The following is a 72089-nucleotide window of genomic DNA, read 5'->3' as shown; positions in this document are numbered from 1 at the left end:
TATTTGCAAAAATAGAATCTCTACCCAGATGGAGTTTAGATGGCCCTGAATACACAATATTTGTATCACAATATCCCCCCATACGACATGCAAAAATAGAAAGAGTCTGAGCATAAATAGAGAGAGTTGGGAGCCGGAGGCAATCCTGTCTTCCAGATTGAGGGATAGAGGAAAAGCAAGTTGTTTATCTAGGATTTCCAATCTAAGAAAAATAAAAAGGTGTCAGCCCCACAGAGTAGTGGATGGATACAGAGAGTAACTGGTCCAGGAAACAAACATATGTCATCAAAAAGACCCCGGGAGCTTGGGGAACGCAGGTCTGTATATCACGGAATATAGGAGTGCAGCCCCACGTGCTGACAGTGTGGGGATCAGGAGCAGGAGAAGCATCGCTGGTGTGCTGAGAGGACTGCAGGGATTCCTCCTACCCTACTGGTGGTGCTCCCAAGGGCCTACGCTACCCAGGCCTAGGGCAGCTGGTTGACAGGATGCTCCTGGGCCTTTGGGGTCAGGAATGAGTGGACCCCTCTGGTTCAGGCATGCTCTGACGCTCCAGTTGAAATGGCCATAAAGAAAGCCTTCTACTGCCCTGAAATTGCTATTGCGTTCTCGACTCTGCTCAACATTTATTTTTCTTTCCCCAGCCATCTGACAATTGTTTGGTTTGGGATGCTGGCTGCCGGCCATTTTCCTTGTCAAAGCACTACCCAGAGAAAGTGCCACACTATAAATCTTCTTGGGTGGGCCCCAGAACTGTTGCCTACACAGACTGAGTCTCCTCAACAAAGGCCATTCTGAAGTCCTGTGAGGACAGTCAATGGACATGGGGACTTGAGAGGAAGGAACCAGGCTTAGAAAAGAAACTTATAGGGGCTGGGGTTGTGGCTCAGTGGTAGAGCACTCGCCTAGCATGTGTGAGGCACTGGGTTCGATTCTCAGCACCACATATAAATAAATGAATAAAATAAAGGACTATCAACATCTAAAGTAAAAAGGATATTAGCAAAAAAAAAATATAAAAGATATTAACAAAATTCATAAAAAAAAAAAAAAAGAAAGAAAAGAAACTTACAGCTGGGTAAATAAACGGCAAGGAGCAAAGAAATTTTAGCAATCCAATCCCTGTTAAAGTAGATAACGTGTTTTGCCTAAGGCCGGCAAAAGTCTGATATTAAATCTGAAGACCCTGTGTCAAAATTTAATGGGTCAGTGTATTTTGGGAAAGGGCATGATTCAGGACATCAGGGTGGGCCACCTAACAGCTGTGTGGTTTGGATCAAGCCACTTACCTCTCTCTACTCCTAGCATCCCAGTCTCCAGGTTTCAAAAAACAAGAGTTTTCGCTTTGAAGATTTCCAAGGCTGTTTCAGCCAGCAAATTCCAGGAGGTCCTTCTGGAGAGCATGTAATCCTCAAACTTTCCCCAGGCCCCGCCACACATAGACACACACGTCCATCTGGGTATTTTCAAATAGAGTCCCGGCTTGACTTTTTTGTTGGACTGGGTTAGAGCAGAGGCATGTGACATTTGCTCAGTGGATCATGGGGAACCGTGAACTTTGTACACTTTTAAAGGGAGGTCAACAGGGACCTCCTTCCTGAGAAAAAGGCCCTCTGTGAGCCTTGTCAGTTTATTCTGAGGCTGAAGTACCTGAATTATCTCAAGCCTCTTGCGGGTCAAGTTGTTGTAGGCTTAGCCCAATGGTATTAAACTCCTCTGTTGTATTTCCGGGTAGAAAAACACAGTCCCCTCCCCTTATTAAAAAGAGCAGTGTGATGTTTGCCCTAAACCTTAGGTGTATATTTGCTAACTTTTGCTTCTTTTATTTCTACCTCTTATCCACCTACTTCTAATAATGCTACTACTAGTAGTACTACCATTCAGATGATCGTAATTAGCATCTAATGTGCTTAGTGATTGAAATGAAAAACAAGTCTGTACACAAAAAGAGTCAAGAAAAATATCCTGACGTTCATGAGTACAGTATACAAAGATTGTTGTTTATTATCTGTACTGTGCCACAGCCTAGAGGGCTGGCTGTATTCTAAAGAGAAAGCAAATGGTATGTGTTTTTAAAGAGAAATGGGCTGTGTGATCAAAGAAAGTCTCCTGGGCATATAGGAAATGTTGGTGAAGCTAGGATTCTGAATCATAGACTTTTGTAGGAAAATGTGAATTATTTCTTCCTGGCTAGAAGGTGGCCAAGGGCACCAACCAGTTCACTGAATGAGTCAAGTTCACAGACAGAGGAAATGAGCCAGAAATGGAGGACCAAGATAGCCTAAGGGATTTAGGAAAAGAAAATGGGACCATGTCCTAGATTCAGTCAGAAGGTTAAAGCACAATGAATGAAAGCTCGAGAGGTTAAGGCAATAATAACTATCTTGGCTAAGACTCAAGACACTAAGCCTGAATATCAGCAGGGCTGTTCCATACAGATGTGCAGGTTGAGCACTGCACAACTTTACAGAGCACCTTTATAGAGCACCATTCATACTGCAGTCATGGATTTGTTTATCATGGCAATTTTTCTGATAGATGGCAGTAAAGTGTCATGAGGAAGGGAAACCTTTTCTAATCTGCTTAAGATGTGATATATACTGGTGGCAGCCCTTGGTATTAGGAAAGAGATGAGAACTCCTATCCTCAATTAGCAATTAGCAACTTTGCCACAGTCAATATTTCAATAAGCATAGAAAGAAATAGTAAAGGAAATGCAAATTATATCAAAGAGATGTAATTTTTATTTATCATCTGGTAAAGACATAAATGACTGTTACTACTTTAGTGTTGGTGAGAGTGTAAGAAAACAGGAACTCTCATAAAGTGTGGCAGGAATATAAATTGGCATAACCTTTTTGTAAAGCACTTGAGCTACGTATATCATAATTAGAAAAGTGCATACTATTTGACCTATCATTTAGATTTGAGATTTGCAAGAAACACTTGCAGTGGCGAACTTAACACACACACATCAAATATGTATCAGGATGTTCTTCATCGTGTTACTTTTAATAGGGAAAAAAATGGAAGCCCTCACAAAGCTTGTTTATCAAAGAGGTTCAATCTATTTTGACATATCCATACCAGAAGACACATACCATACCATGAAACAGAGAAGGATGTTGTTCCACCAGCTTGCTAAAATGACAGATATTAAAGAAATATTAACATGAAACTTTTAAACACATTGCAAAGAAATATGTATGGTATGCTCATTTGAAGAGGGAAAGAGAGGTGGAAAGAAGGCATGAGAGAAGGTAGAGGCAAAAGCAGGGAAGAAAGAAAGGAGAAAGAAAAGAAGAATACAGTTTTATATGTACAAAGAAAAAACCTCAGAGGAAAAATGAAATGCTACAAGAAAATGTCCCTGAGGAGCAGAGGATAGCAGGCTTTTTTCAGAAGGGGGAGTACTGGGGATTGAATCCAGGGGGCTTAACCACTGAGCCACATCCCCAGTCCTTTTTTTGTATTTTATTCAGAGATAGGGTCTTGCTGAGTTGCTGAGGCTGGCTTTGAACCTGAGATCCTTCTGCCTCAGCCTCCCAGGTCACTGGGATCATAGGTATGGGCCACCATGCCTGGCAGGAGGCTTTTGTTTATATGCTTTTTATTTTTTCTTTTGGGATCTTTCACAAAATAATGTGGTAATTTTCTGAATATGTGCTATCTGAGCACTTGCTGTTGCCTTTTCAGAAACGGTCTATCACATCAGACATCTGCAAATCCTCTACCTCACCCGCATTAAGGTATTTCCTCATCTGTAATGAGACATGGTCACTAGGGTTGACAGAAGTCTGGGTGCTGCTGGGGAAAGCACCAAGAGTGGCGACCTAGAACACATGGAGGAGGGGCAGTAGACAGCACTGGGTTAGGAAGAGAGCCACGTGGCAGAGGAAACCCACAAACCCGGCTCTAGCTTACCACCATCACCAACCAAAGCTTTGTCATTTATTCAGCGTGAACAGAAGGAAGGAGTTCTTATTATAAAGTTAGAACAATGACTGTCAGAAACATGGCCCACAATTTATTCCAGATATATAGGGTGTCTAGAAATGCATTATACATTCTTCCTAACTTCATGCATAAACAAAATCCAAGAATCCAACCTGTGCTCTGGAAGATTCCAGTCAAGCTCCAACCCTGCCCAGCCTGGTACCAAGAGAATTTCTTTTGTGGACACTACCCTAAAATGCAAAATGCTGCCTCTGGAAGCCCAGGTCAGTCACGAGAAGGCTGGGACCAAACAAGAGAGCTGGGGTCTCTGGAACCCAGGGAAGAGTTTACCCCATCCATCCCTTCAGTACCATGTAGACTCACCCGGGTGGCTGAGACAGAAGGACAAATCAGTAATATAGATCCTACCTGTATCTAAAAGTTGTGGTTCTTTTCATCTAGGATATTATTGCATTAATTTTGTTTTTTAAAATCATACACTAAAATATTATTTATTTTGGTTACTGAGTTTGGGGCACTCCTTTACATTTTGTGTCCTAAGCAAACGTCTACATCTAGTCCTGCCCTGCTTTGCTAGCAAATGTCTCTCGAACAACTCGCCACGTGTGAGGGAATATGACCTGAGACTTGCTTTCACCGTACCAGGTAGTGGTGTGGTGAAAGGTATCTGTCCTCTCTCGTAGAAACTTCTTGACTGGCTTGCCTAACCTCATCTGATCTCATACACCACTATCTATCCAGAAGAAGAACAAAGAAAATCTCCATGTCTGATTGGCCCAGGTCAGTCCATTAGAGCCCACCAAGTACCTGGGAGACAGTGAGTATGCACATTGTCAGAGACACATGTGCCGTAAGGTCAACGGAACTTAAACCTTGAGCAGCTCATTCATGTGCGTGGGCCACAACATTTGCCCTTGCCCAAGACGTAGCCACTGAATGATAATTCTGTAGTGTTTTTTAAAGAGCAGGCCCTGTTTGTATAACCTTTAGCTCCCTCAAAACTTGAACCCATCAATGTTCCCTGTCTATATCCATCCTTCTGCAAACATTCAGGTTTATAAACACAATAATTTGCAGAAATTATCTACTTTCCTTACTCCTTGTGGTGACAGGTGTCCCTGGATTCTGGAAATACTCCTAGCACCCAGCGCCTTTTATTCACTAAAGGCGTTCAGTGGCTCTGCTCTCTGGGTACCTCAATATCCAGGACAGGATGTGTCCCAAATTCCCCCCACACCTCTGTATGCAGTTACATCATTCAAGTATTGTTGTTGAAGCCATCAGAGGCGATTCTGCTTCATGCTGGGACCCTTACTGATACATCATACAGGACAAATTACTTTTAAAAGTTTAAACAAATACAAAATGTTAGAGAACGCTTAAAATAAATAACAACACTGATGGGTTAGGCTTATATAGAAAGTACTAAGAAAACATCTGTCACAACAGAATGTTATTTGTGAGCCCTTTGCTGCAAGTTCTGTTTATGAGCTGACATTCCCCACTCAAAGGCCTCTCCTTAGCTACAACTGTGTTTTCATTATGGTTTTGAGCTTAATCATGAACATTCTCTGTGGAATGAAATCTGGCCATGCCAAATCTGCAGTTATCCCTCATTTAACTTACCCTTCAAAAAATGCTGGAAAAAAAATTTTAGGAAGCTTTAACTATATGTTACTCCAATAAATATCTACCCATTTGAATGCTATTGTACCAGTTTTAACTAATATATTAAACACCTTAATCACCTGTCATATGTGAGCACAGGAATATTAATGAATTATGGAACTCAATTAAAGTACTTCATTTTTGTAATTAATCCTTCAGAAAAGTTGACTAAATATCCTAGAAACTGTTTTCTGATATTATTGATCTCTCAGTATAAAATACCCAAACAAGATAAGAAAACCCCAAAGTAAATTAAACAAGGAAGAATTGACTGTGAATTCTTAATTTAACTTATACGCATTTTTTTCAGTAGCACATTTACTTTTGAGAATTTGCTATTTGATAAGAATATCATTATTTGGATATGAATATTTCTCTGTTTTAGTGATATTTATAGAATTATCATGAATTTGTATTTAAGCATTTTGGAATTTTCTTCTTATCTCTGAATATGGTCTATGAATAATCCTGTACATGTATTACGTTTGCATTTTACAGATAACACATATGAAGTTATATGATTACATACCCTTTCCACCTGTCTAGCTGCTGAGTTTGGACCATCAGAATGTATTGCCGAGAGATGCCAATACATGTGAAGTGCTTGCGACAGACAGGCTCCATGCAGAGTCAGCGCTGGAGAGTCTCAGTTGTTACTATTTTTGTTGGCAAAATTCTTTCTTTCACTAGACCAGAGACAAATTAGCACCCACATTAATGAGCTTAAGCTTCAGGTTTTCTCTTACACCCAAGCCTGACAGTGTGAAGACTCAGTAGGGGTTGTAGCATGTTCTAAGGGACAGGGAAAGCCAGGCTACAGGAGGAAGCATTTCTGTGAAATCACTTCTATTCAATTGTTTACAAGGATGTCAGAAGGAAGGGGCCTGTGTCTCTTAGCTTCTGATAATTTGCTGTGGTTTCTTTTCTCAATCTAAATAAAGATGTATTTACCTGAAATTACAAATTATTTTTCTTAAAAAGAGCCCACTGGTACTGCAAATCAGTGCAGCCACTCTGGAAAGCAGTGTGGAGATTCTCAGAAAACTTGGAATGGAACCACCATTTGACCCAGCTATCCCACTCCTCTGTTTATACCCAAAGGACATAAAATCAGCATGTTATAGTGATGCAGTCACATCGATGTTTATAGCAGCTCGATTCACAAAAACTAAGCTATGGAACCAACCTAGGTGCCCTTCAACAGATGAATGGATAAAGAAAATGTAGTATATATGCACCATAGGATATTACTCAGCCATAAAGAAGAATGAAATTATGGCACTTGCTGGTAAATGGATGGCACTGAAGACTATCATGCTAAGTGAAATAAGCCAATCCCAAAGAACCAAAGGCCAATTTCCTCTCTGATATGTGGATGCTGACTCACAATAGTGGGGTGGGAGGGAGGAGTGGAGGTTCACAGGATTGGATAGCAAGAAGTGGGGGGAAGGGAGGGGGATAGGAATGAGAAAGAGAGTAAAAGGAATGGGACATGACCTTCCTATGTTCATATATGAATATATGACCAGGTAACTCCATATCTTGTACAATCACAAGAATGGGAAGTTAAACTCCATGTATGTATAATATGTCAAAATACATTCTCCTGTCATGTATAACTGAAAAGAACAAATAAAATATTTTGAAAAGAAATACTTCTTCATCTATGATTCATTTTTCTATCACATTCAGATCATGATAGCACTGGAATTTGATGGCATTTTACAATCTCTAATTTTACAAAGGAATCTGAGGCAAAGAAAGGTAACATGACATTCTTGAAGGTCCAACAAATACAATGAAAATTTTAAGTCATTTTCTTTCTCTACTTAATTATTTTGGACACATATTTAATCAAGGCAGTCATTCCATTCATTCCGTAAAATATTGTAAGCTTGACAAAACTTTCAGTTAGTCATTTCTTCTGTGTTCAGCTTCTGCAATATTGATTTCTTTGTGTTATTTTATCCTCAGCTTCTAAAAAATAATTGTGATGAAAATGATTTTTGTTTATTTCCAAATAAATATTCAAGCATATGCATGTACTTCAAAAATAACGAACATATGTGTTTAAATTAAAACGAGATGCAGGGGGAGTCCATGGAAATATATACACTAGCAACCATTGTAAGGTCTATCTCGTTATGTTTGCCAAACTTTGAAGTCTGGGCGAGGATCCCAATTCTGTGCCCGCTGGAAATCCTGCATGTAGCTGATTCGTGAGACAACGCCAAGTCATCCACTAACGGAGGGATGGGATTAGATTCTGAGTAACACAAATACCATGATCCTATCAATATGATCTAGCTGCAATCCTTTTGTTTGTATGTCTAGCAAATGATTAATACTGTACTTCAAATATGAAAGAGGAAGGAATAACAATAAAACACAAAGAAGCTATTACAAAGAGGAGTAGAAGTCCAAGACTTGTTAATTAATCATCTGCACAAACAAGACATTGTTTCCGTACATTCTAGCCAGTTTTCCATTTTAAATGTGTATTTTCAAACAATTATCCTTTGATGAGATGGGGACATACCCCCAAAATTCAGAAGGCATCTTTTCTGATGCTTTTGAAGAGATGGTTCCTTTCCTAATTTAGAAGAGGCACGAGAAGGAAGATAACTTTTAACTATGCTACAATTAGGAAAAAAATGAATTAAGGCAATGTGCTTGATACTAGGTTAAAGCCTTTCTTTGCTTTTTTGCAAAGTGAAAGAGTTTGAAGAACTACATATAAATAGGTTTGTCTACGGTTTATTTCTATTTGGTGATAGGCAATTGGCTATTGTTTTAGCACCATAGTCTTCTGCCTTGTGTTTGTCATTAACAATGGTTAGCAATTCCATGCTCCAGCATGACAAATCATCCCAAATTGGGTGAAGGAGAGCAACCACCATTTTATTATGTCCATGGATTCTGTGGTTCAAGAACTTAAGCTGGATGTAGTGGGATGATCTCTCTCCTCCCATGATGCCTGGGGCCCCAATTGGCAAGACAAGTGGCTTCAGGTGACCAAAACAGCTGGGGTTAGTATCATTTGGAGGCATCTTTACTGGCACGTCTGGTGCCTGCACTGGAAGACTCAAAGGCTTGACTTAGGTGGGACTTCCAACTATACTGTTCATATGGAGCCCATCCCTGAGGCTTGGGCATATTTGCAGCACTGAAGAATCAGGGCAGCTTCCCCATTCACTTGGCTTTCAGGGCTCTAGGAATGAGTGTTTCAGCAAATAAGGCCTTTCATGACCTTTTCTTAAAAGATACATAGCATCCCTTCTGCTGTGTTCCATTGCTTGAAGCATGACAGGCCACTTAGACTCAAAGGGAGTAGACATGGACATTATTTCTCAGGGAGGTAAATGTCTAGGAATTTGGAGCCATGTTCTAAAATTGCCATCACTATATACTCTTAAATATCAATAAAGAAAGAAACTATTTAAGCATCTACTATGTACTATGCACTGTTAGGAGTTTTAAATATATAACCTCATTATATGCTTCACTACAGATCTGTGAAGAAATTATTAACCCCTGTTCCACAAATAAGGCACCAATAGCTCAGTAGTTATGAAACTTACTTAAGCACACATAGTATACAAAACCCTGATCTATTTGATTCCAAGGACTGATATTTTATGCTTGTTTACTAAGATCACTCTATTTTTACTCATCTTTTTTGAACAAAAATGTTTTCTTAATGAGTCTTTTCATTAATTAATATGGAAAGTACAGGTTTTGATTTTGTTGATATGGCAACCAAAAATTCATCCAATACAAGAAATTAAATAAGCTCAAAGCATATAAGATGCTAATTAATAAAAGGACTTTATCCATTTCCTATTGTGCTGTAACACAGTATCACAAATTCAGTGGTTTAAAATATTAGATTTATTACTTTATAGTTTTGGAGGTCAGAAGTTCAAAATGAGTCTCATGAGGCTAAAATCAAGGAGTTGGCATGTTTGGCCCAGGGATGAGGCAGGGGTTCTCTTTGCTAACCTTGTTCAGCTTCTGTAGCTGATGCTTCCATCTGCCAAGCCAGCACCCACATCACTTCAACCTCTGCTCCTGTCCTCTTGTTTTCTCTGACACTAACTCTCCAGTTTCCCTCCTTCCTTATAAGGTCCCTCATGATTACATGGACCCATATGGAGAATCCAGGATATTCTCCCCATCTCAAAACCTTTTTTTTTTTTTTTTTTTTTTTTTTTTTTGCAGTACTAGAGACTGAACCCAGGGTGCTCTAGCACTAAGCTACACCCCAGCCCTTTTTAAATTTATTTTGAGACAGGGTCTCACTAAGTTGCCCAGGCTGGCCTTAAACTTGTGATGCCCCCACCTTCACTTCCTGAGTAGCTGTAATTACAAGGTGTATTCTACTGTACCAAGATGCTTAATCACATCTGGAAAGTCCCTTTGGTCACATAAGGTAACTCATCCACGGGGTTCTGAGGTTTAGAATGTGGATGTCATTGAGGGGCCTGATTCTACCCACCACAAAGACTGTTATACAATTGTAGTAGCTACGCACACGTCATCTCTGTTCTCCCATTTGAACAGTCTCCATATTCTGTCATCCATTCACACAAATGTGCGTGTTTACCAGTTATCAGCTGTTAATTATGACATTTCCTCTCTTAGATCCAAATTAACCATATCAGCAAGCTTACTAAGGCACACAATCACCAACCTCTGAGACCACAGACAGCATCCCCTGCTCCACACTTTGAGCACTGCTGAGGAGAACAGTGTGACATGCTTTGAGGGAGTCACCCCACTCCCTGACCCCCAAATCTTTGTCAGCCAGGCACACCTGTGTGCCCAAACCGATGTTCCAATTCACAGAGTTCAACCCAGATTGAGGCGGTGCATTGACAGACACCTTGTTCCGCAGCGTAGAGCACATCTGATTGCTCCCCCAAGACAGTGAGGAAACGTGAGATTTCAAGCAGAGTGTTGCTTCTAAACTGACAGCTGCGTCTTTGCCCTCTCTCCATGCTTACCTCCTTCTCCTGTCAGGTAGTGTTTTTCCCTGCCCCCTCATCCTATCTCCAGCGCCAAGAAGAATAAAATATGATAAAAAGTCAAAAGGTTGAACACCGAAGTCCCAATTTTCATGTGGATGTTCTCATTTGTTCGAGCTTAGCATTTAACCATGGGCCATGACTGGAATTTATTAACTTGCTAAAATTGATGCTGTGAGGTCTTCTGCCATCGTATGGTGACTGTTTGCTTAATTATCCATATCTAAAGAGTGGTTTTGGCTGATTTGTGATTCTTGCAGTTCTCTAGGACTGTGCAACCCTCTATTCAGTAACAGCACAGGTCATCGAGTACCTACTGGAAAGTGTCCTCCGGAAGTACCTCACCTATGTGAGCCTGGTGCATTCTACACACAGAAGATGTGGTTGATGGTGCGAAACCAAGAATCCACTGTGGGTGGGCAGTGAAGGGCTCAGAAATGCCGACAAATGCCAAAGAGAAGCTGGGTAATTTTATTCCAATTATACTCTTAGTGCCATGATGTCACAGCATAAATTTGTACTTTTGCATGCAGCTCATGCTGGTGTGATGACAGCTCTTAAAATATTGAGTGATTGTGGGCCCGTCAGCATAAAATTATTCTAACATGGTGCCTTTATTAGTGCTTCAATAAATGCCATTCTTCTTGTGTTCTGAGGTGGCATTTGCAAATGAGCTAATTTCTCTGCAGTAAAATAATTGTGTTGCATTTATTTTGCGGGGGAAAAAAACAGTGCTATTACATAAAGGGGGCTCTTTTTCCATCAAAACCACATACGCCGTAGTTAGTCAAGTTTAAAAAAGAATGCATTAACTAAATGACTAGGTAATTATTTAAATGAACCCACTGCTTTAAAAAGCTGTGGATTGGATAAACACCTTAAAAAATCCCTTGTTATTACAAAAAGATGTGGCAAATTAGTCACAGGGGTATCCATGCTGTAAGTCAGGAGGGAAAGTGTTTGCCAATTGGTGACAGACATTTTAAGGGGGGATCTCTTGACTTCACACCATTCTGGTTTTATTCTCCAGAAATGGTGGAATAGGAAGCAGGGAGAATGGTTTTTATCTGAATTTTGCCTCTGTGTATTTTGCAGCTTGCATCCTTTGATCTGGAACTCTAGAATCCTCCTAGTAGTCACCTGGTCAAAGTCTCACAAGTATAAGCTGGTCCCTTCTGTATATCCCTGAAGGACATTGACCCAATAAGCCAGCAGTGAACTGCACACCTAGTGAGGTCCCCTGCAAGTCAGGCACCAAACCCTCTTCTCATAAGTTAGAAGACTATGCATCAAGATTAAGAAACATCAACAGGCTGCCCAAAGTGTTTGTAAGGTACTCCAGGTCTACGTTGAAATTACGAAAATAAAAAGAAGGGAAGGAAGGAGAGGACAAAGAAAGGACAATCAGTAAGAAAAAAGGAAAATGAGAGGAAAAGAAATAGAGAAAAATAATCCTGAGAGGATACTCTAAGAGAATCTGCCAGGACTGAGAAATTGGAAATTGTGTTTTAAGATAAAAGTCAAGCAAATCCCATTTTAAGAATAAACTATGAAATTTATTCAGGCTTATACTTTCTAAATGAAATAATGAGGTTCCTCCTCCCTTCCTCAAGACTGTGAATATCTCCAAGATTTTTCTTCCTTATTTTATATTATGTTTGTTATTTACTTATTTATTTATTTATTTATTTTTGTGGTACTGGGGATTACACCCAGGGACTTCTGAAAGCTAGGCAAGTGCTCTACCACTGAGCTACATCCCCAGTCCTGTTTCCTCCCTCAGATATTGTCCCATCTTTGGCAAGGCCTGTCAGAGAATATACACACAAACATAAAAGGTCATTTAGTTTTTAATCTGTTTGAAGAAAAGCATTACATTATAAAAAAATTCAAAATGGGAATTATCTGCCACGTACCCAAGTGCAGGTGAGGTGGCCGCTACTAATCATCTTGTTTGCACATCACTCCCAGCTTGTACTGCAGTTAGTGCTGAGCTGTGCTGAGATTTCTGGAGCCCTAAAAAACACTTTCCTTATACCCTGACTTTGAAACCAGTTAAGAGGTCAGACTCAAATCAAAATGTCAACTTTTCAACTAATACAAGAAGTGTGGCTGAACGTGAGCTTTCAATAGATTCCCTAATACCTTACCCTACGTCGGACCTAGCCACCAGAAGGAAACCACAGGACTCCCTTCAGGGGCAGGTGAGGTTGGAGAGATTAGTGGGCTGAAAGATCTGAAGAGAGTAAGAACCTGAGCTGAACACATTCAATTCCATCTCTAAATACGCCAAGAGGTTAAAAGTCTCTCTCACCCCTGGGAATTCACAAGTGAGGAGTGGGGAGAAGATGTGTGTTCATCCTGGAATCCAACAATTCTCCCTTTCTGGGGAAGTAGATTGGAAATCAAATCCTTTTTATGGAAGCCTAAGAAGCAGAGAATGTATTTGTCCCCTGAAAGTTTTCCACTTTAAAAACAGGACAACTGAGAGTTATGAAAGTTTGTTTTGCCCAAGCATGTATGGTCAGTAAATAGAGACTCAGTCTCTGATCTGACTCGAAGGACTATGCTATTTTCTACTACAGGGTTTTGTATTTTTAAAAGCAGAAATAATATTTATAGGGAAGTGGGAATAGGAAGTCAAGCCTCTTAAAGACTGAGGAAAAAATTATTAACTGTTAAATATCTACATTTTAGGTAAGTTGTAGGCTTAACAAACTCTAGACAAATACTCTTAAAACTGTTAGTCCCATTCCTACGAGGCAGAATGCTGTTTATATAATCACTGTAAGCAGAACTTAACTTTTGTATGAAGTGGTGGCTCTCAATCAGGGTTAATTTTGTCTCTGTGGAATCAGAGGAGGTATAAATAAGTAAGTTAGCAAAATAGGCGCACCCTGGACAGTCAGACATAAAATACAAAGGGGACTTTTGTGTCCCCTTTTATGTCAGGACCAGTTTTCCTCTATAAGAAAGAATTATCTGGCCAGAAATATCAACAAATCTGAGACTCAGAAACTCTAATGTAGAGAAAGCAGATGGATAACTATGAGGTATGAGTTGGAAGGCAGGAAAAATCTTCAAAGCCATCTCCAATGGTCAACCAGGCCCTAAATTCCACAGTTAGAGAATCTCTAATGTTTTCAAAAGCCTATACCCCAAATAAATTCCATCTGAGAAAACAGCAAGCAAACATTGCTTTTAATGTTATAGTTAGCTGAGAAAAAAATGAGATATTGAAAATATAAGGGGAGTAGGAAGAAAGAGGCCCTGGCAGGTCAGGAGAACAGGCTGCCGTGGTCTCTGAGGATCAGAACAAAGGTTCATCCCTCAAAGAGCTGGAGAGACAGGGGGAGATGAGAGAAGTTGCTTGCTTCCCTGTTTTGTTCAGAGCTGGCCTTAAAACAATAAAAACAAGAACAACTAAAACAAATTCACTTAAGTTTCCAGAGACATAAAGCTACCTTTAGCCAAGTGTTAGGAAGCAGAGCACAATGCTTTGGTATCTGGTAGATCTAGTTTGAATCTCAGGATTGCCCTTTGCTATATTGCTAGATATTAGGAACATTGAACTTCCTGGACTCACGTTTCCTCATCTAGAAATGTGCAGTAACAACACTAACTGAATCAGATTATCAAGCACATAAGTTGAGATATGTGGGGCCCTTGGTTCACAGCAGAGGCTTAGTAATTATTACTATAGCTTCTGTTGCTCTAACAAGAACTATTCTAGAAGAATTAAACCTCTGTTAATACAAGCATATTGGGAGCCTTAAATCCTCCATGGAAATAGAGGAGGTATAAATAAGTTAACAAAATAGGAGCACCCTGGACAATCAGACATAAGACACAAAGGCAACATGTCACTTCTGTGCAAGGGTTTCCTCAAAGGTATGTGAAACAGGAGAGTAGCATTGCAAATAGCCCCAATAGACACAACTAGATGATCCCCAAAGTTGAAACTCTATTTAATGGTTTGTTCATTACATTGCTAAAAATAGAGGAAAATATATTTTCCAGATAAAAGACAATGTTACTGGATTCTAGAATGATATAACTTAATCCAGGTTGATGAATCAAATATTAATCCTGAGTATGGATTTGCCTGGTCCTCCCTATGTAACAGTGTGAATGGAGGTGACGGGTAGAGGAACTTGCGAGGATTGGACTGTAGGTACTTTATACTCCAGGCATAGTCCAATTTACTGAGTAGGCTAAAAGTAAGTCATTTATTTCACTGTATTTCATTTTACTTTGCTGTAATTAGAAGAGTAAAATCTAATGAAGATGTCATAAGGATTAATGAGAGGATCCTTTTGAGGGATATAAATATTATATATATACTTATATCTATATATATATAAGAAGTTGACAAAAATTTGAAAGAAGTTGACAAAAAAGAGCTCTGAGGCCTTGTGATCCAGAAGCCTGAAGCCTCCTCTAGGAGCTTGTCAGAAATACATCACCCAGACCTTGGAATCAGAATCTTTCCCAAGATCCCAAGGCAAATCCTATGCAGTTTCCGTTTGGGGAAGCACTTTACTAAGGTCCATTGGAACTTCATGATTGTATAAATCCACTGTTTGCTAAGGAAAAAAGAGCAAATGGGAAGGCAAACATTGACCAAAATATTCTACTTCTCCTTTGACCCTCACCCCTAGGAGTTCCTTGATGCCTTTTTCTGATATTCTCCTTAGGCTTTAGGATTCAGCAGAAGCCGAGTCTGCAGAAAAATCTGTAAGTGCTGCTCTTTTTAATCTTCTGAGGTCAAATCTATGTAAGCGCGGTGGTTAATCTGGGGTATCAACTTGGCCAGACTCAGGGATGCCTAGAGAACTGGTAAAGCTTCACTTCTGGTCACAGTGTGAATGAAGGTGTTTCACAGGGAAGATTGACCTTCAGTGTGAGGGAATACCATCCAGTCAGCTGGGGACTCAGCTACAAGAGGCAAACGGAAGGAGGGCAAAACTCTCTCTGGATCTTCCTTCCTGAGCAGAGATGGCACTTTCTCCTACTGATGCACTTGGACCTCAAACTCCAGGTGCTTCACCTCTTGGACTCTAGAATTTCTACAGGGGCTCTTGGGTCTTGAGCCTTTAACTAGGAGCTGTCCTGTCACCCCCCTGAACCTTGGACTAGGGGCTATATTGTCATGCTCCCTGATTCTAAGGTTTCTGGCTTCTTGTGCTGAGCCATGCTACCAATTCTCTGGCTCTCCATCTTGCAGGTGTCCTATTTTGTAGCTTTTGAGCCTTTGTGATGATATGAACCAACCTCCTAACAATCCCTTCTTAGATACGTATAGTCTATTGATTCTGTTTCTCTGAAGAATTCTGACTCATATGTTCTGGTAAAATGTTCTACTCAGTGTGCCCAATATTCAAAAACCAAGAGAGATGGCAGAGTGCTCAGGTGTTACCAGTGCTGCCCAGAGTCCCGGTGTCCTGTTTGAATTACAGTTCTGCCATTGAAGAAATAGATGGTTTGGCATCATTACTCCAACCTCTGTATTTCAGCATCCTCTAATGGGAAAAATAAGAGCCCCTAATCCACTTCATTTAAATAAATAATTAAATTAGTTGATATTTGTCAAATCCTCTGGCCAGAGCCTGGTTCATAACAGATAAACCCTTCTTTAATAAAATCCATCAACATTTAGGACATGTTTCAATTTTTCTATTTTATTTCTAACAGTAGAAAAACCAAGTTCAGTCAACAGTCTCTTGTAGTAATATTTTTTATCAAAACACAAAGCTATTATAATTGGTATCCTGAGAATAAATTCATTGTAACTATTATTAACTTCATTCTTCAGATAAAATAAATGTATTATCTATATATAGTACAAATATTTACAATAAGAAATGCTGTATGTTCGTTTACTCAGTAAGCACAAGAACCTTATGAGATAAATATGATGGGCTTGCCCATGTTACAGATGGGAAAACTGAGGTTTTAAGTGATTTACATAAGGTCACAAAGCTACGTGGGAAGTAGGACTTTGAAATGAGGCGATATGGCTAGAGAATCTGCATTCTTAAATATTATACTTAGAGCACACAGTATATACTAAATTCTGTACTATGCTATTTCTCTCAGAGGTGCTTTATCCTTTCTGTTTTTAATATTTATGTCAGTGTCATGTAACTTAAATTTACCTTAAATAGCACTTTCCTTAGGAACAGACAACTTCTCTATTTTATACACAGCCAACTGAGGCCAATGTGAACAGTTACTCATTTACTAAATATTTAGTAATAACAATGACATTTACCAAATTCTAATAGCATCACAGAAAGTGAACCAATGTTGAAAGCATCTTTTCTCTCTGAAGTGACCTTGAATGTGACTATTGTATTCATGCTGTAATCTTTGTAAGATGTTTATATTAGGTTTATAAAAAATGTTTGGAAATCCACTTGGATAAACTATCCCAAGATCTAGTAAATGATCCTTTTATGCTTCTTGGAGAATATCAGAGCAAGTCTCCAATCTTTACTATCCTAGAGAAAAAGGGAAGTATAACAAAATGACACTCAGGGCCTCTAAAGTTATATTGGAGATGTTTCTGATCTTGTTATTCATACTCTGTCATAGGCAAACAGCTTAAAAACAGGCAAGGGAGCATTCAGGCTTCTTGCAAACACAGGTGGGTAAAGCCTCCATCAATGCTGGCTGCAAATGGCAAGCTGGGGAGAAGGAGGGGAGTTGATATTCAGAACAGAGGAACGACAGGACCCTAGCAGCCACCTGGACACAGCAGTGTGGAGCATAGTCCAACTCTGATGAGACTCACTGCATAATCTCTGGCCTGAAGATCCCAAATCCTGGTACCAGCTGCTGTCTCTGTGATGTGTCACCCCTCTGAACACATACAGCCTTTTAATCTGAATACCCACTTGTCCTAACCACAGACAAATGATCCTGTCCATTATTTCCTTCTGTGGGAAGCAGAAGAGCTTATTTCAAATACAACAAAAAGACAAACTTTACATGTTCAGCTTTAGCCCTGCCACTTGCTACCTGCATGATGCTGACAAGTTCCCTAACACTTTTTAAGACCCTATTTCTCCACTGGTAGAAGAAGGAAAATTATAGTTCTCCAGTCCTAGGGTTATTGTGGGCTGTTTCCAGGTAATATGTTTAAAGTGCTAAGAGAAGTATGTGCAGTGCACTAAGCACTGGATAAACATTAACTATTTTTGTGAAAAGTCTTCTCTGCCTAATTAGATTGTACATTCCTCCTCTTATACTCCCTTCTAACCTACGCAGCATAGTCATAGCAGAGAAATTTGCATAAAATAGGGGCTCAAAAAATTTTAGAAAGTTGCTTTGACATATTTTTTTTCATGCCTTATTCTCAGACTCACATCAGAGATCAAGAGGCCAGCTATATTTCAACCAACTTCAGAACTTTGTAAAACTCCAATATTCTACCTCCTCTTCCAAAGGTTCCTAAGAGGAAACCCAGGAAGATATCTTAAAGCAAAACTAGCAAACAGGGCTGTCTCAGTTGGTAGAGTGCTTGCCTCACATGCACAAGGCCCTGGGTTCAATCTCTAAAAAAAAAAAGAAAAACTAGCCAACAACCAACAAGCTCCCTATGTTCTTAATCTCTACTTGAACTACTCTTCTCAGTAGGTCTTATTCTTTCTCTTATTATATAACCATATATAATTATATGCTGCCTTGTAGCCTAACCTAGGGAAGTAATGACTGTGAAGACTGGAGATAAAAAAGGAAGTGGAATAACAGGGAGTGGGGAGGTCATGGAAGGTAAGGAGACCAGGAAGTAGAAATCTGCATCCCATAGGTGACACCTAAAGCACTTCTCATGCTACACTCCTCTTGTTAAAATTGGTGGCACTCCTCTTGTTAAAAGTGGTCCTGACAATCACACTTGGTGAAGAGTAGAGTAATGATCACTAGATCTTAAAGATGCTGCTTTGCCAGGTAATAGCAGCCCCCCCCCCCCCCCCGACCCAATCCTGACTGCATGCCAAACACAAAAACAGATATTCTGGGCAAAGTTCCCAGGTATAACTGCCTCTGACTCTCTTTTCCAATTCTGTCTCTGGCTTCTGCTCTATCCTCATTCCCCCTAGGCTGAAGGATCTTTGAACTGGCAAAATGAAACCAAATACAGTTCTTTACCCTTCATCTGGGCATAAAAATTTCAAACAATGCCTCATACCCCATGTCTGATAGAACCCTTCTCAATTCCCAATCCCTGACAAGCCTAGCTATTCCTTTGCAAGAGTGAACAACTAAGGGGAAAAAAATGTACAAGGCATATAAAAATGATACAGGAGTTCAAAGGAAAGGGAATGCCTTGAGAATTCAAAGCAAATGTCTTTCTATAAAATAATAAATTTACTGCAAGGACTAAGAAAGGGTCCTTAGAACTTCTGTATTCTATGACAGCAGCAGGAGTTGAAAGGACATGCTTCTATGAAACTATGTCAGACACGGAGGTGAAAAGCATAACTAACAAGCCTAATAAAATTAATGGAGATTGGCTAATAAGATAGTTCTCTTAAAAACTGAAATTTGTGAAGAAGTAGAAAAATTCTAGAAATTCTCTCCAAATTCAGGGAAAGTCAATAAGGAGCTTTAAAAGGTAACAGAAAGAAGTTAAGAGACATGGAAGGCATATGTAGCACAATTGATAAAGTTGAAAATGGAGTTCAAGAAAAATAATATAGAGAGACAGCACTGAAGAAATAATTGAAAGAACAGAAGAAAGTATTTTTATACCTGAAAAAAAAAAAGTTTGAAGACTTCAATTTTTCCAAAAAGAAAATTCAATTAAAAAATTACCTGGACAGATGTCAACACTGTTTTTCAATTTTTCCATTGAAAATATCTCTCAAGCATTCAAATGTGAGCACACAGATAGATGCACGGAAACAGTCACCACATACAAATAGGTGCCACATACAAAAGAGAGAAGTTCAGAAAGGCATCTGACTTCTACATACTTAATAACAGAGGAGAATGAGGCAAAGGTTACTAAATTTTGAAAGGAAGAGACTTCAACTCAAGGCAAGTTTGTAGTCGGGTCTAAAGGAAACAAAGGGACAAAAATATATAAAAGATCAGGCAATATATCAGTATGCATTTTTAAAGAAAAAAATTACTTGAAGATACATTGCAGCTGTCAATGATGAATTAAAATAAGCCCATTTGATTCACAGCTTCACAAAACTAAACCTACTAACTAAACCTACTACTAGTAACAGTACCAGACACTGTATTTTGGTTATTTTCTTCTCCATTCCCTGCCTGCCTTCCTTCCTTTCTTTCTTAATTTCTTAAATTCTTTCCTTCCTTCTTTTTTTTTTGGAATACCAAGTTCCCATGAACCCTGACTTCAGTTCAGTATCCCCAAATCTCCAAATCTTAATAACAAAATTATCCTAATTAAAATACATGTTTACCGTTGGTGAGGCACATTATATTCTATCTGATGTAGGAAAAAAATAAAGGGTTTTTCTTACTTTCACACTCCACTCTCCACTCTCAGTACAATACTTTATTTCTGGTCACCAGTGGATACCAGTGGATACCCAATTGGTGTTCTATAATTTGATTACACTCTGATCCTCTCTACCTGCAGACAGTGGCAGATCTCACAGGTTGAGGCCTCTGTCCCTCAAGCCTGCCCCTATTTCAGATGCCAGCTGCAAGTCTGTGCCCCAGGAATTCTTTCCAACTAAAGATCAGGGATTCTCATGATCCCCTCCTTGGGTTCAATTAATTTGCTCAAGCAGCTCACAGAAATCAGGGAACCATTTTCCTTATGTTTTTTCAGTTTGTTTGGGGGATATTATAAAGAATATAATAGTCAGATGGGACAGAGGCATAGGGAGAAGATGGGCAGGGAGCTGAGAGCTTTCATTACCTCTCAGAGTGCCACATCCACCTTCCTAGCACTTCCAGGTGTTCAGTGAACTGGGAGGTCTTCAAACCCTATCCTTGTGAGTTTTTATGGAGAATTCATTACATAGGCATGATCAATTACATCATTGACTATTAGCGATCAACTCAACCTTCATCCCCTTTCTTCCCCAGAGATTAGTTGGTGGGGCTATAATTTTCAATCCTTTTAATCATATGGTTGGTTCTTCTGGCAACCAGTCCTCATCCTAGGGCTAACAAGGAGCCCACCAAGGAGTACCTCTCTAGAACAAAAGATGCCTCCATCACTTAGGAAATTACAAATTCTTAGATCCCTGTGTCATGGAGCAAATATTAAAATGAATGGCATACAGAAAATGTTATCCTCAAATATGGCACCTTGGTAATGAAGAAAACTGCAGAAGTAGGAAGGTCTTTCTGACCTTCCTCAGTAGCCCCCTCCTAAGTAAGTCATAAGAACTAGGATTCCCCTCACTTCTTCTTCTCTGAAACAGGTTACAGGACCTAGGAAGGTCACTCTCTGACCTTCTCTCTCTCTTCTCCCCTGAAGACACACATGTGACAGATGTCTTTCTCACACCCAGAAAGAAAATGTCACACATAGATGCCAAGAAGAATCTAAACAAACGGGACTTGCTGTATTTATTACCATCAGATCATATCATTTTGCCCTTCAATCATATTTCCCCATTACTATCCACAAAAATACAGTTTCCCCATTTTTTGTTTCTTCATTGATGAAGGCTCCCATGTAAAATTTATGTTAAATAAATGTCTGTGATTTTGTCTTGTTAATCTGCTCCTGTTACAGGAAACTGAATCATGAACCTCGTGATGTTTTTGTCACTCTGTGAGCTTCAAGTCATCAGCCTCAGCTTGAGTGTTATGAAATGCCCAGGAATTGCAGCCACCGCGAATAAAAATAAATATATGTACCAGAGAGGATGTGATGAAAAAGCAACACTTTAACAGTGTTGGATACATTGTAAATTAGTGCAACCACTATAAAAATCAGTATGGAGGTTTCTCAAAAATCTAGGAATGGAACTGTGCGACCCAGCTATATCACTCCTTGGTATGTATCTTAAAGAATTTAAATCAACCCACTATGGTGATATACCCATATTTATAGCAGAAAATTCACGATAGCCAAATTATGGAACAAGTCTAAGTGTCCATCAATGGATGACTAGATAAAGAAAATGTGGTATATTTACACAATGGAGTTTTATTTGGTCATAAATAAGAATGAAATTATGTCATTTGCAGGAAAATGGATGCAACTTGAGAGCATTATGTTAAGCAAACTAAGCCAAACTTAGAAAGTCAAGGGTTGTATATTTTCTCTCATATGTGGATGCTAAATAGTAAAAAGGGAGATAAAAAGGTAGAGGGGAAGAATCTCACAATAATTGAAGGACATCAGTAGAATAGAGGAAGGGGACAAGGGGCAATAAAGGGAAAGTACTGGGGAACAAAATAAAACAAATTATATTGTTACATTGTGGGAATTTACAAATATGTATCAATGAATTCCACTATTATGTATAATTATAGTGCACTAAAAAGAAGTGACCAGGAATTGGTTGGGGATGTGGTTCAGTGATAGAGTGCTTGCCTGGCATGTGTGAGGCCCTGGGGTTTAATCCACAGCATCACAAAAACAAACAAACAACAAAACCCCAACAATGTTCCCCCAAATCAACCAACCAAAAAAAAAAAAAAAATCCCAGGAATAGAATGAGACCTTGAAAACACAGAGTATGAGCAATTATTCGTGTTGAGTCTCTGCCTGCCTCTAAAAGCCCAAGGAAATGCCACTCACTTGGCCAAGTCAACATAGAGCTATGAGATCCAAGAACTATTTTGTTGCAGTTTTTGTCTCTTTCTCTTTCTAGGTGCCTAGACAAGCATACTTTTATTGTGTTTAGAGTTGAGAGTGTCTCATACATTTGATATTTTTTTCAATAAAAGTGAAGTATTTGGGTATCATTAGTGTTGTATCAATCTGGTTCGTCAGGAAGACAGAAAACATATTAGTTTATTTATTTATTTTTTATCTTTGTTTTAATTAGTTATACATGACAGCAGAATACATTTTGGCACATCATACTAAATGGAGTATAACTTTTTATTCTTCTGGTTGTATATGATGTAGAGTTACACCAGTTGTGTGATCATATATGCCATATGGTAATAATATCCAGTTCATTCTACTATCATTCCTACCCCCATATCCCCTTGCCTCCCTTCACTCCCCTCTGCCCATTCCAAAGTAGTTCTATTCTTCCCTAGCCATGGTTCGCCCCCAACTTATTGTGAATCAGCATCTGCATATCAGAGAAACCATTCAGCCTTTGGTTCATTGGGATTGGTTTATTTAGCTTATCATGATATTCTCCAGTTCCATCCATTTACTGTCAAATGCCATAATTTCATTCTTCTTTAAGGCTGCACATCAGTTATTTTGACAGAAAGAATTAAGGAATTGGAGGGAGGAAGGGGAAAAAGTGACACTAAATATCATAGAAATAATGATTGCTGAGGATTACTAACTCCACCCTCATGAATTTTAAGACACTGGGTAAGTTACTTGGCCCTCTAAAGTGGCCTGATAATACACCCAGGTTTAACCAAACCATGCAGTTCGAGAACACAGTAATATTTCCCTCCCTTCTGACACCAACTGCAAGTAGGGATGTTTCCAAAATCACCCTTGGTTTCATAATTCAATAGAAGCATGCTGTTATGGTTTGGATGTGAGGTATCCTCCAAAGGCTCACATGCCAGACAATGCAAGAAGGTTCAGAGAAGAAATGATTGGGTTGTGAGGTCTTAATCCAATAAGTGATTTAATCTCCTGCTAGGGATTAACGGAGTAGTAACTGAAGTGGTAGGGTGTGGCTGGAGGAGGTGGAAGTTGGAGCATGGGTGTATATTTGTATCTGGCAAGTGGAGATCTCTCACTCTGCTTTCTGATCATCATGTGAACTGCCTCCCCCTGTCACACTCTTCTGCCATCTTGTTCCTGTCTCACCTGGAGCTCTGAGGAATGAAGCTGGCTGTCTATGGATAGAGCCCACTGAAACCATGAGCCTCCACATAAACTATTCCTCCTCTACAGTTGTTCTGGTTGGGTCTTTTAGTCACAGCAGGAAAAAAATCTGTCTAAAACACATGTACAGAACTCACTGAAAGTTATCATACTTATGGTTATGATTTATTATAGGGAAAGAATTCAGATCATTAGCCAAAGGAAGAGATGCATAGGACAGAGTGTGTAAAGCCACTACAGTTGTAGGGACACATTACTCTTCTAGTATCACTGTAGACAATACACATGCAGTATTCAACCTAGGAAGCTCAAGTGATCACCAGTGTTTAGAGTTTTTACTGGGGCTTCTTGTACAGATACAATTGATTGAATGATTTATTTGCTGTCAATGTTGAACTCAGTCTCAAGGTAAATGGTTGCCCTCTGTTCCAAAATCCCACCCTAAGTCACATAGTTGGTCTTTCTGACATGGCCAGCCCCTACCCTAAGGTCCTCAAATATGACCATTCCATCCTAAGATTTTGAGGGACCAGTCTTTGGCCAAAGCAGACATTCCAATGTCTTCTTTTTTAAAAATATCTTTTTTAGATGTTGATAGACCTTTATTTTATTCATTTATTTATATGTGATGCTGAGAATTGAACCCAGTGCCTCACACATTCTAGGCAAGCGCTTTACCACTGGGCCACAAATCCATCCCTAGTCACCCACAACTCCAGCCCCCAATGTCTCTTAAAGCTAAACCAAAGGCCACGACTCTCTGAACAATGCCAAATTCTTTACTACACATAATACCTCCTAGGGACAGTAATGACATGTATTCAGAACAGTCCAAGTTTATTCCTGATGTCCTATAGACATAACCTTAAAAATATGACGCTTCTTTACTATCAAAAATGATCTAATTTAACTGAACTTGGTAGCGCACACCTGTAATCCCAGCAGCTTGGGAGACTGAGGAAGGAGGATCGTGAGTTCAAAGCTAGCCTCAGCAAAAGTAAGGTGCTAAACAACTCAGTGAGACTAAATAAAATACAAAATCGATCTGGGGATGTGGTTTAGTGGTTGAGTACCCCTGAGTTCAAACCCCAGTACAACACACACACAAAAAAGTCTAATTTGAAAAATAAACTATAAGTTCATTCAATTTGTCGGTATGGGGATGTTAAAAATAACTAGTATAGCACAAGCATTGATTAAATTGGATGGACACTGCAGCAAACTAGTGCAGTAAACAAGAAAATATCACAGCTTGCTCATCCAGTGGTTGTATTAACCCATTTTGTCTCATCATCCCAGATGTGAAACATCTATAAAAAATTAAATTGAGCAACAACTATGTCACTTATAGACCACTTAAGATAACTTTGAAATAATTATTATGTTCACAGAATTGAAAACTTGGGCTAAAGGAATAGGTGCCTATCAATATTAAAAATGGTAACTAGTAAATTTCTTTTAGAATAAATAATATTTAATATTTATACTCATCAAACCAAACATTGATTCCCTGCTTCTACTTGACTAATAAAACCCTAATTTTATTCTGAATCCTTGACCCTTCCATACCTAGGGGAGCTGCTCTCATTTCCAGGCCAATGGATGAATCCTTACTACTCTAAACTAGTGCTTTTCAAATTGACTCACCTTTAGAATCAACAAGGAGCACTTAAAACATCCTGCTATCAGGCTGCATGCCCAGAGTTTCCGACTTTCTTGGCCTGGGAGGGGCCTAAATTTTAGAAGCTTGGGAAATTTCCCCTGAGATTCTAATGCACATTAAGTGCTGAGAACCTTTTGAGTTTTATATTCTCTAATGGTGATGATAGGAAGGGGTGTGTGACAAAGTTGAAGGCCAAGGAGATAGAGGTATGACAAATTTCCTCCTTCCATTTCCAGAAGAGTTTCCTGCACAGTCTCTTTGTCTATATGCATAGACAGAATTAGTGATGTGGTTGACTAATTGCTACATCTTAAGGCTACAAAGAAAATCACCATTAGGATGAAGTTGGTCCTCTGGACTTTAGAGCAGAAAGAGAGAGCTGGGTCTTTGATGACATTGTTGAACCACCGTATCAGCTAACGTGGAAACCCCTCCATTCTTTGACACACCATTACGTGAGTCAGAACAATTCCTTAGTGAGTTTGGTTTTCTGAGATTCACAATGAAAATCCTCCTAACTTCTCCTTGTCTTGTGTTTTAATTTGTACGTGTGCAATTATTCTCTACTAATTGCACTAACAATAAAAACTGAACAATGTGATAATTGCCACCATACTTTATTCTATATGGAAATATTTCTTAATTTTGATTGTTTTCCTAATTTTATCCCACATTATGGAATATACTATTCAGAATCCCTTGGCTACTTCCAAGGTGTAGTAAGAATTGAGACAAGAAGTAATTGGACCATAAATACCAAATGATACAGGAAATTATTAATATGTTTTTTTCATTTGGCAAATGAGGAGACTGAAGCTCAGAGCAGGAAGTGCTGATGGACATGTACCTACCAATTCACAAAACTTGTACTGTTAGCTTTTCATTACTGTGACCCAAATGCCTGACAAAATCAACTGAGAAAAGGAAAGGTTTATTTTGGGTCACAATTTCAGAATTTCAATCCATGTTTGGCTGACTCCATTGCTCTGGGCCAAAGGCAAGTCAGAGCATCATGGCAGAAGGGCATGGTGGAGGAAAGTTTCTCAGTTTATGGCGGCCAGGAAGCAAAGAGAGAGAAAGAACCGGGGAAAGAAGGGGCCTCAGGAAAGATGAACCTTTCCAGAGAACACCTCCAGTGACCCACCTCCTCCCGCCATGCCCCACCTGTCTACAGTTACCATACAGTCCATTCAAACAAGGAAGGATGGATTGATTAGGTTATGGGTCTCATAATCCAATCATTGCCTCTGAATAGTTCTGCATTAACACATGAACTTGGGGGCATACCTCATATCCAAACCATAATATGTCCTAAAACTAAAGTCTACTGATGTGACTTCTTGGTATTTTCCACTAACTAAATGCTTATAACTTGCTTCAGATCTTTAATAATTGTGCAGTAATCCTAGGGGCTTAACTATCTACATGTGAATTCTGATATCACCACTTAGTAGTCATATATTTTGGTGATGGTCACTTGCCCTATTTCAATACCCTCATTTGTAGAATCAAAATCACAGAGGTGCCATGAGAGCTAAATGGGAGTAAGTGATCTAGAATAGTGCTTGGAACTATTATGTATTATTATATTACATTATATATTATAATATATTGTTATATGTATTATAATATATATAGCATTAGCTATGTTGTTTTTAATCTTAATTTGAGGGCTACTTTGTCCAACAAAATGGCACAATTGCAAAAGAAGCTTTGTGTCCTATTTCCCTCAGCCTTTACTTTTCACCTCAGTAGAGAAATCTTCACCTCCTAGAAATTTCAGGCATATTGTAGGAGTCTATGAAGTCCTATTTGCCCTATTACAGATTTCTTTAATTAGAAATTATATATATATATAGCAAGAGAAAGATAATAATAGAGAATGTGCACAGGCAAATGATCTGTAGGGCATCTGGATTTTAGTGTTTGCTCAATAACTGAGCTTCCTACAGGGCTCCATCCATATTTTCCTTCATGGTAATTTGGAAGCCTTTCAGAAAACTTTCTCCCCACTTGTTTGGTTCTTATTGAGTTGAAAGCTATGTAAGTGAAAGTCTGCCTCTTTCCTGTGGAGCTGGGGATGCACAGGTCAGACAATGACTGCCAGGGCTCCTCCATCAAAACAGCATTTATTTGAGTCAAGGTTCTAGATCATGAGGAAACCCTAGGAATTAGCAACACCCTTGACCAGTCAGCAGATAAAGCTGCTGACATCAACCAACCCTTGGATTAATTGTGCATTCCCTCCACACACATGCTTCTCTAACACTTTTCGTCCAGTGTCCTAGCAAAGGGCAACATGCATTGCAAGAATAAAAAGTATTACAAATATGTTGGATAAGGAATAATAAAACATAATCTAGAATATATACATGTGATGTCTAATTGAAGAACATTGGGCAGGAAGAGGGGAAAGCAGGCAGGGGCGGTATACTGCATACCAAAACTAAAAGTGGAAATGGAAACAGCACCAATTTAAGCAATTTGACTAGGACCTCAGAGACAATCCCTGATCACAGAGGCTGCCAGATTAGTGAGCAAATGAATCACGTCCACAGGCAGGTCCCTGCAAAGTGAAAGAACTTCTACAAATCCTTCTGTGGGCAGCTGTTCCTGCTCCTGGGGGTCTCGTTTCAGGTGAGCGTATAATCATTTTGTGAATGCTCCTCAGTTCTCTCCAGCCCACTCTGCCCCTCACTGCTAATGCCTGGCTCTAGAGCTCAGCTGCGCTCTGAAGGCTTCATGATTCACTTACTCTCTTTTCATTTCTCTTTGAGCCTCATCCCCAGGGAGTTCTGCCCTAGGATGGACAGGGCTTTCTTGCTCATCATCTTGAAATATCGTTATGTCTCAGCAGGCAGGCTTCACCTTCAGTGGGCTGGGCTGACCTGATGTAGCTAAAATATAAAAATGTGCTCCGTGCACTTCATTCCTTTCTTCATGAGAAAGCAGTGACATCTGCCAAGTACACTTTTTGCATTGAAATCGGTCCTTCCCCTCAGCTCTGCCAATAGAGAAAGGGAACTAAGCCTGGAGGCAGAACCACCTGAGGTCCTTTACAAAACCCAACACTACTACAAAACCCTCACCTCAAAAAACCACAGACCCTCATCTGTAAAACAGGACTAATCACACCTGCAACTCCTGGTAAATGTAAGGATTAAATATGATGTCTATTACAAAATTTGATGAATTTGTTAGCTTTCAATACACATAAACTACATATATGTAGATAAAATCAAAACATTTTAGCCAACACGGAGGTCAATTTTGCAGCCTCAGAGAGTCCCCAGTCTTGCTACTCCTGTTGAATCTTCCCAGTCCGGCTATTCTTGTTGGTAGCACCATCACTACCAATTAATTGTACTAGGGATGGTGTCTTGGCTTCAGCTAGGCAATCCTAGTATCTCCCAAGAATAGGGAAGTAGAACACAGAAACCAGTTCATTTAGTTGTAGGAAACTGAGCTGGGCAGTCATAAAAATGTGTACACTGAGGTCGCCGTCATGGACAACCATCTGAGTAAGAAGGAACAGCAGCAGGTAGAAAGAGAAGAGGGCAAAGCAGCAACAGAAAAGTAGAAAGGAATGATATGTCCTGAAAGAGAGCGGAGAGAGGGGACCCATGAAGTCCATCTCTAGAACTGAATCCATAATTAATGCACTTACAGTTCAAGAGTCTGTAAAATTGCAATCAAGCAGACCTTAAGACAGACATTGACACAAAGTCTGAAACACATACACAAAAGGTGAGAGAGAGAGAGAGACGGACTCATTCATGACCATATAAACAAAGACTCAACTCTCTAGCCCTCTAGCTTTCCAAGACTGGTCTCACTTTGCCATGACAGATAGACATATCACTTTTGCCCTAGGGACTATGAGAGAAGAAATCAAACTGGGTGGTGAAGGAAAGTGGGCTATTTTGGGATTGAACCCAAAGAGCAAAAATACGAACTGTGATAAAAAAGAAAGAAAGAAACCTGCAGGCATTGCAATCTAAATGCATCACACATATATCCTCCTGCTCACAATCATTGCTCTCCAAAGAACAGGCCTTGGGCTCAAAGCCTCTGCCTTTCACGCAGAGGCAGACAAGTCTCAAGGGCTTGGGGGAAATACATCAATCAAGTCATTCTTTGGGAAATGTGAGGAACATTAAGATGTTGGTGGGACTGGTGGCCTGTTATTACCATCAGTGGTAATATGTGCTTCTACAGAAGTTCTCAGATTAGCGGAATTTAAAAAAAACAGCACCATGTTATTATATATTATAATGAGAAAGGAAGCGTATGGGAGAAGCAATTTTTAGAAAGTAGGATGACAGAGAGATTAAATATTTTCCTTATGGGATGCCAAAAGGAACAAAATTTATCAGAAATCAGTAAAAGAGGGGTGAGAAGGAAGTGAGGTGAGGGTCTCATGGATTTGGGGCTCTGCTGTTTACTCGCTGGGTGACCAAAGGCAAGATACTTTACTCACCTGAACCTTACTTCCCTCATATGCAAAATGAAGATAATAACAGTAATGAAATGTCCCATCAAGTTGTTTCCGAAATAAGATGACAATTGTACTGAAGCTGGCACCTAGCCCACCCTTAGTAAATTTAGCTGTGATTTTTGCCTTTAGTTGAGCTTTCCCAGAAAGTGACAAGGAGACGAAGATTTGTGCACAAGTGGTTTATTTGGGAGCACCAGTAGGCAACGGCAGGAGCGAGACAGAAAGGTAAGGAAGCTGAGGCAAGGAGCCTTTGTGAACAGTTATCACCGTGGGTAACTGTGGTTCAGTTGTAACTGGTCAACGGCTCTCCAGCTGGTGTCTCAGACAATGTGAGGGACAGATATGAAGAGGGCATTAGAGTCATCTTGTTATCCCAGAAATGTCACTGTAAGGCATGAGACAAACTGCCTTCAGTTAACTCTGGTCAGTGTTTTGCTAAGAGAACTGAAATAAAAAAAAAAAAAAATAAAAAAAATAAAAAAAAAAAAACTATAGCTTTTACATTTAAAGTATTAGTAATAAACAGCCCAAAGTAACTCAGTTGTTTCAATGAAGCACACACACCCAATGGGAATAAAATCACTATGTGAATTCCCAAAGGAAAATTAATAGCTCTTAACTTTCTAATACACCCAATCAAGGACCTACTCCATGTAACCAGAAGTTCCACATGACTTTTCCCCAGGTGTCAAGGATAATAGGATTACCCTAACATCACTGACCCATACATTTCACTGAACCTCCATGTCCCCTCTCAAAGTTCTGTCCTACTGTGCACCCTATTATTTCTAGTGAAGAGAGGTATGGGTCTCACAGATGAATTTATCATCTGTAGTTGACAACTCAAACCCACTGCCGAGTCCCTCCCTTCTGACGCGGTGGCCCTTTACCATTGTATAAGTGTTGATGTCCCGCCCAGAGTAAATGTCTTTCAAGGTCCCAAGTGTCTTTTTCTCCACACTTCAGTGCAGCACTGTTCCCTCCACTCTCTCTGCTGTGGAACTAGGCTGTGTTCTTAAGATGCCAAGGAGAATGGCCCTCTCTCTGCTCAGCTCTGTCTCCACTCCTGAGCATATATGCAGGAACCTTGGGTCCCTAGACCCTCTGAGTTCCTCTTTCTGAGCAGTCCTGTCAGCTTTTTGCCCACACAATTTACCTCAGACACAAGCCAGTTGGCACACAGACCCCTACTGGACCTACGGTAGCCTGTAGGACCCCACAAGATCCAGGCCCTGGTTTCCTCCCCAGTAGTATTTCCTATCATACTGCTTCTCACACCCTCAGCTGTAGCCACAATGGCCTCCTTGATATGTCTGGAAATCACAAGCTACTCCAAGCTTCTGGGCCTTTATATTGGCTGTTGTTTTTGCCTGGAATGTTCTTCCTTTTGCTCTTTGGAAGGCTGACGTCTTCTTGCTATTCACAGCGTGGTATAAATGTCATCCTTATCATTGGTGCTAAATTGTCTCCTATCGGCTCAGCATCAAACCACCATTCCCATCTAAGGCCGGGAACTATGTTTCCTGGAATTCGCTTTTTTTTATAATTCTGGATTCAGGTTTACCAGGAAGAGTCTGAGCAAGACTTACAAGGCAGACATCGTTATTCACAGGAGGTTATGGGAAGCAGACTGTGTGATTTTTATGAACACAATTCATGGCCCTACTTTGAGTAGCCCTGTGCCACTTCTTGACCTGGGCTTTGGGCTTCTGGTTTTCCAAACAGAAGTGTATAGACTGCTTCTCTGATTCCAGAAAAGATGGTTCCCAGGCCTTCACTCTATCTCCTACATTCACACAAGCCCACATTCCTGGAATATTTTATTTCTGTAATAAAAACTGAATGATCATGAGCTGTTTTCCTGCCTAGAACCAAGGCTGTTAAATACCACCTAGCTGAAGTAGCTCCCTATTCTCAATATCACTTCCCTCTTTAATTCTCTCCTCAGCACTTCTCGTAGACATTTTCCTTGTTCGTTTATTTCTCTGCTTTCTGTTCCCATTGCTGCTCCATTCCCGCACCATGGAAATACACATGTGAACTTCGATGGTTTTGTTCATTTCCATATTAGTGCAAGGCTTATTACAAAGTTCTACCTTTGAATAGAAGTTCTAATAGCTTCATCATTGTAAACCTGATCAGACAGCTCAGAAGTAGGAAATAAATCCTACTAAATAATATTTACTCATAGAATACTATACACTTAAAATTTTGACTTCCTTTGCAAAGGAAGTATGGGTACATTTATTAAGCACATACTATAGGCATGCCAGGAATTATGCTAGGCTCTTTAACATCAATTATCTCTTTTACTTGCCTATAAAATAAAATTTCTGCATCACATGTGCCTGGATTAATGTAGGATTCAATAAGCTGCTCAGCAAATTCAGACCAGATGTCTCTATCTTGAATTTCAAGATCTTACTTGGCCCTGGTTCCTATTCTCTCTAGCCAGAACACAACAGCAGGCTCCTAGAAGGAAAAATGAACTATTTAAGGATTTCCTGATGGAAGGAGAAGATCACAGCTTGACATAAACTCAGAGAGCAGCTCTGTGGTCAGTCCAGAATCTGATACTTGAGGTTAGAATTTGGGTCTATGCCAATACCTCATCTTAAAGCCTAGATAATTGGCCATCTACCAACTAGAAGCAAGACAAGAATGAAATAACATAAAAACACTATTGTGGTAATGCACCTGAGAGAATTAATAAGCTTAATAATAAGGTTTTGATGAGGACCTTTGCAAATTTCAATGCCAACAAGCTATTCCACGATTCCAGCTGTTCACATATTTTCAGTTTCTGTTTCCTTCCAGGCACATGGAACTCCGCTTTCCAGGCCCTTTGCAGGTATGTGCAGGCATGACTGTTTCTAACCAGCGAACAGTGAGTGAAAGTGGAATGTGCTACTCGTGCTCACGATACTTTAGAGTGAGTACGAGTGCCCCGTGCTCCCTCTTTCTCTCTCACGCAGCCCCTGAAAACTTCGTTTCTGAGATGTCAGCCACACGTAATGATCAGGCTTCTTTAGCCTGGACCTGAGTTTGCAGCAAACCCTCCCACTGTAGGATATACTTACTGAATGAAATAAATTCTATTAAGACCCCAAGATGTGGGGATTAATTTGATACTACAGTATATCCTAACCTGTCCTGACTAATATCAACTCCAGGATGTGTGACTAAATGGCATTTCATGAGATTCTAGGCAATGATTTTAAAGGACACTGTACTTTTCTCTCGGGTACACAAAAGCACTCTGTCTAGGCTGTATCCTTTCTGCATATAGCACTTCTGTAATAAAAACTGGAATGATCTCTTCCACATGAAAAGTAGGGTATAAAGAAGTGATTATCCATGGATAACCACAATTCATTGGAAAGGCTAAAAAGAAAAATCTGTATGGACTTATTCCCAATATCAATCCTTTTTCATTCACAAAACAATTTCTTGGGCTTTTCTGGGCTAGCATACAACATTTCTTACCTCTCGTAAAGCCCCTTACCAGAATACCACAGTGCTAGGGGAAAAAAAAAATGGATAATAGCTTTTTGGATATAAAATCTGAAGTAATTGTATTGTATGGCATGTCTGTGGCCTTAATGTAAATTATTTTTTTCTTTTGATTCCTTCCCACTCTGCTAATAGCATGCCCTCCAGAGTAATCAAGTTACCCAGCCAACTAAGCTCTTGCATTACTAAAAAGTATTACCCGAGAACAGCATGCAACCACTAAAGCTTTCCCCCCATCCTGTGAAAAATGTAACACTGGCTAAAAAGGAAAGGTATTCTTGGAACCAGTTTGGAGTTTGTTGGGATTTTTCCTTCTCCTCAGCTCATACTAACAATTTGAAGATTGAACAAGAGTCAAGCATTAATAGATAATTCATTGGCAATGCTAACTATTCTACTTATCGTTACACTTCATAATATATATTCAAAAAGATAAACATTTAAATGGCTTCATAATTTCCAAATTATATTTATATTCCAAATTTAATTTGTTAATTGTATTTTAAATATATGAATACAATTCAAAATATTATATAAATAATATAAAATATTTTAAAAATAAAATCAAGTAGAATTTGCAAAGTTAAATAAAATAATAATAAAGTATCTTTAAAAAATTTTCATGTTCCCTAAGTGAACTTTTTGGATGCATCTAATAGTTAATAAATTCATCTGAATGATAATAAAGAAGACTAGTATCTTAGGAAAACATTAAGAGCCAGGCGCAGTGGCACACGTCTGTAATCCCAGCAGCTCGGGAGCCTGAGGCAGGAGGATCACAAGTTCAAAGCCAGCCTCAGCAAAAGCAAGGTGCTAAACAACTCAGCAATACCCTGTCTCTAAACAAAATACAAAATAGGACTGGAGACATGGCTCAGTGGTCAAATGCCTGCCCCCGAGTTCAATTTCCACTACCAAAAAAAAAAAAGAAAGAAATCATTAAGAACTAGTATACAGCTCAGTTGTAGAGTGTACACCTAGTACACATAAAGCCCTAGGTTCAATTCTCAGCACCACAAAAAAATTAGTTATTATTTTTCAGTAGTTATATGCTCCAATCAGCCCAACTGTACCTTACTTTGCTCTTCTTTCCCTTTACTCTGCATTATTTCCAAACTCCCTTGACAAGAGATTTTTTCCTAGATATAGCAAGGTAGTCTTGCTCTCATTCTCTCCTTTTCTCTCTTTCTCTCTCTCTCTCTCTCTCTCTCTCTCTCTCTCTCTCTCTCTCTCTCTTTCTCTCTCCTTCCCTCCCTCCTTTTCTTCTTCACTCCTTCTCTATCTCCCAGTTCCTCTTCCTTCCCCTCCCTTAGGAAAAGTCTCTGGAAGGGGCTGCATCTCTTTGGAAAGTTCCAAGTACCATGCAGAAGTTCCAGCCTTCAAAATCCCCATATTATTACATTATAACCTAAAGTGAAAACTTAATATTTCTTTTTATTTATACAGTTTTGGATTTATTTTGCTTCAGATATTTGAGGATAGCTTTCTTATATCAACTCAAAAAGGGGTATTCTCAGTTATTTTCTCTGAATATCAACTCTTCGCTATTCAGTCTTTTGCCCTTTAGATTAAACATATGTTAAAATTTTTTACCCTAACTTCAGTGACTCAAACTCCATTTCATAATTTCCATGTTTTGGTCTTTCTGACTTACACTTTGAAAATTTTGTTCAGATCTCTTTCCAGTTCACTAATTTTCACTTCAGCTCTATCTGATGCTCTGACTACACTATCCATTGTGTGTTGTTAATCATGAGTACATTTTCGTTTTTGGAAATTTCACTTGGTTCCACTTCCCATTTGCCTGATTCTCTTTTATGAGTTCTTAGTCCTTGATTATGCTTACCTTTGCTGTTCTTATTTCTTTAAAAAAAAATTGAATACTTTTGACTGTTTGCTCTCAAAAAAATTAAATAAATAAAAATTCCAGTGTCTTCAAGAAGTTTGTAGTCAGGTTCTGTGGTATGTTGTTTCTGCTGACACTTTCTAATGGTCACCTGTTTCCTCTTGTGTTTAGTGAAATTTAACATGATCCTGCTCCTCAAAGGCTCATCTAGGAGAATTCTTTAATCTATCATTAAAGTGCATCCCTCCAGGTAGAAAGCATATTTGTGTATTTGCTTGTTTGTTAATGGCATTGTCCTGGAAACACTGACAACCTAGAATTTATCTCAATTGATAAGTTTCTGTAACCATATTGGTGAATGTGCCTTCTGGTTCACATTTCTAAGGCATTGTTTTCCTTTTAAATTTTTCTTGTCAAAATTAAAACAGGTAAGTCTCCTTATGAAGGACAGATTTTTCTTTTTAAGATACCAAACAAGAGTGTCGACTTCAACCTTATGGGGGAGGAGCTGATATGCTATTCAATTTTCCTTGGACCAAACTTTTGTCTCCTGTACCCCACATATAGACCTTTAAAACCCACAGCCTAATTTATAGAGTACAGAAGATGACCTCAAGGCAAAAAGCAAGCTTTGGTTTTCTCTTCCATTCCTTGTCACTGGTTCTGGGCTTCAGTTATTTTCTATACTTTAACCTTAGTTCAGTCATACACCAAAAACAAATTTAAATACATTTTTTAAAGCATCATATTTAGCACTTTCATCATTCCCACTGTGGAATGTACTAATGCATAAGAGTTATTAATACAGATTATAGGAAAGGAAAGAGAAAGAGTAGAGACAGAGTACAAAATGCTTCTTTATGTTGCTGTGTATTTTTTCTTAGGCATTTTGTAAATTTGGAAGAGAAAGTTAATGGCACTTTTATAAAATAACTATAATATAGAGAAAACATTTCAAAAATATTTATGCAATCCATTAGCTTCTCTAGGTACTTGAATCTTTGAAGTGAGCTGAACTACCAGAAAGTTACATATTTGGTACATATTAGGGTTATCCCTAAGAGGATAATGTTTACCTTTAGCTTTTATCAAATTTCATCATATAGTCAAGCCATATGAAATGTAGTGTTTTATCAGTTATAAAAATGTGATTGAGGTCAGTTTTTATTACATCACTCACTGCCCTTGAGGAATTATGTAATGACTTGAAGCCAGATTTGGAATCCAGCTATGGCAACAAGGTTTGAGCACATATGAGGTGTATAATTACACTCTCCTTTTTATTTGTTCCTGACATTTTATTTTATTTTTGTCACTTTTATTTTGGCTTGCTATGTTATAAACTGCCTCAAATCCTCAAAGAAAAAAAATAGACAAATAATTTCTTAAATGAATGCATATTGGGCAGAGGAGAATTCTGAATTTCAAAGATCAGTTTTTTAAAGACACTATCAAGCTAAGTAATAATGATTGAGCCTCTTGTCCTGTGAGTCTTTGTAAGTCACAGAGAGTGACTAGCAAACCCAAGAAAAATACATTGACAGGGTTTCTAATGAAAGATATATAATTCTGCACAGGTAATTGAAGAAATGCTATCTCCAAATCCATAGTCATTAAATTTGGATTCGGAAATAAAGCTACAGTTAATCTTCCCTTTTATAATAAAGTGAATATATTCTTAGGCACAAAGGCAGGTCATCTACACCATTGCTTTTGATGGATTATGTCATTCAATTTGATATTAAGGTTTTTATTTATTAAATAAAAGATTAAGAGCAAATGTATGTATTATAATGAACATTAATTGAATTTCTTGAAATTTTTTCTATTTCCTAATAATCTTTGAAGTTGAACCTCAAAGAAGGCAACATCAACGAACTCTTTGAAACATTATTGTCTTCTAAGATAATTGGTTTTCTATTGGTCATGTGATTGGTCAGGCAGAAAAATTTACACGTATAATAATGTGACTCTTTCCTTGGTTTGAATAGCAACTTCATCACTCCACTCATGGGTGATTTTTTTGTGCTATTTATTACTTTTCTGTGTCTGTTTCCTCATCAATACTTGGAACAGTTTGAGAAGTAATAAAATTATTGTTTGCATAACAACAATTCTTGATAGCTGGTAATCCCAGAATTATTATAAGCTATTGTAAGAATTAAACAAAAATTTTTCTTTTAAAAAGAATGTCACTAAATGTTATATCTTGGAAAACTTGTCGTTCCTCTTTGTAAATTAACCCATAACCCTTAGAATAGTGACAAGTTTTGATTGAAATAATTAGAAGTGAGCTAATTAACCATCTATTTTGGACTTCCTTTTGTGGGGGTTGAAAAGGCAATATATATTATGGAAACAGCGGAAAGAAGAAAATCAGTAGACTTGATTTCCAATTCTGAATTAGACTGAAATTTGGGCAAATTATATAAACTTGATTGTGCCTTGAATTCTTCATAGGCAAAACAGAAATGATCAATGTCTACTTCTTCTACTTTATAGTAATACAATAAAAGAGCACACACAATATCTTTCAAAAAGATAGTTCTGATTCTAACATAAAAAGAAGATAAATAGCATTTACTGCTAATTCTGCTAGGTGTCTCTTCTTTTATCCAATCCACATTGCAACCCTGTTAGGTAAATACGATTCTCCCCAATTTGCAAGCAAGTAAACAAAGGCTCAGACTTACAGTTATTATTAAGTGGTGTAGGATTACCAGCTACATCTACTATAAATGAATCACACATTCACCATACCTGGTGACGTTCTACATAGAGGAAAGGTACTGAATAGATGTTTGGGGCTTTATTTATTGCTAAATACAGAAGCCAATGCCTTAAGTCAATCAATAAATTGTATTTGAGTTTCTACTCTAAGACCTGTAAATCTTCTTGAAACTTAAGTCCTTCAGTGACAGTTCACCAGGTTGACTTCAGTGAGGAAGGATTTTAGTTAATGTGACAGTTTCTGATTGTTTCTATTAATTGCAGCTTTAAAGAAATGGAAAACAGCTCATTACTAACAAGGGCAGAGACTGAGTTATTTCTTTAACTGTCCCTAATGTAAAACCAGTTCTCAGCAGTGAAGTTCAAGAAGTCATGCAAGGATTTTTAACAATGGAACACCACCATAGTTTCACATCTAGAAACTGGTTTGTGGGAGCTAACAGAAAACCTCTCTTTCAGAACAACCATTCCCCAAGTCTGAGGAGATCCCTTGTCTATACACTTTCGTTGCTTTCTCCTAAAAGCAGGTGTATGAATTAAAAACTCTGAAAGAGGAAACATAAAAGGAAACTTAATTGTCAACACATGGTAGAGCCCATAGCCTTGAAACTCTTTTTGAAACAAATCCAAGTGAGAAAGGGATTGGCATCCAGAGGAGAATCTAGGGAGTTCCCATCTCTTAGGTCCTCTGCAGGAGCTCTTTGTTAAATCCTTCTAATAACACCAAGCCCGAATTTTTATTCATCCTATACAAGAGCTTGAAATCAATTCGTTGTCAGGAAATAGTGGTAGTATCTGTCCTTTATTTCCCTGGGAAAATGATTAATACCTGAAGATGTTGATAGTCTCTTTTTTTAATGGAAAGGTTTAATAAATACAATTTAATGTGCATGGAGGAAGAAGAACGGTGAATTCTGAAGCAGCCCAGCCCTGTCAGGAGCAACATCCCTTCTAATCCCTCCCAAGCACACAACGTGATTGTATATCCTCATTAATGCTATAATTGGTATCTGGAATCTGTTCAAAAATGCCGATTGCCTTTGCAACAGAGGATTAAGGCTGAATTTGGAGTTCTTTATGGTCTGTAGATGCTTGTGAAATTCAAATATAAAAACTGTCAGTTAAACATCTCATGAAAAGCTGTACCTTATACTAATCCAAAGGAACATGAACAAGTGCTTGAGGGGATGAAAATCCACAATATGTTTCAGTAGCTAACCACTTACAGAAACATTAACATTCTGGGACAGGGTTGCTCACTGAGTTTCTAAAGTAACTTAGGAGCTATCAGGATTCAGTTCTTAACAGACTTCAACACAGTAGGGGGAAAATTGTCAGTCACAAGCCTCCAGTATTTATGAATTATTAATGTCAGCTTTCTGGGTATTTTTTTTTCAAGTTTTGCTTTTGTGTGCGTGTTCAGCTGAGTAATTCAATAGACTGATGGAGACATGAATAGATATGCTAACTAGCACCAGGGTTAACCTTTAAAGTTCGTTAAAGCTGTCAGCTTTCAATGAAATATTTTCACGTTCCTTTTTTTTCTGTGAACTGGAATATAAACATTATTTGTACACTGGGATCAGAGGTGCTTGGGAGAAAAGGAGACTCCACCCTGACATTTTTTTTTTTTTAAACCAAGACACCACTAATGGATTCATCAAGAAAGGCATCTTTAAAAACAGTTCTCATTTATAAACCATGCCTCTAGAATATATTCACAGCCTACATTTATTGCAGCATTTTTCAATCAATAATAATAATAAAATGATGGCTTGTCCCTGTTGCTACAAAACCACTAGGAAAGAAAGGACAAGACTGAGAGAAAGAAGAGAGCTGAGGACAGTGTCCCTCAGTGTGTATGTTGCAAATGGAACAAAAGCACAGCTTATACTCATGGTAACGATGAAAGGTAAAGCTGGTAATAATCTTTTATCTAAACAGGAATTCTCTTGGGAAAAACAAGGAAATGGAGGGTCTCATAATTAAGCCAATTATCAAGTTTCCAAAATCTTCAAGGATTTTTGTCTATAAGTTTGATAAATATGCCTAAATACTAAAACCCACAATGAAAATCTTTCTGCTTTGAAATCTTTCATTTTTCTGTAACCAAGAAGTTCTCTACATTTGATTGCTACGGACTCATCCAATCTAATATTATATATCTGGGTAATTCTACTGCCATAATAGCCTGTTCCTATGTCTTTGTGTGTATGTGTGTGTGTGTGTGCATGTGTGTATGTGTGTGTGCATTAGCTCATGCTGGGTATTGAACCCAGGGGGGCCTCCTTGGGTCACTGGCATGACAGACATGTGCCACTGTGCCAAGCATGATGACCCATTTCTAAGTCCCCCTTTTAGTTCAATCCCAATCAAAACAAGAAATGAGGACATGTGAAATGAAGTAGGAAGACTTGCTGCTTTCAAAAGTCCTTAACTGCCTCCCAGTCCTTAACTGCACTTCCATTATTATGGATACAGAATAAGAAAGTTGTCGGTCCTACATGTGTAACAATAACTGATGTAATAAACGTATTATCTCAACCTTATTCTAGAAGGATCTCTTCTTTTTCTTTTTTTCCACCCTATTTCTTTGAGGTCAGCAAGAAAGATAAGAGAATGGCTTTTATCAACTTCATAAAAGTGAAGGGGAAAAATGAAGTAAGAAAACTTGAATTGTTTGCCATTATCTTAATTCTTTTAGAAATACTTCAACTTAACCCTTGAATCCCTTACTAGATTGTGTCAGACAGCTTTCCATTGTTGTGATTAAACTACTTGACAAGAACAACTTAGAAGAGGAAAAGTTGATTTTAGTTTGAGAAGTCTCAGTCTGTGGTTGCCTGACTCTGATGCTCCAGGCCTAAGGTAAAGCATAACATCATGGCGGAAGGGTAACATCATGGTGGTGGAGAAAAGTTGCAAAATATAAACCCTAAAACTATGCTTAGTGACCTGCTTCCTCCAGCCCACCTGCCTACAGTTATCACCCAATACAGCAGTTCTTTCAAATTATTAATTCACCAAATGGATTAGTCCCCTGATTAGGTTACAGTTCTCATAATCTAATTATCTCATCTCTGAACATTCTTGTGTTGTCTCACACAGGAGCTTTCAGGGACACATCATATCCAAACCGTAACACAGATCAAAGGCAACTAGCTCCACACCTAGTTTTTAATGTGATTTGTGTCCACCCATAGGTGCCCCAAATTAGAAGTCTCAAAAAATGTGACCTAGATATCAACCATTCTCAATATTCATGCCTTTAGATCTCTTCTTTGCTCTATTTTTCAGGCATGACAGAAAAAGACAGTTTTGAGTACTTAGAATTCACTATTTACTCCCCTCGCTCTCCTTCAAATCCATATTCTTTCTTTCTTTTTTATTTTATGATATCTTTCTTATCATTTATAATATAGCCACATATAGTAGAGACAGTATTTTAAATTATTAATGTGCTTTATTTGTTTTGCATTTTCAAGTGCATGTCCCAGAGCATCCATCTGCTTGAAGAGAAGTGTTGGAGAAAGAAAAATAAAAATAAAGATTGATGTAATATTTAGCATCTGACATAAAAAATAGAATTTAGCAGAAAGTCAATAAACTTAAGAGTCATGCATTTTATTTATTTATTTATTTATTTATTTAGATAAAGGATTTCCCAGATGCTTTTATTTCCTCCTTTAGGATATCAACAGCCAGTTTCGGAAGACCCAGGCCCATTGAATTCTTTTTAGTGTTAAGAAAATTCCATTTCCACCATAAACTAGTGGTGGGAAATCTCTTGCTATATTGTAAGAGGAGAATAAAATATGGGTGAAGAAAAACAAAACCTCTTTATTTCTGGTTTGAGGAATTATAGGGACACAGAAGAAGAAAAAAAATGAGATTCAAGTGCTCAGTCTTGGGCCTCCTGATTTCCTTTTCCCAGACTTTTGCCCAGAGAAGGGTATTTGTACTATATAAACAAACTCGAAGTAAAGGGGCTTTTGCCCCTTCTTCCCTACTTGAACTTGAAGGAGAAGATGACAATGAAGGGGACCCCATAATAACACAGGGCCCTTCAGTCTAACGGAGAGAGCAAGCCATGTGGCTAAATAGATGACTGAGTCAGCCCTTCTGAGTCTCTTGCAAGACTCATGTGGTGTGGTCATCTGAGCTGAGAGGTGGTCAAACTCTTTTTCAGAACTGCTGTTGTGAGGCACAGGAGCAGGTGGGACTGAGCAGCTTGGTCAGAGAGCTGGGTTGGAAGCATGGTAGAGAACTAGGGGTCTGATACTAGTGAACACCTGAGAATTAGAAAGAACAGGGACCTCTCCCACCAACAACCATGGAGACACCCAAGCTTCCTCATATACCCATGTGCTGTCCCACGAGGCAAGATAAGGGAAGATGGGACCTAAGACTTCCACCTATTAGGAGGTGAATACTACCTTAAGAAACAACGGGTCAAGCTTTATACACGATTGGATATTTTGTATAAATTTTCCTACACACTCTCCAAGATGGTTCCAGCGTTAGCTCCTTAGGTGATTCTTGTACACATTAAGTTGAAGAACCATTACCCAGATTTTTAGCCATCCTTGCAAATGTAAAAATTAAGTTAGTCATTGGATTAACTGATCATGAGAAGAGAAGATATTCTCGTCACTTAAGTTGGTTGGAAATTTTCCCTGGGATTCTCCAAATCAAAAATCATATGCAACGTTTTCAGCAGTGTTCTTTCAGTAGACACACAAATATGCTGTCTGAGGCTCTTCTACAATGTTCTTTGCTCTCTGCTGATCACATCTCAGCAAAAAACAATTTCCTGAAGATGGGGGAATCCTGAAATAACACTATACTGTCAAAGGATCTGGCTTACTGATGGAGAGTAATCCAGAAGTCAGCCTTAGAATATCTGGTGGAATTGATGAAACAAATGGACTAAACAATCTTTTCTTCATAAATGTTTCGGTTTGATTTTTGCTAAGTGGAAGATAGGACCCTAGTTCAAGAGGGTGCTCATTGAAGGGCTAGTTTATGTTATATATCGAAACAGAAAATTGAGACTATTTTGTCTCTTTTAAAAATAAAAATGGAGTCATTTAATAATGACTAAAAATACTGTGTTGTTTCATTAACAAAACAAGTACCACAGAATGACCTAAATAACAGATAGTTATTTTCTCACAGTTCTGGAGACTAGAAGTCTGAGAACAAGGTGTTGGCAGGGTTGACCTCATCAGGGCCTCTCTCCTTAGCATGTCTTCACATGATTCCCTCTCTGTGCATGTCTGTGTTCTAATCTCTTCTTATATGAACACCAGTCATACTGGATTAGGGCCCACCCATATGACTTCATTTTGCCTTAATTATCTCTTTAATTGCCCCATCTTCATATACAGTCACTTTCTGAGGCACTGTGTGTTAGAACTTCAACATACGGGTTTTGAGGGGAACAGAGTTCAGCACATAAACAAATGATTAAAGGGGAAATCACACTGCTGACCACAGAGAGGTTCAGGGATGAGTGCCTTTCTCAAAATCATACCCATGAGATTCTACTTCTGGGGGAAAACAAGAGTCTCTTTATCCAATGGGATCATGAGTTGGTCAAATGTTCATTCCCATATCTTGGCTGGGCTAGAGTCAGACCAGTTGGATATCAAGAACTAGTGTGGGGAAAGCATGGCACACAGTGGTGCATTTTCATGGCACAAAAGCAGGCGCCACCTGAGTGTTCAAGTGGGGTGGTACAGCTAGGCTATTTGCCAGTCTCCAAGTCAGGTGCTTCAATCAGGCACATCTGCCTGGAGGAACCATCTTTTGTAAATTCACAGAAAATCTCCATATACACCATCAGTACTACCAACCTTAACAGGAGATTGGGTGACATTTTCTAAGCTGGCAAAGCTGCCCGATGTCTACTACACTTTTCCATAACCACTCACCCTAGTTCCTGATCCTTTCCTACATTTTCTTGCATGCATATCTTTATATTTTATGGCTCCCACTTCCATAAACTTTGGTCCACTAATGGCATTTAGGGCTCAATCTTTGTTGATCTACCTGGGGTCCTTATGTCTAGAATTATGTTCCATGTTTCCAGAACCAGAGGGTCATTCCCCTTCAGGCCTCTTGGGTTAGTTTTAGCACATTTCACATCCCCTGATCTCCCTCAACACCTGGGGCCTTGCTACTATGTACATCTTCCTGAAACCCAAACTCCTTGGGTTCAATTTGTATGTATGTGTGTAAATACTTTTTTTTTCCCTTATTGTAACAGAGTTCGATCCAAAAAAAAAAAAAAACAGATATGAATGGTCTCAGATAAGGAATTGATTCTAGTGGTTCCACTGTAGGTAACTGTGGAGCTGATGTTCAGTTGTCATGGTTCAGCCGGAAGGCAGTAGAGAAGGAAGCTGGGTGAGGATGAGAACAAGGACAAAATGAACTTGTGAGAGTAAATGAGAACTTGGGTTCACTTTTCCCCACTTTCAACGGCAATGCCATGACTGATCTGCAAGAAAAGCTGTGCCCTTCATCACAGAGTTGCATCCAAAACCAAGAACCAACGAAGTGAGGAAGCAGACCTGGTGGGAGGTGGGGACGGGCAGGCGTAGGAGTTGCCCCAAAGTAACAAGGTGAGTTGGCATAACAGTGACCACGTGCATAAGCTGTTACCTTGTCTGGCAACTCACATCAACAATCCAAAAGTAACAAAATGGCTTTGGTTTTGCTTTGGCTCTACAAATCTTGTGTGAATTTGTCTAGTGGCCAACTTTAATTGGAAACTAAACAGGAAAGAGTATTCTGGAAAATGTATTTCCAGTTAACTATACTGGCACGGTACAAACTTCAGACTTGTACATCAAAATGTATTCACTGGCTTATAAAGTTGTTGTCCACTTTTTAAACTGTACTACACTTAAGTTCATGTTAAGACTTTTCTAAGTGCAATATACTCCACATAAAATTGAGCTGTATAAGCCTTGGATAATCATTAAATGTAAACTAGTATCTTCAACTGGAAAGAATTGTGGAAAGATTACATTGAAAGATACACATCTAGTGTATGCCTGCACAGTGGGGCATTCCTATGATCCCAAGTGACTCAGGTGGCTATGGCAAGAGGATCTCAAGTTCAAAGCCAACCTTAGTAACTTTGCAAGACCCTCATCAGCTTAGCGTAATGCTGTCTCAAAATCAACAATAAAAAAGACTGAGGGTGTAACTAAGTGGTAAAGCACCCTGGGGTTCCATTCCCATAGAAAGAAAGAAAGAAAGAAAGAAAGAAAGAAAGAAAGAAAGAAAGAAAGAAAGAAAGAAAGAAAGAAAGAAAGAAAGGAAGGAAGGAAGGAAGAAGGAAGGAAGGAAGGAAGGAAGGAAGGAAGAAAGGGAGGAAGAAAGGGAGGAAGGGAAAGAGAGAGAGAGAGAGAAAGAAAAAGAAAGAAGGAAAGAAGGAAAAAAGAACAGAAGAAAGATACACATCTTTTAGCCTACATATCACATACTTTGCACTTTTGCTATGGTTTGTACAATGATTTTCAAATGAATTATTGCTTAAACATCCAACTCTCCCCCTAGTTCTGCAGGGCACAAGCCCCTCTGTCCCACCCACAGGTTTCTGGCATCCATCACTTGGGCTTTCCATCATTTTTATTTTTACTAACAGCTTCAGGAAACTAAAAAGGTAAAATAAAAGCTGTTTCCAGTTATAAATTAGAATACTATTGGGCCATTAAAAAGAATGAAATCCTGTCATTTGTAACAGCACAGATAGAACTGAAGTTATATTATAGTAAATGAAACAAACCAAGCACATAAACACAAGTTCCACACAATCGCACTCATATGATGTGAAATCTAGAAAAGTTGATCTTATAAAAGTTGAGAGAGTTGCCAGGCAGAGTGGCACATGCCTGTAATCTCAGCAACTAGGGAGGCTGAGCAGGAGGATCCCAAGTTCAAAGTCAGGCTCAGCAACTTAGCGAAGCCCTAAGCAACTTAGTGAGATCCTGTCTTAAAATAAAAAAATAAAAGGGGTTGAAGATGTGACTCGGTGGGTGAAGTGTCCCTGGGTTCAATTCCCAGTACAAAAAAAAAATGTTAAAAGTAGAATGGTAGGTACAGAGACTGAGACAATGGAAAGAGGCATAGGAGAAAGCTGATCAATGGGTATTAAGTTATAGTTAGATAAGAGCAAGAAGTCCTATTGTGTGATTGATTGCACAGTAGGGTGATTACAGATAACAATAGTGTACTATACATTTCAAAAGACTAGAAGAAAGGATTTTTAAAGTTTTTACCATAAAGAAATAGTGTTTGAGAAATGGATATGTTTAAAGTGATTTATTTATTTATTGCACAATTCATACATGTATTGAAAACCATTAAGATGTACAATTTCTATGCACCAGTTAAAAATAAATTTGATTAAGAAAAACTGTTTCCACATTAATTTGTCACCAACAGTGGAGTTTCCTAATATGTAACATGAATGTCCAATTACAGGAGATTGGCTAAACACATTTTGATCCACTGATATAATGCAGAACTATTTTGCTATTACAACTGACATTGGAAGAAAGTATATTTAATTACTCAATCCCATGTTAATTAAAAGAAAGCAAGTTACATAAGAAGATCGTCTCACTTTTGGAATCCATAGCCCATATATGTGACAGAATTGTCCACATGCAGATAAGTCAACTCTAGGCGCTTGGCTATAGATTTGTTTCTGGCAGCCAGGATTCATAAGAAGAGACACTAAGTATATGATGCGAACTAACTTAGGAACTTGGTTTGTCTTTTATCCTTCCACGCTATTTGGCTTTAGAAACTTCAAAAGCTGCAAGACGCATAAAGTTTATCTGGATTATCTTGTCATTTGGAGCACTCACGTGTCTGCTTCAATATGCCTTAGAATCACATTGCCAAATGAGAGCAATACTTGGGCTTCTCACATCGCTTCTTTCCCAGGATTCCAAAGCATTGGCAAAATGTTAGTTTTGCTTCCCATCCAAAGAAACTCAGGATAAAGGCTGGGACAATTTGACTCATAAAACTTATCAATTAATCAAAAAATAAACAATTAAGGGCATGCTTCTCAAATAGACACATTATAATTCCTCGTCCATTCTCCCAGGAGATGTGAATCCCAGAGAACTATAAAAGAAATATGGAAATTAATAAAATCTCCACCCTCCATCTAAAAAGTACATGTATACTAGAATAATAAGTTTGTGTCTCTGGAAAAATACCAAACGCCTTGGCCTCCTAAGGAGCATATTGTACCTTTCTTTCTTTCTGCATCTTTGTGCTGAACTTTCAACTTTTAAAATCAAATAACAATATCTTGTTATTTAAATTCATAACAAATGCAACAAAAGATGACAATTTCCTTAAATATTAGTCAGTAGCTATTCTGAGGCTGTTACATGAGCTTTATTGATTCCTGAGTGGGAAATACTCTTTTGAGTTCCCATTTTCCATTTATCAGCATGAGGTTTCCACATAGTATAAAAATGGCCCAAGTTTATTCTGTTATCAGTGGCAGCAACTGAGACTTTCTCACCCTTACTCCATACTGTACTTAAACTTTTTCTTTAATTTTGACATTATGACTAGATCGCACAAATTTCATAAATATAAATTTATTTGCATCCAAATCCAGGATAATTTGAAAGAGAGAATCACCTTCATTTATATTAATACCTTTAAAGGTACTTATTTGATAACTGTTGCAATATATCTTTTTGTTCATTTTGACTTCTATGAAAAATTTGCATGACATGTTTGTTTATTGATATGCATAAATTTAAGATCCAGGGAATTTTAAAAAGCCAAGAGTTACTGTTTTCTGGACATGTTTAAGAGAACAACTCAATAATTTGGTGAAATAAATTACAATAGGATTCATATATAGGAATGAATATGGGCTATACTTTAATATATTTTAAGAGCCATAATTTTTTTTCATAGAATGTGGAATTTGGGGGGGGTCTTATTTTTATTCCACACATTTAACTTTGAAATAAATAGCTTGCTACATACCATAGTAATTGTGGATGGACAGAGGTCACCAGGAAACAATAAAACTGTCAACGCAAACTAATGACAACCGAGCATAGGGTAGCAAATAGGACATGAGTGTTTTATGAGAAAGGGTCAGGAGGTTCAAGTCACAGGGAAGAAAGATGGATTTTGCCATCCAAACCGAACGCACTTTACAAGTTAATTAGACTTCTAGAACTTGTTCCAGATGGTGTGGAAAAATAGCACAGGAGACAGATACATACCAGAGATCCAGGAGTTAAGAATGGGCTAAAAAGCAAAGCAAAGACTGGTGTTGAGGAGATTAGGGAGAAAGTAGATTAGAAATAAGAAAACAGAGATATGGGACCCAGCACAGTGAGACCACAGAACAGCACAAGGCCTGAGGTGACAGATTGAGAGATCCTTGGGAAAGGGACTGTGGTCTCCAGGTAAGGCATGCCAGCCCAGGCTGCATGGTCTTCCCCAGCTCTTTACAGCCAACCAGTTCACAGCAGACAATAACTAAACCTCAGAACCCAGACATGTGCACCAGGATTTCCCAGAGGTGTTGACTCAAAAAATTAGTGCCTGTGCACTGTTTAGGCATCTCAATCTGCTGACTCTTAAATACTTTACATTTAAATTAGTTAAGTATTATATATCTGTATATGTGTGTGTGCACTTGCACCTTTGTTTGTCTTCAAGGGATTGGTTTCCCAGGACCTCCACAGATACCAAAATTCACAGATGCTCAAGCCCTTTTTTAAAATGACAAAGTCATTCCATAAAACCCATACATACCCTCCCGTTTTCATTAATGTGCCGCTTGCCACAGACCAGCGGGACAAACGACGTGTACTCTTCAGAAGTTCATGAAGCAGCTTCTGCTTTATTCGGATAACACCCTCAATATATAAGCAGTCTCATGCATATGCAATTATAACCAGATATGTCCATCCAATCCTATTAAAGGTCAAGCGATCCCCAGCTCAAGCATACATGTAAGATATATCTGTCAACGAGCTAAGCGACTGAACTAATTATCATACAACCAATGGTAAATGCTTCCTGTTTTTCTCAAGGTGCATTCAGCACACCCTTTGGCTCTCTGCCAGTCGCCATCTTGGATGCATATGGCGTAACCCTGGGTCCCCGGTCTCGCCTGCCATATTAATGTATGTCTATATTGCTTATAAACTTTAATACAATGTAAATGCTATGTAAAATAATCATTATACCATATTTTTTAGGAATAAGCACCAGAAAAAGTCCATTAGTTTTCAGTATAGACACAATTTTTCTTCAAATATGTTATATTTATGGTTAGTTTAATCCATGGACGGGGAACCCACAGATTTGGAGGGTCCAGTATATAGACACACACACACTCTCATACTTACACACCGTAAATATTTATTATATTAATACCTATCCTGTATGCACTAAACAATAAATTATACCTGTTAGCGACTGGAGATGGAGCTCAGTGGTAGAAAACTTGCCCAGTATGCACAAGGCCCTGGGTTCCAACTCCAGCACCACAAAAGAAAAAAATGATAACATAACAAACACTATTAACAATGTGCTATGACTTGTCTCTACAGTGTGAGGCAAGCTGGGGCTAGGGTGAGGTGGGAAGCACTTGTTTGGGGCACAGAATTTAAGAGAGCATCACAAATCTCAGTGACCAAGGGAAATACTGTCATTCAATGTTTCTAAGAGATGAACAATAATATTTGTTCCTGTGATAAACAAAATACCAAAATATCCATAATCAATAACATGTCATAATTCTAAATAAAGGTAGGATCCCTCAGGCACCTCCATGACTCACCTCGTTCCCTCATCCTGATCCTGGTCCTGTTGAATCCTGATTACAGAGATTTATTTTGGTGTCTCCATAAATTTTCCACCTGAATGCTTAGTGGCTCATTCACTTCACCCTAGGGTGAGGAATTGAATTAAAGGATGGGGCTAGGGGTGCTTAACAGGGCTCAGTCTTCCAAGTCTCCCTGCCCATGAAACTCCCAGACTTTATGCAAAGCTGCACCAGCTCTAGAGGCAGCCTTTATACAAATATCCTTAGGTGCCAGAGTCTCCTTCAAACTCCAATCTTTTTCCAGCAGAAGCAGTCAGATTGTGCTGATTTAATATTATCTGAGTCCATGTTCTGCCACCTGACCATAAATTCCAGGGCCCTGGGACCCCTTTGTCTTTACTCTCATTATATCACCAGTTCCTGATACACAGCATGCACCCAATAAATATTTGTTGAATAAATAAGAAACTCTTCCTAGGGTCATACTCAGAGGTGAACAAAATCAGTAATAAAGCAACCCCAAAACCAAAAAAAAACATTAATGGCAGCTGATGAAATGAATTAATGGTGTTGCCTGGACTGCAGTTTAAATAATTGGACTCAGAAGGATCCAAATGGCTTAAAATATAAATCAGCAAATACATATTTGACACATTTGTCTAGAGCAGGAGCTCTTCGCCTGAGGTCCAGTAGGAAAATGGCTTTGAAAGGACGGAAACCTTGAAATTGATTGCAAACTGTACGTGCACATTTGAGAGGGGAGGGTAGGTAGAAGGCTCATGCATTTTTCAAAGTCTCCTTCAGAATTGGTTAAAAATCACCTGCTCTGAGATCCATTATAAATAGCAAAGCTCATCCCAGACTTGGCCCGGTAAAACATTTCCTATTTAAAAAAAAAAAAAAAAAATCATTAATTACAGTGCATCCAACTTGAACCTGCACTGGGCACCGTGGTGCACACCTGTAATCTCAACTTACTCGGGAGATTGTGGCAAAAGGACCACAAGTTCAAGACCAGCCTGGGAAATTTAGTCAGATTCTTTTTCAAATTATTTAAAAAATAAAATAAGGACTGGGTATGTAGCTCAGTGGTGGAGCATTTGCCCAACATGTACGAGGCCCTGGATGTCTGAGGCAGAAAACTAAAAACAACAACCTTGAACCTCTTGGGGTTTTTGCCCATCAGCAGAACTTTCTAGTGACTTCCATGATGCTGGTCTTTAAACTCTGCTTCTTCTATCAGATTCACAGTATACCTCTCTCTGTAAATATTCTAAAGTCAATTACACCACATGTGCTTGACAGTCTGGAACTTTGCAGGGATGGACAGAGAAATCCTGTGAAGTACCCTGGTGTTAAAGCACTTCAACAAACCTCCCTCAACTGTGGTCATTCTGCAATTTCACCTGCACTTAGAGGAGCTCTGGCTGTGTTTTCTTTACCTGTTATACTTTCCCCCTTTACCTGGCTCTCCAGTTGGCTCCCAAAGTTCCTACATACTCAGTCCTACAGGAGTTCACAAGTACATAATACAATAATTCCAGGAATTGGCAGGAATTCCCGGATCATCTGTCTTCACACAGAACCTGGGGATTAGAGAAACATCAAATGGGCCATATTTTAATTCCTATACTTACACCTTCCTCCTTCTACAAACACCCATAAAGAACTACTGGTGTTCTATATAGAAATTTAATTTGGAAAAAAATAGTTTCAATTATAAAGGGTACATTCCTTCTGCAAAGGAGGAGAAAAAACATTAAAGCCATTCTTTTACAAAAAAATCTTCTAGTAGCAATGATAGAAATTCAACCCAAACTGCCATGAGGGAAATACAAAAGTCAGAGAATTTACAGGTTAATTAATGAAATCCACAGAATCTCCAGAAATTACCAGCTTCAGGCAAGGCTGGATCTAGGATTCACAAGTGGTCCTTAGTACTGGATCTCTCTCTAGCTTGTGATTCAACTACCACTGGTCTCATCCTCAGTCTGATTCTTCATGGTGGTATTGGTAGCTTACCAAGTCCCAGATAATTCACCCTCATGCCTTAGCAATTTCAGCAAAAAGAGGGTCTAATTACTCAATGGTTCCTAATTAAGTCCTAAAATTTCATTTCATTGTCCAGGTTTCTGTCCAATATCCATTCTTAAGCCAACCATTGTGAGCAGAGGGCATGGAACATGCTGACTGATCAGACCTGAATAACATGCTATATCTGGAGCTAAGGCATTAGAAGAATCTCATCCAAAGGGTGAGGGATGGGAGTGAAAGGTAAGTATTTTCTCAGGAGAAAGTCAAGATGGAGTTAATAAAAGACAAGAATTTGATGCTGGTGTCTAAATAAATACACAAAAACTGGACCCTGTTACAAATGGAAAGACTAAGCAGTATACCCAAGGTCACTATAATTCAGGAGTAACAGAGACTAAACAAAAACTTATATTTTTCAACTTTCCATCTAGGTGGGTATATTAGTTTACTACAGCTGCCATAACAAAGTACTACAGACTGGCTATGGTTTAAACAATAGGAATGTATTTTCTCACGGTTTTGGAGACCAGAAGTCCAACATCAAGGTATCAGGAGTGCTGGGATCTTCTAGGCCTCTCTACATGGCTTGTAGATAGTCATCTTCTCCTGTGACTTAACCTGGTCTATCCTCTCTGGGTGTCTTTGTCCAAATTTCTTTTGTTTATGAGGACACTGGTTGTTCTAGATAGGGCTCATCCATATGATCTCTGTAAAGACCTTATCTCCAAATACAGTCCCATTCTGAGATACTAGGGATTAAGACTTCAATATATGAATTTACAAGTGATGCAATTCCCTCACTACCAGTGGGTTTCATTATACCAAGGATATCTGTGCCGGACGCAGTGGCACACACTTGTAATCCCAGTGACTGAAGAGGCTGAGATTGGAGGATCATTAGTTCAAAACCAACCTCAGCATGTCAGTGAGACCTTAAGCAAATCAGTGAGACCCTGTCTCTAAATAGAATATTAAAAGGACTGGGATGAGGCTTGGTGATTAAGCACTCCTGGTTTCAATCCCTAGCACCCCCCAAAAAAACAGGTTATATATAGCTTACAAAAGTGAACAACTATAAACAGGCAAAAAGAGAACACACACACAGGTAAGGGTATGAACTTACATACTGCCCTGGTAATATGTGCACAGAGCAACATGTATGTGCCATCTGGATACTTAGTGAGTTCATATGCACCAAAACAGACTAAAATGGATCAATTGCCTTTTTTTTCTCCTAAATTTAACCAACATTACATAAACCCCACTTGCAACAATAACATGTTTCCCAAATAAACTACTTTACAAAGTAGTAAATTCTCATATGCAATTTTTATCAAATAAGATAAACCTTTTATACCATTTATACAAATGTCAGTTTCAACATTATCTTTTTCACACTCCTTATGCACAGGGCAATAAGAAATGGAAAGTACAGAGATTAATTTAGGTAACAATTACCATAATTCACAATTGCATTAGCACCTATTAAGGTTCATTGTTCTGTGGAAATTTTAATGATACATTCCTGAGTGAATAAAAGCAGAAGATGATTGGAAATAAAATTGTTTCTATGTATGCTGACAGGACTGCTGAGTGTAATTATACATTTCGGAGGCGACCTGTTTGGAGTTTACTCCATAATTTTATGTAAATGTTAAATAACTTCATGTGTTCTTCCTTCCCGGTTAAATGCTAATTTGTGTTATTTCAACAAGGGGAGTACTGCAGGGTTATTAATGAACTTTTGCTGCCAATAAAACTGACTTCTGAAAAGTAGCTCCACACACTTCAAAATGATAGAGGTGTCTTTAGTTTTCCTTCATTTTACACCTTATTAGTGGGCTTCTAGGGTTTTAGTTATGGAAACAGCTCTTCATTCTCAACATTTGTAGCAAAAGCCCGAAAAGTAAGAAATTGTTCTCTTAAAATCAAGCTAATTCATAATGCTGGTTTGCGTCAATTTCTGCAGTCCTGAAAGAAAACAGGTAGATAGAAAATCTGGGAACACATCTCAGTGCAATCATAGTAACATGCAGGTACAAATGACTCTATGTGTCCAGATGTCTCCCTATTCCTCAAGGCTAAAATGGAACTGGCAGCTAGAAAGGGTTCTTAAGTACCTGTGGACCAGAGGAATCCTCCAAACCTTCCCAAACCCCGCCCCATAAGCAGATGAGAAGGCAGTCTGCTGAAGCACTGTAACTTGCCTTGTTTCTGCTGAAATGTTCACTCTTACTGCCCACAGACTAATTCCCCCAAATCAACAAAGAATCCAAACAAGCAGAGGCAAGGAGGAGAGGAGAGGTAAAATCAACACATCCAAGAGAACTAAAACGCACACAAAAATGTCTCCTATAATTCATTACTATATTCTAAAATAAAATAATCAAAATATTCTGTTTTCATATTGCAAGATAGTTTGGAGATGAGATTGAAAAAGCAGTTAAATCATTTGATTTGGTCTCTGATATGCAGGGAGGAATTATGTGAAAACAAGTTTTTGATGAAAACTCTAAGGGGTTATCTGGTGGGAAGACACACCCACATATGTGACAAATGGGGCCAGATTCATAAAGTCAGAACATGGCAGAAGCAGCCTGGGATGCTGGGTTGGCTAAGCCCAGATCTGTGTCCTCCCACTTCCATACTTGGTCCAACTCAAGAGTGAACATGCTGGCCATATCCTTTCCTCTTTCTCATCTGAACTGTGGGGTGAAAAATACACTGACCATCAACTTAGAGATGAGTTTCAATTCTTCGGCTTACCTATGATTCAATGGCGGTCAATGACTTTTCTGAACCATACCACTCTGCAGCAAAGACTTGGGATTGATCCATGATGAAATAGTGGCAAGACTTTGGTTGAACTGAAAGGGACTGAAAATGTAGACTCAGGAAGATTGGGTTTTTTTATTCCTTTATCCTCTGAGGCTCCCCTGGGACAGCTTGATAGGATAGAAAATTATTAAATGGATTAACGTTTGTTTGAATTTTTAAAAAATAATTATTAGCAAAGCATTATAGGAATTGTACTAACTATCCCCACGTTATATGTAAACATAACTCTATTTTCCAATATGTGATAACCTAGACTATGAATTTGTTTATTCATTTGCACACCTTTTGGTCTCAAAAGTCTTGGGAGATCATTGTGCTCTATTTTACAATTACCTGGTGAAATCAGTTACTTCTATGTTAGATATACATCAATATCTACTGTGAGTGTTGATTTTTATATTAATATAAAATTTTGCTCCGTCAAGTCTCATTTTGAGAAACATTCCCACCATGGAATGTCATTATAAATATCACCATCAAAATCACCATCAACAGTCCTCAAATGATTTCCTTCACTAAGCAAAGCCTTTCTTCAAAAAGGAGTTTGAAATCTAGTTGGCAGGACCCAAAATCTTAATAATCGCCTATAGTTGTCCAAACTGCAAAGGTTATTGCCTGAATTACATTTAAGTTCTACTTGCATTTTACTTTCCTTTGTGAGATCCTGTTTCTCCAATATGTCTTTGCCTTCTCTTTCCTTCTCTTTATTCCAAACGTGCTTATGCCTCCTGTTCTACTAATGCAAAACATGTTTCATAGATAGTTTCTTCTATCTCAAGTTTTGCCAACTTTATCCCAGTTTCACAAACACATATACAGAGATGTCACATGTAGTGATAACATGGCCTAGAGTAAGATAAAACATAAGCCAATAGTGGATAAATTTTAAAACAAGGCACTATTTTGGTGATTCAGATAGCAGATGTCAACTCGGAATATATAGTGACACATATCAGGAGGCAACTGCTGCTGAGAATTTAGGAACTACAAATAACTATTGAATCATTTCCCAAACAACTCACCATGTTAAGGAAAAAAATCAAAAATAGAAGTACATTCAGTACTTCAATTTGTCTCCAAAGTTAGGGACATTGATTATACTTATTTTTGTACTCAAACACTCTTTTACCAATATGACATGTCTGTGTTCATCATCACCATCGGAACTAAAAGCACTCTTTGCATCATTATCTGTTTTCTTATCTAGTTTTATTTTCCAATAAAACATGTAAACTCTTTAAAATGTAACATAACTTTATTTTTTCATATATTTGCCTTTCTCATTAGAACCAAAATGAATGATAGGAGGGACTGCCTCCATCTAGGCTATGCTAGATTTATTGCTATGTCTTCAAAACTAAAAGAGTCTCTGCCATGTAGTAGATGCTTGATCACTTTTTAGAAAGAATAATTGAAGTGTACATGGTATTTAGTGGCAGAAGAGTTGCTTCTGGATCAACCATCTACAAAAGGCAGAGTTTCAGTTGACCAAGTAGTTCATGCCAAAAAACAATTTTAGTGGGAAAAATGACTATATTGGGATTGACAATAAAGTCAAACAGAATTTAAGGAAAGAAACTAATGAACTTAAGCCTTCAAATTCCTAGACAAAGTTCTGGATATGGGATCAGAATCCTTCTAAGAACACTCTAAAAATAATCTTTTTCTCCTATAAGTGTAAATCCAAAGATTTCTGAAAAATGAACTCAAAATCTATTTTTTTCCCCAATGGCTGAATTACAATGCAGATTGAATTCACATCCCTGTAGTATTTCTTAGGTTAAGATTAGAACGTTGATTTAGAAAGAGCGAGACTCCAAAAATTAGAAGGGAATGTGTGTACAAATTTCAGAGAAGCTGAGGACCTTGAACCCCTAAGTTGCAGAATTTTTATATGGATAATTTATATAGATATACACCTAAGGAATATGTATGGAAATGTATTCTAAGGGTATGCATCAGGATGGACAAAAATTAAATCATTGATGAGAGGGCGTTAAGCCCAGGTTCCGAATTCAATGTCAACTTGAGTGGCTTGGTTAGCCAACTAAAGTGTGGTGGGGCCTCGGCCAAATGAAGGCGAACTGCCAGAACTCAATCAGCATGTCAAAGGTGTCCAAGGCTTGGGTAAATTGGAATGCTACAATAGATTTATTATAGAAGAAGGCTCACCCATCTTCTAAATTATAGCCAAAGCAGATCTGAAAGACCCCTCGCCAAGACCACGAGAATTGCAATTTCGAAAAGGCAGCCATAGTGTCTTAAAAGAGGTCTTCTAGGACAAATTCCCTGTAGACCAGTAACGACAGTGACAACTGTTGCTAAAGATGAGGGTCCTCTGAATACAGATGATGGAATCAGGGTGGAAAAGGATAAGCTGAACACAGCTACTGTAATAGGCAGAGAACTGAAACAGTAATCAGAGGTTTTCACCCACAGAGATCTTTGTTGCTGGGTAATTTATCATACACCCTTAGAACTGATTTGATTAAGCAAAAAAGATCTTGGTATAGTGAATAAAAGTCTAACATCAGTCACCAGAACAGATATTTGCAGCCCCTAAACCAATTTCCAGACTAAAGGTTTTTTTGTTTTGTTTTGTTTTACTTTTATTCTTTCTTATTTGATATTTTTAGGTCCTAAGTCTACTGGGATTCTATGGAAATTAAAATTTTAAAAACTTTATTTGGAACTAATTATAAACTTACAGCCAAAGTTTGAGAAAAACAAGAGTCCCATACCCTCTTCCCAGATTCTTACATGTTTAACATTTTGTCAGGTTTGCTTTCTCTATATACATGTAATTAATATTTGTTTTCCCTAACATTTGAGAATAAGTTGCACACAACAAGATCCTCTGCCTCTGAGTATTTCTGAATGTATTCCCAAGATAAAGACTTCTTTACATATCTACTTCTTTACAGATTGAAGTTATCAACTTCAACAAATTTAACGTTAATACAGAAATTTTGTTTAATCTACTTCCTGCATTTCAATTCTGTCAATTTACCCAGTAATGTCTTTTATAAAAGCATTGTTTCCCTGGAGTACTGGATTCAGCATAAGATCACAGATTGTAATCAGACATTCTGTCTCTATGGTCTCCTTTAATACTGAAAATACTCCAGTCACTTTTTGTCTTTTACAAAATTACATATATTTTCAGAAATATACTCACAGGTCATTAGTATAGCCACTTTTGTCAACTTGAACTTCTTTCTAGAGCTTACCTGTATTTAAACTTTGAAGAATTTTTAGATATGGGAGAGGGGAAGATGTGAGTGTCACTTTTTGGGTGTTATAAATTCCTGGGAGACATCAGTAAAAATGGTGGAGTAGGTATCTCCAAGGACCCATCAACCCACAGAAACATTGAAAAAAAACAGAATCAATTTTGTCAGAACTCTGGAAAATAGACAAAGGAAGTGTATGTCAACCAAATGAAAGCTGAATCAAGAAAAAAGTGACTTAAAGATGCCAGGATAGCTCTGCAGCATTTTTATTCACCATTATCCCACTTGCCTCCCAATTCTGTGATGGTCTTGACGAAGGCCACCCACGCACGTTTCTAATGTGGGACTTTTTGGTCTCTGGTTCTAGAGGGAGTAGAGAAGACTATGTTCTCAAAGAATCCTATTTGTCTGCTCTAACCTCTCAGGGGTTACATGAAGGACTGAACCAAACATTTGCCTCTGCTTCATCTATCTCAGTACTCTCAGAGCAGAAAAGCAGTTCCAGCTACTCAGAGGCCATCCCTGGATTGGAGGTAACGGTGGTGGGGAGGAACTTAGGGGTGATTGTAAAGGAATATTGTGTGGTCAGGGAAGTGGGGGAATATGAACTTTGAGAGCAATCCTGTCCTGGGTAGTGCTCCAGGCTGAAGTTGGTACCTCCTGTCTCCTGCTGGGAAGACACTTGGGAAACTGTCTTCAAAAGCAGTTTTGCACAAACTCTCCACTGAGATGACTGCAGACAGACGTTCCAGAGAACAACCAGGGAAGCTGAAAACCTGGGTTGTGGGAGCCCTCCCTAATCTTTACCTCTTCATCCCTGGCCTCCACTGTCTCACACAACCCAGTTCCTCATCATGTGCTTTTCTTTCTCCTCACCAAGGAATGTTTTCCTGCCATCGGACCTCAATCTTTTAACAGTCTGTTTCTCACCCCAACGATGTGATATTTCCTTTCCATCCTCAAAGCACACTCAGATGCTCGATCACATTACCTGACTAAACCTCACTTGGTCTTTGCCTCGATGGCCACACTTGATCTCATTGTCAGGTTCTCACTCTCCCACCTAATGAAGCCCACTCATTCATTGAACTATCATCTGCAAGCCCCACTCCATCTACTCCACCTTAGGCAGTCTCCATCTTAACTATGACTCACTGGACTCAGTTCTAATCCCAATGCACCCTGTCCTAGAGTGCTTCTCTCCAGAGAGTCCCAGTTGACTCCTGCCCTTCCTATAGTCTCAGGCATAAATCCCTCAGTTGCTCAATGAAGCCTTGTCTTGCAGAGACAGGTCCTCCCCGCTTCTTCTGTTGCATTCTCCTGCAAAAGTTCATTTCTATTGACTCACCAAGACTTCTCTGGGAAAGTGAAGCTGTGGGATTTCCCCCCACCCTGTCATGTTCAGGTGAACTGGAGGTAAGAGTCATAAACCTTGAACTGCCTGGATATTTGGACAAATACTATTCTGGGCATGTCTGTGAAGGTGCCTTAGGATGTGAGTAACATTTGAATCTGTAGACTAAGAAGAGCAGATTGCAGTTCCCAATGTAACTGGGTGGCTCTCATCCAATCAATTGAAGACCAGAATAGAACAAAAACTGATCCACCTGTAAATAGGGGGTTTCCTCCTGCCTGATTGCTTTGAGTTGGGAATATTCTTTCCCAGTCCTCAGTCTTGAACTAAAAATATCTGTCAGCTTTTGTACTGGAACTTTATACCATTAGGTATCCTCAATCTCAAGCATTCAGAAACCTCCTGAACTACACATTGGTTCTCCTGGGCTTCTGGTTTGTCAACTGCAAATCCTGGGTCTTTTCATCCTCCATAAGTATGTAACCCAATTCCCTATAATAAATCTACCTCTCAATTTTCCTCTCTCTCTCCTCCCTACACCCCTGCATGCATGAGACTCATGAATGTGCACATGTACACACACACACACACACACACACCCACACACACATCCTATTGGTTCTGTTTCTCTGGAGAACCCTGACTAATACAGATGCATAACCTGAATCTAGCAGACTTATCCAAACTGCAGGTGTGTGGGTAATCTTCATAAGTGTCCTGGTCATGAAAATCAAAGAAATACACACTGAAAAATTGGTCTAGATTATAACAGAGATATGACAACTACTAAATGTAACATGTGCTTCTGAATCAGACCCTTTTGGTATATAGGACATTTTTAAAGACATGTACAACCTGAATGATGTCTGAGGATTAGATGGTAGCAACGCTTCAGTGTTAATTTCCTGGTACTGATAGGTGTATTGGGTTATGAAGAGAATGTTCCCTTTTGTAGGAAATACACACTAAACATTTGGAGGTGATGAAGCATCATGTAGAAAATTTTCATCTCAAATGTTTCAAGCATTTTGTCCCTCTCCCTTCTTCTCCCCCCCCAACTCAACTTCCTTCTTTCCTTATTTGTTGGTGTTTATCCCATGGCCCCCCCATACACACACTGGTTATAATGTATGTATACTACTTCTAGTTCTTTATTCATTAATCTTAACTTGTTACCATGTATGCTTTCATTTTGTAATAAATAATCTTACTGTCATTGAAAACCAGTATTAACTGTGGTGCTTTCCACTAGCTTTCCTGACCTGCACATCTTTTATGTCATCTTTTCACCCCTACTAACTGAGCAACACTATCTATGATGGTTCTATACCATTGTGGTTTAAGTACATTTAGCTATGTGACATCATTTTTCCTTCTTTCTAAAGTCCAACTTTTAGAAGGTAGCTTTAGTAAAAGTTTATTATTGTTCCTAGTTTTTGAGTGTTTAAAATAAAGTCTTAATTTCACCTTCATTCTAAAGCATCTTGCCTAGACACCCAGTTTGGTGTTGACAGTTATTTTTCATCTTCCAACTTCCATTGGTGCTGTTGAACTATTAACTCTCATGTATATTTTCTTATTTGGATGGTTATCTGTGTTTTTGCTCTGGCTGATTTTGATATCTTCTCTTTGTCTTTGCTATTTTACAGTTTCTCTGCAATGAACCTGGATCTAAATTTTGTGATACCTATATCTGAATTTATGTCTTTAACCATTTCTGAAAAATACTCTTCAAATTTTGTGCTTCCTCTTTTCTTTCCTCCTATACCTCTGATTAGGTATCTGATGGAACTTGTAGCTCTACCCTCCATACCTTCAGCCTCTTCATAGTTTTTATCTCCTATCCTTCAGTGCTGTATTCTGTGTGACTTCTTCTGATCTATCTCCCAGTTCAGTTTTTTTCTGTGCTCATCTAGTTCACATAAATCCTTGAAAAATTTTTTAGCAAATAATATATTTTCATTTGAAAAAAACAGTACACTGTTCCTTTTAATATGTGTGTGTTTTATAATCTCTTTGTTTAACTTTGCAGTTACTTTTTAAAAATTTATGAACATCTAATTGGGGTTATTTTAATACTCTGTACTAAAATATTTAATACCAAATGTTCTTTTACTGCAAATTTTCCCCTTGTTTGCTTACTTTGGTATGTTTCAGTGATTTTTGGTTGTCAATTTGTATGTGCTTGATTGACATTAATCCATGGGCTGTACCTTTTTTCCTACTGGGAACCAGAGAAGACTTTCTAGGTTGGTTTCTTTCTCCTTTCAGAGTTTTTGGTTTTATACAGGCAATTGTGGGTCAGATTTACTACTTTATCATTAGCCTGGGGCTTAATTCACCTTATCTAATGTTATTAGTATTTTCCCTTAAGAAAATCCACCTTTTATTTGCCCTTCACTGCTTTAGTTTCACCACACAGATTCTTGCCTCTGTTTATTTATAGGTGCTTAGAGATTGCTTTTATTTCCTGGAAGCCCAGCAATGAATCCAAAAATATATTTAATGCAGAATCCAGTTGACTTCTAGCTGAAAAGCCCTTGAGGGTACTTGCTTCACCATATTTGAATTTGAAGCCTGGAAATCCTCTCTCTCTTCAGTCTATGAATATCATTACTAAGGTGCTGCATGGCCGCACCTTGTAGAGGCTGACTCCAAACTGCTGGAGCCCCTTATTTCAGTGTTCTGAAACCATCTCTACCGCATCATTTCTTTTGTTTCTTCTCATTTTGGAGTCTGGTAGCACACACATGATTAAAGCTTCTATTGAAAAAGTCCAATCTGCTCCATCCAGAATCATCTGGGAAGAGAATAGATTCCCCAGGAGAACGGCTTGGGCCTCCAGTCCCGTAATTCTTTAATGTCTACCTGCAAAGTTCTCTTCTTATCAGTGTTTATGCAGCCCGGTAGGAAATAATACAGAGTATATTCAGTTGCAACTGACTCTACTCAAAAACCACTGTTCTCTTTGGAAAATTTGATCTTATTTCTGAATCAGCCCTAGTGGAACCAACTCCTCCTGCACTTTCAAAGATGTTCTGCCTCCACTGCTCTTTTAAATCTGACTTTCATCATGACCTTTCCAATACACTAATTTGTTTAAAGCTTTAATTGTGAGAGCATCCAAGTTCTTTTCCTTGAGTGTCTTGTCCCCCAACAAAATGAGTGTGGCCTTTTAATTGACAGTTAATGATGCCCCTTGTCCAATCACATTGAGGATCCTCAGGAGGGTGATGGCTATTCTATAAATAAGTAGATCTAAGCTCATTTCCAGTGCTCTGCTTCCTCCCAAGGGTGGCAATAAAACTGGGCAACACATGTGCCATATCATTTGAATATCTTTAAGTCAAATGGATTAATGAAGGATGTATCAACATAAGTGTAATAATGAGTTGTTACAGGTGTAGATTAATTATCCAATAGTGTATTTATTTATCCCTGTTAAGACATTTTTAGACATCCCAGGAAACTAAGATATATATTTTTAAAAGAAATACATCAGCTTCAGAGTAATTGTATATAAATAAATCATCCAAAATGAAAAATTAACCCTTAAAATTTTACTGAGCTGTTGTTACTGTGTATCTTTATGTGAACATAAAACTAACATGCCAATGTTCTTTTCTCTTTAATAGTAAAATTGGATATACAAAAATTTAATTTACTATATTCTTAAAAATTTGTATTCATTATTCAAATATTTTTAAGTTTCTTGCATTTTACAAAAACAACATTCCTACTAAAAAGCATTACATATTAACTTGAGACATTTATTGTCATATCTTATTGGTGAAAAGCATTTTAGAGAGGAATGGGACCCACAAATTTGGTAACTTTCTAAGCAGGATTAAAAGGCTTCCTTGTGATGATGTTTAAATCTAAACATCTCTGACGTAGGTTATGAAAACACAAAAATGCCACTGAAACCCCATAAAAACCTGTGATGGTTTTATTTTGCCTGCAAATTAAATTGACATAGTAAGTCTCTTAGAAGGAGTTTTTTCTTCCTTCCTTTTTCTACTAAAACTCTCGTTTTTAAATTTTTAGAATTGCAACACAAATTTTAAAATGTTCTTATTCCCCCATCCATTAATAGGTAGGTAGAACACAGGACAATTGTAAAACCCAGCTTCTTAGAAGAGTCCAGGATTCATGTAATTTTGATCTGTCTCCCATAAACAATGCCATATACACAACAGCAAAGCTGTACATTAGGTCCCCTACCTTTCCATTTAGCTATGTACATTAACTTTTCTTTTTGTGCACACCACTAATCACATTATGTTTATTTTTTTCATTATAAAACATAAAAATATAAAGTGAAAGTTAAAATCTTATGCCTACCTACCTTTGTCTCTCCTGAATCCCACATGTTAGGCGTTGAGGCAATTGCTAACATTCCTTATGACTGCCTGTCAGGTGTTTCTATGTGCATAAAATATACTTTAATACAAATGGAATAGTACATAAATATTACTCTGTAGTTCGCTTGTGTTAACTTATCACTGTATGTTAGACATAAAGATTCACCTTATTCTTTCTCTGGTTGAATGATATTCCACTATATAGATGTGTCCCAATGCATTTAATCAGGGCCTTTTTGATTAATTAAGCAAGTCACATGAATGCCTAAAGAGGCATCTATGTAGAGCTTAATAGGAAGTGGTTCATAGAACAAAATAGGAAGAACAGGCCTAGCCTAAAGGCATTTAAATCCAAGTAAAACCAAGAGTAAAGAAATAAAAACTTGTTCTGAAAAAATAAAAACATTCCGATAATTTGTTTCAAAGAAGATTTCCACCCATCAAATTCAAGTTTTGAAGCAAAAACATGTGATCCTGAGTCAGCAGTGAGAAGCTATATACCTCTTAAAGATATCTATTGCCTTTTCAGGTGACTGAAGAGGTCAAGAGGAGCTCTGGGGGAAATTAGGGAGAATTAGAAATAGAATAGAATGTTCAAAGGGAAAGACGAGAGAGAATGCAGACTTTGGGGTCACTGGTCTTGTTTTGAATCCCTGCTGAGTAATGATGGGTAATTTCCTTAACCATGCTGAGCTTTATTTTCCTCATCTGTGAAATGGGAATAGTTGGACCCACCTCACACTATTGTGAGAGGTCTAATAACTAAAATGTCTTAAAAACTTGCTTAAATCAAGGAATGTCTTCAGAACTTTGGGCATATTATCTAATGTAATCCCCAATACAAATCTCTTATGGAAAAGTTAAACCAAGGTTTAATGAGATTAAGTAACTTTCCCAATGTCACACGTTCAATAAGAGAGGATTAGAATCAGAGTCATCTGTTTTTCTAAAACTTTAGAATGATATTTTATTCCCATACCGTGAACTTCATCATCTTAAAATGTTGTTTTTAGCATATTCAAAATATTGTGTAGTCATCACTATCTAAACATTCCCATCCCTCTAAAATAAGCCCTATACTGTTAGCAGCCACTCCCAATCCACTCCACCCTCCAGCTTCTCACAGTCACTATAGAGATCCTTATTCAGGATATCTTTTATATCAAAATTATACAATTATGGGACCTTTTCTCTCAGGCTTCCTCCTGTTAGCACATTGTTGCCACTCATGCCTGTTGCAGGGTATACCATTCATTTCTTAGTAGCTAAATAATATTCCATTGTATGGGTGTACTGCATCTCAATTATCCATTGACCTGTTGACAGATACCTGAATTACTTCCATCTTTTGGCTATTATGGACAACACAACTGTGAACATGCATGTACAGGTTTTGTATGAACCTAAGTTTTCAATTTTCTTGGGTATATACCTTGGAGTGACATTGCTGGGTCATATAGTACTGTAGTTTGGATCTAGAATGTCCCCCAAAGACCCATGTGTTAAGTACTTGACCCCAGCTCATGGCACTATTGAGAGATTGAGGGACCTTAAGAGGTGGGTACTAGGAGCAGATCATAGGCTATTGGGGGCACGGCTTCAAAGGGAATTATGCAACCCTGCTCTCTTCCTCTTTCTCTTGTTAACTGACTTTGGAAAAGCAGATTGTTCCACCACACAGTCCCTGCCATGATGTGCTGCTTTGCCACAAACTCAGAAGCAAATGGGCCCAACTAAACATAGACTGAAACCTCCAAAACAGTGAGCCAAAATAAACCTTTCCTCTTTTTAAGTTGGTTATCACAGGTATTTTATTGTAGCAACAGAAAGCTGACTAATACAATACAATTCTGTTTAATTCTTTTGAGGAACTGACCAACTGTATTCCATGGTAAGTACAATGTTTCACGTTTGTACCAGCAATGTATGAGAGTTTCAATTACTCTACATCCTCCTTACCAATGCTTGTAGTTTTCTCTTCTTTTTTTTCCTGTTTTCCTTTTTCTTTTCTTTTCTTTTTTTTTTTTTTTTTTCTTTTTGTACCAGGGATTGAATCCAGGGATGCTTAACCACTGACATTCCCAGACCTTTATTATTATTATTATTTATTTTGAGACAGGGTCTCACTAAGTTGCTCAGAACCTCACCAAGTTGCTGAGACTGGCAGTTGACCTCAGCCTCCCAAACCCTGGGATTATAGTTGTGTGCCACCACACCCAACTTCCTGTTCTTTTTTATTTTTAGCTATTCTAACAGAAAATCTAGTGGTTTTGAACTGGTATCTCAGCGTAACTCTGATAAGGACTAATAAAACTAAGGATGTTTTCATGTGCGTATTGATCATTTGTATAACGTCTGTAGAGAAATATCTATTCAAATCCTTTGCCCATTTCGTAACTGGGTTTTGTGTTCTTATTGTTCCGTTGTAAGAATTCTTCAATTGTTGTCACTAGTGTCCCTTATCAGATATGGGATTTACAAGTATTTTCTTACCTTCTTTAGTCTTTTTCACCCCTTAATAGTGTTGCCTGATGAATGAAAGACTTAAATTTTGTTGAAGTCCAATTGATCTATTTTTTCCCTCTGGTTTCTTCTACTTTTTTTGAGTCATCTACTTTTATAGTTCTTCCTCTCACACTACCCAGTTGCTTCTAAACGAGATTCGTTATGCAAAGTCCCTGCCACAGCATCTGACACATCATAGAATTTCAATGAATTTTAGTCCCTACTCTCTGTACTCAGGAAGCCAGGGAGAGAAGGAGCTTGGATGAGATAAATGGCTAGACTCAAATGAAATTGAGAGAAATGTCCAAAAACTAGAATAAGAAGGGAAAGAGGGAATTAGGTTGCAAAGTCAAATGACTGGGACAACTGATTAGATGAAGGGTCAAAGGACACTCAGTCGCTGTTTTCTAGGCAGGACCCATGGTAGAAGGCAGGTAAGAGCAGAAGTCAACCTGTAGCACAGGTTGTGACATTCAGGTGACAATATGTAGAAGTCAGTTAGAAGCAGAAGGCTCTTTCAAATGGAATCAGGAAATTTATTTGTGAATTTGAATTTGAAAATGAATTTCAAAGGTTATAAGTCAAACGAATGAGGTGATATTTTAAAATCTTGAATAAAGTTGCATCATTCCCTGTCTTTGAAACTGGCCCTGTTTTCCCACTGCACATAAAACAGACCCAAGCATGAACTTCCCTTCTGCCAATCAGATACACCATACAAATCTGAAAGTGAGCAGGCATCAAATGGGAAGATCGCCTAGTACCTGTGGGATGGGCTGTGTGGCAGGACTTCCTGGGGTGGCTGTCGGGGATTCTGGCATTTGGGTTCTTTTGCATTTGGTGTCATGTGGAGGCAGTGGTGGAAGCAGCTTTGTCAGGGGATACAGAGGCACGCTTGAGCATTTCTTTAGACTGAAATGTTGCCTTGACCAATATTTAACCTCCTACACATGTACTGTGATGTAATATTGTTCTGTTTATATATATACATGTTTCTATCATTTGGCTTGAAAAGAGTGTTTCTCAAGTGCAGGTGGTTTTGCCCCATCCCTGGTGACATTTGACAGTATCTATAGACACTTGGAGTTGTTACTAGAAGGAAAGGTGCTACTGATATCCACTGATAGTGATCAGGATGCTGCCAAACTTCCAATAAGGTACAAGACATCCCTCCAAAATTGGACTATCTGATCCAAAATGTCCAAAGTCCTGAGTAAGGACCACTGCACTAGAGTCCTTGAGGACAGAAATCATGACTTGTTCCTCATTGTAGGTCCAGCATGGTGTCTGGCTCAAGTAAAGCAATTTGGTGAATCATTGGAGAAAGGGTGGACAGGCGCTGAAGGCACTGACCACCTCATTGAATACCCTCATTTAGGGTGGTGGGAAGAGAACACACTTCCTTTCGTCTGATGGTTGTGTCATTCGCAGGATTTTTTCCCCATCCTAAGGTGTTAAATGTTAGTGACCCTGAGGATTCTCCTCTTGTCTCTTTCTTTTATTCTCTATTTTTCCTACTCTTCTGGGGTCTTCTCCTGCTCACAGAATTCTTCAATAACCTCTCCGATTGCAGTACTCATGTTTAAATACATAGTAAAAGATCCTAATGTTTTATTTTCAGCTTAGATGTCTCTCGAGAGCCCCAGAATTGCCTGTCCAGGTGTGGATGTTCACAGACCCTTCTGATGCAGAATCCTCTACCCACGCTTCTCAGATAAGCAGGGTGCACGAGTGGGACCCCCTTCTCTATTCCCTATTTCAGCATGCAAATGATCAGGATCACCGATGCCCAGGGTAGATGCCTGGATGGCTCTTTGCTTCTCAACACAATTTTCAATCCTTACCATGTGTTGTAAATTCTACTTCTTAAATATTCTGAATAGATGGTGAATCTATATCTGCTCTCCAACTTTACCATCAGGAAGGCATTTCTTACCGGGATCCTTTTTGGTCTCCTAACTGGCCTTCTTTTCTCCAATGCTGTCCCTTCCACTGCCTTTACCAGCTTCATCTTTCTATAAGATACAGCTTGTCATAGCCCCCTCTACCTTAAAATCCCCAAGCTCATCTATTTGAATAAAAATCCAAATGTTCTGCTGTTAAAACATCAGGGACTTGTGACTTTGCTGCTGCCTCTCTCTCCTTCCACCTGTGTCATCTTCAGGTTTCCTTCTCTGCCCCTTTGCACATGCTGCTCCATGTCTGTAAGTCCCTCTCCTCAGGCTCACCTTGCTATGCTGTGCCAAGACATCTCCTCCTAGTTATGGTGGCCAGGTCTGTGTATCAATGTGGCTTAACCTTAGTACACGGTTAGTCAATCACTATTCTGGATGTTGCTGTGGAGGCATTTTGAAGTTGTGATCAGCATCAACACTCAGTTGACTTTCAATGAGGGAGATTGTCCTGAATAATCTGGTTGGAACCTCATCCAAGCATTTGGAATATTTTAGGAGAAAAAACCGAGGCTTCCTCAGGAAGTTAAAATCACTACCCACTCCTGCCCATCATGGACCTCAACATTAGCTCCTGCTAGAGGGTTTCCAGCTCGTCTTGCCTGATGAACCACCTTCCAGAGTTCATATTTACCTAGCTAGCCTCACAATTGCGTACATCTTGGGCCGCCTAATTTCTTTAGAAGTGTACAATCTCACAGGGCCTTCCCCTGCAAGGTCCTAGAAATAACAGGGCCCATACAAGGGCTAAGGAAGACTCGCTTCAAAAGGGCCTGAGATTTTTGGAAAACTGGGCATGCTAGATACAAAGGTTACTTGTTTCATTGCCCCACCCCCACCCGGTCTACTGCTGTGGCCCTAATGTACAAGGATACTTGTGGTGAATAAGATTCCGTGCTGCTTCTTAGAAAATTAAATTTATTCAGAGCCTGGGGGAGTAAAAAAACATCAGGAAAAAGAAAAACTTGGAGGGTCATTATTTCTCAGGGATCACTGAGACACAGGTTGGCAGAGTCCCATCAACCAAAACAAGTTAAAAACTCCACCACTACAGCAATAGTTGGGGAAAAGCACGTGGCAAGCAGAGGTGTTCGTTTCTCCTCAAGATTCTGAAACAAAGTTCTTAGCAGCAGCTCAGACGAGGAAGCTCTGGCCTTATGTAAGGCTTGGGGAGGAGCATATGGCAGTATGTTGAAACTCACAACGGAAAATTTTCCCAATTGAGTTTAAGTGAACATGTTGTATATTCCAGAAAGCTGGCATAGAGTAATTGGCATACAGGCAAATCCACAGACAAGATGATTTTTCCCCTCATGCTTTTTTTCTCTGTGCTACTTCCTCCACATAATAACACCAACTCTCTGCTCTGATGCATTGCTGGCTAAAGTAAGAGGGGAATATTGCTTCTATTTGTGACGTCCCTTTGCTATGGTGATATTTCTATGGCTCTGATGCTCTGATCCATCGTCTTTGAGTCATGCTGACTGTTTGACTCTTTAGGAACCTGGGACACATCAGAGCTCTGGGATTGGATGAGTCTATCCTGAGACGGATGTAGTGGCTGCCGCCCTTCTGACAAGATGGCGCAGCCTGCAATTTGCTGGGTGAAACTAGGTCTCCAGGCAGAATGGCAAATGGTGGAGGAAGGTATTTTAGAATTAAGTTTCTTTGATTTTGTTTTACAAGGAAAAGGGGACTTCCATTTTTATTTCGGTTTTGGGCTCTAATGCCTTCTAGGACTTTAACAGTGGGAGAAATTACCAGTTGTTTATATTTGAGGAATCAATAGTGCATTATTTAGGTCCACTTCATAATCTTGGGTGAGCTGTTCTGACTACAGTGCTTGGGTATAGTTTGAGATAAGAATTCAACTGAAAATTCAACTTGGCCTTTGAAACAATTAGATGTCCTTTGATGATCCTTCTACAACCTGCTGGGCTAAGAGCAGGTGCCAGAAAAGGATCCTCAGAGTCATGTTGGGTGCTGGGCACTGGCACAGGAGGAGAAGCCAGATACTCTGACATGCTGCTGGCTGCTTCTCTCCTGGGACACATCGTCCTTGGCTGACCACACGTTTGACCATTAGTCTAAAAGCTTGAGAGAAAACAGAAAGCTGAGGAGACACAGGCAACATCTGGTCACCTTTCTCTGTGTCAGGTGGTCTTACTATGCTGTGAAGTGCTGGCAAGAGAGCTTCTGTTCCTTTTAGAATCTTTATCCATGTCCTTCAGTGGAGGGGAGGTTGTGAGATCACACTTCCTCCCCCATGTCTGGGTCCAAGGAATGGGGTCCCAAGGCCAATGGTAGGAGGTTGTAGGAGATGTCCATGTTCCATGTGAGGAAAGTCCTATTACTGACATTAGTCATCAGTGCATGATAATCATAAAAAGCAGAGGATTTGGGGTCTATACTACAATTATCTTTAATTTCTCTACAGTAATGTGTTGCCACAGCTCTCCAACTGCCCCTTCCTATGGACACCACTGGGGAGAGGTCCCCTAGGCACCCCGCACCCGCATCAGATCATATCCCAAATCTGCCCACCGCTGTGCACCTCTGTCTCTACACTCAACCACCACCACCTGCCCCTCCCCTGGACTTTGGAACAGACCTTGTCACTGTTCTGCTTCCTGTTTGCATTCCATTCTGTTCTCCTCAAGGCAAGTGGAAGGAAATTTAAATGTAACAACCCCTGACACACCTACCTTCCCACTGCACTTAGAACCGAATCCAGCTTCTTTACCCATCCCTCAGAACTCTACTGTGTCCTGTCACTTCCCGGTCACTAGGCCTCAGCCACACTGATTGCCTTGGTCAGTTCAGGCTGCCATAACAAAATACCACAGACCAGAGTCCGGGATTAAGGTGGCAGCAGTGCTGGTTGCTCCTGAGCCTCTCTCCTTGAAGGGCCAATGGCTGCCTTCCCTCCACATCCTCATGTGGCCCCTTCTCTGTGCACATATCCTTACTGTCCCTTCTTATGGAGACAACAGTAATATTGATTAGAGCCCACTGCCATTTGGATCTGGTTGGAGTGTGTCCCTCAGTGCTTCAGGATTTGAAGTCTATTCCCTCCAGTGAAGTTTTAGGAAGATGGAAACTTAATCAGCTGTGGGTTTTAAAGGCCGGGCCTTTGGGAGGTGGTTAGGATTAGATGAGGCCATCAAGAGTGGCACCCAGGATTGAATCCTGGTGGTTTTATACACAGAGGAGAGAGACCAAAGAGACATGCACACTGCCTGACTCGTGCCATCTGATGCCCCATGCCACCTCAGGACTCTGCCAGCACAAAGGTCATCACCAGAGCCCTGACCAATGGGGTTACCCAATCTTGAGCTAGGAACCTCCAGAACCATGAGCCAAAATAACCTGCTTCAGTCAGCTTTTTCACTGCCATGTCTTAAAAAACCAATCAGAACAACTTTAGAGGAGGAAAAGTTTATAGGAGGGTTCACAGTTTCAGAGTTCGTAGCCCATAGAAGGCCGGCTCCATTCCTTGGGGCTTGAGGTGAGGCTGAACAGCATGGCAGAAGAGTGGGGCAGAAGGAAACAGCTCACATGATGATCAGAGAGCAGAAGGAGAGGGATCTCCACTTGCCAGATACAAATATATACCCTAAAGCCACACCCCCAAAGTCCCACCTCTTTCAGCCACACCCACCTACCTTCAGTTACCACCCAACTAATCCCATCAGGTGATTAATTCACTGGTTGGATCAAGGCTTTCATAACCCGATCATTTCTTCTCTGAAACTTCTTGCATTGTCTCACATTTAAGCTTTTGGGGGATACCTCCCATCCAAACCATAACATCTTTTTCTTAAAATTTGTACCCTATCTGTGGTTTTGTGAAATTAGCAACAGAAAAAAGGGCTTAACATAGAACTCATCCTTATGACCTCATATAACCTTAATTATCTCTTTAAAGACCCTGTATCCAAACACAGTTGCATTGATGACTAGGGCTCAAATACATGAATTTTGGGAGGACACGATTCAGTTTATAACACTGCCCCAGGACCTTTGTCCATTCTCTGCTTGGAGGACCCTTTCCAAACGATGACATGATCAGATTCTCTTTTCATTCAG

Source organism: Sciurus carolinensis, chromosome 14, assembly GCF_902686445.1.
Source record: "Sciurus carolinensis chromosome 14, mSciCar1.2, whole genome shotgun sequence".
NCBI lineage: Eukaryota > Metazoa > Chordata > Mammalia > Rodentia > Sciuridae > Sciurus > Sciurus carolinensis.
The sequence above is the reverse complement of the archived record's forward strand: the minus strand, read 5'-3'. Positions refer to the sequence as shown.